We start from the raw sequence: 69,514 nt of genomic DNA on the forward strand, positions 1-69,514 counted from the left end.
GTAGCAGACTGTATTGCCACCCCTATTTGCTATATCTTTAACCAAAGCCTAAAAAGGTTGTCCACGGGCATAGAAGGAAGCTAAAGTAATTCCACTGCCTAAAAATAGTAAAACAGCCTTTTTTGGCTCTAATAGCCACCTAATCAGTTTCGCTGCCTGCTCTTAGTAAACTGATGGAGCGAATATAATGCTATTTTTCAGAGAACAAGTTAACTACTGACTTTCAGCATGCATAGAGAAGGGCACTCAACTTGTACTGCACTGACTCAGATGACAGAGGATTGCTTAAAATAAATGGATAATATGATAGTTGGAGCTGTATTATTTTCAGTGCAGTCTTTGAGTTTCTTCAATAACTATTTAGGATTAATAACATCACTTGCTTTGGCTTTACATCACCTGAAATCACATGGTTGGAGAGTTATTTATCCAATAGAACCCAGGGAGTGTTCTTCAATAGAAGCTTCTCTAGCATCACAGTGTCCCTTAGGGCAGCTGCATTGAGCCATTACTCTTCCCTATTTTTAAAATAATTTGCAACTGGTCTTACACATGTATGTCTGTTATGAAAATATGTTAGATGTTCTGCGTTTTTTTTTTACACAAAAATCAACTGTACTAGTTGTTCAGACTCTGGTCTTGTCCCATCTTGATTAGTGCCTGGTAATATGGTCAAGTGCAGCAAAGAAAGACCTAGCACAGCTGGCTCAAAACAGAGCAATACGCCAAATCCAGATTGTCTGCATAATCAAATAACATTCAGCTCAGACACCCATACATACCCACAAGACATGCCACCAGGGGTCTCTTCACAATACCCAAATCCAAAACGAATTCACGACAATGCACAGGTTTACACAGAGCCAGGATTCCATTCTCCAATTACTCAAGCTAACAGCAAAATTACCTTTAAAAAAATGAATAAACATGTCGTGGATCGGCGTTGACAAACACATGCACACACAACTTATTTGTTTTACTTGTATTGTTTGAATTATTATACTTTTATTGTTTATATATCGTTGTGTTTAAAATGTGTGCGACTGTCTATCAGTGTACCAGTGTTTTGTTACTTCTCATGTTTTGTGTTTTTTTTGGACCCCATGGAATAGTTTCTGCCTCAACAAAAGATAATGGGGAAACAAATACTGTTGCTATGGTGTTACGACAGTTTAGCTGTGATGGACCCGCTACCAAAGATATTTATAACTAACCCAAGATAGTTAGTCGTTTATAGGTGTGAGCAAATGAAATTGTGCGCAGAACAAGGTGGGCAAAGCCACGAGCTAGCGAGATCCTATTTGGTACGTTTGTTTCATGTATTTGCATATTTTCGTTAGTGTACATTCTGTGAAGTGCGCATGGACCGAGACAGACTCAATTCGACCGTGCACTCCTAAACAATGTTTTTTTAAATTTACGCTAAGCGTCAAGTCTATAACACATAGTGCACTATGTTCGTAACATTTCAGTTTTGGGAACAGCTAAAAGGGTTGAGTTCAGATGTTTAATCGATGAGAACATTTGCAGAATGTCAGCACATTGTCACCTAGTTCCATCCTCTCCCTCTACCAGCGACTGGATTGATTTGGTGTTGACATACGTTTTAAACGGATGCTTCAGATGTTCAGCCCCTGTGACATGTTTGGGTTACCCCTTGTCTGTGCTGCTACTGCTGCAGGGTCTGGCTGCTCCAGCAGTGTGTACGTTTGTGGACCTAAAACAATGCTATTGCAACTGTTATGAAACTGCCTCTGTGTTCAGCATCGTATTGCCTTCATTGAAATACCCTCTAAACAGTAACAGTATTGCTGGAGGTCATTGTATGCGATTCGACGTTGGCATCATTATCTAGGCCTGTAGCAAAGAAAAGTAAAAGTGAAAGCATGAGATGTGGAGTTTCCCACTGTAATACAGATCAACTGCAGATCAATTGCGGGTATTATGTAACCATTCCCTCACATACAGATACTAAATGAAGAAATGATTTCAGAGAGCAGAATGTTTATTGTCATTAACACAGAACAGAAAACGGCTAATGTATTGTACTGCCTTAGAGACAATGTACACAGAAAACAAAACATTATTTGGGATCCCTATTTACATAGTTATAACACAAATGTGGGAGAACAATTCAACAAAAATAAATACAAAATGCATTTGGGGCATTAAGAATACTTAAGTTGCAGTATAGTGCAAATAGAAAGCTGAACATAGAAATGTGCTCTTTGCATGAAACCTTTTATATTACAGGACTGTTCTTGTAATTTGTTTTTTCTTTGAGTACCTCAAAATCACTTAGGGGAGATAATTAAACTAAAGTTTGATGCTATGATCTCAGAGTATTTGCAAAGCATATGTGATACAGTAGAAATAGTAGGTAATAATGTTGAAAATGTGAGATGGTGGCAGAGTGGGACTTCAGTGTAAATTGAGAAGTGTCATGGGATTGGAGCCTCTGTTTTAGTTTTTCAGCTCCTCCCCTTCTTTGCGCTGGAAGCCAGTGTTCTGCTTGTTCACCAGGTCAGCATAGGTTCCACCTTTCTCCAGCAGCTCAACATGGCTCCCCTCCTCTAGCACCTTTCCCTCCTCAAGAACGACAATGTGATTGGCCTTCTCCACAGTGCTCAGCTTATGAGCAATCAGCAGCACTGAGCAGGGGTTTGAGTCCTTGAGCAGAGCTTGGTGGACCTAAGGACATGGAAAGAAACATGATGAGTATGTTTGAATTAAAGCCACTGAACTGTCAGAGATTAGCTGAGATTACAATACATTGTAAATAAATTATTCATGTTAGGGAAGGAAACAGCCTCCATTGGGTTTTATTATGAGTAGATGATCAACAGAAACTGGTTACCCCCCCCCAAAAATAGACCTGTCAGTGAAAGATAACAAGATTCAGAGTTATCTTACCAAATGCTCGCTCTCTGTGTCCAAGTTACTGGTGGCATCGTCCAGCACTAGAACCCGAGGCTTTCTGATCAAAGCTCTGGCGATGGCTATGCGTTGCTTCTGCCCTCCTGAAACCTGGCCTCCCTTCTCCCCGGCATCTGGAATAAAGAACAACAATTAAGTATGAACAGTAGAGCTGAATAACACACATACACTACAATCGTGTCATCAGTAGTTTAAGGGAGGAAAAGTACTAACAGTTCAAAGTCAAAGCTATGCAGAGAAAAGTGTAACTTTCTATCAGTAAGGACTAAACAAAGCCCCAAAGAAACAATATTACCAATCCTAGCAGGATGAAGTCAATATGAGTTCATCTTTTGGGACATACCTGTATCATAGCCATTGGGCAGGTCAGAGATGAACTTGTGGGCGTTGGCCAGCTCAGCAGCCCGGTACATCTCCTCATTAGTGGCATCATCTCTGCCATATTTGATGTTCTCCTTGACAGAACGAGCAAACAACACCGGCTCCTGACTCACCACACTGATCTGAGAGAAATTATTCATTTAGATAATGCATTTAGTTGGTTAATAACTTCTTTGCAAACATTGTGATCATGTACTTTTCTTTAAAGGCTGGTAGCTAATTATGTTATGCACTAATATGGCTTAGGAGAAGAGTAACATTGCTTCCATTGCTGTTCATAATGACCTTGTCGTGTAGGTACTGGTTCTTGTAGCTGTGCAGTGGCTGTCCATCCAATAGGATCTCTCCTTCCTGGGGCAGGTAGAACCTCTCCAGCAGGCTCACACAGGTGGTTTTCCCTGCTCCAGAAGCCCCCACCAAGGCAGTGATCTGCCCAGGCCTCAGCTCCAGAGACAGGCCCTGAGAGATTAAGATAAATTGTAATTGAATGTATATGTAATTTTAATTCATATCCAGTATATGTGTATACAGTATACTGTAAATATACTGTATATATACCTTGAGCACCGGTGTATCTTCCCTGGTAGGGTAGGTAAATGTGACATTCTTGAACTCAACATGTCCCTCAAGATTCTGTGGGGCAAGGGTGCCTTCTGGAGGAACTTGGGGCTGTCGGTCCACATACTCAAATATCTTCTCAGAGCCACCGATTGCCCTCATCACACTTGGGTAATACGACATCACGGCCTGTCAGACAGGACGTGTAAAAGCGACACCAGTAAGTGACAGTCAAAATGTTGCTACTCAAAACTCTAGTTATGATTAAAATGTTGTGATACTAATAAATCATTTTGACCCCTATTTTACTGTAGAACAACTTGGCAGTGCCTTGTTAGGGTGTGTACATTTAGGTCTGTTTGGATTTGGCAGTAGGCATTAAACATAAGATGGCTGAGGGTAGATTGGATGGAGATTGTTAATCTATGGCCTTACCTCCACAGCAGAGGAGAATTGGAGCTCGTAGAGCACAAAGGCCACCAGATCCCCACTGCTGACGGTCCCCCCTGTCACCAGACTACCGCCATAGTACAGGATACTGACCTTCAGGAACAGGCTTGACATCTGAGAGGGAGACAGATGGGGTTACTATTGATTATGACTAGGGCTCAGAGTTTTCCAGATCATGTAACCAGGAAAAACTCTGGGACCTACAGTCGTTATAGTCTATAACAATTGTCCAGAGCTTTCCCTTGTCAGTTCACATGGCCAGGAAAAACTCAGGGCCCTTATTACAGATTCATGTACCCTCATGAATCAATGTGCAATCCAAGCTCTTTGGAACTGAATTTGGATAAATTGCTCTCACCCTGTGAGCGTTTACAATTGAAGCTGAGACTCACACTATTGGTCCAGGTTGAGGCTGCGTAGGCTGCTGCTTCCTCTTTATTCAGAGAGTAGGTCTTCTCCAGCCTCTTCCTGTAGCGCTCCGTCTCGCCCTCCTCGTTGGCAAAGCTGCGTACTGTCTTCATAGAGGAGAAGGTCTCCGTGGCAACGTCATTGGCCTGGGCTAGTGACTTTTGAACCTTCGCACCGAGCTCCTGGGACAAAAACAAAATTCACAGTTACCTTCTGATTGGTCAGGTAACGTTCTGTCTGCTCTGTAGTGCTATTTTTGGTGAATGTAACTTGTAGAATCAAGATGTATGCAAACACGAAACTGCAACTCTCAGACAAGGTTACTCATGGGAGTGTTTAGAAGTTCACAAAACTACCCCCACTATAGCCTGGTCCCAGATCTGTTTATGCTGTCTAGCCAACTCTTATTGTCATTGTCACCCCATACATTTTGCCAAGAAGACGCAAACAGATCTGGGACCAGGCTACTTCCACTACAATACGTTAGAAAAAAGTCTGATTTCCTGTACCTGGTACCACTTGCCGGATATCTTTGGTATGACCCAGATGATAGGAAGCCCCATCGCGGTGAAGAGGGACAGCTTCCAGGAGAGATTGAGCATGAAGATGAAGAGGAAAGTGACCCGCATGAAGTACCACATCAGCAGACTCAACTTCTCACTCAGAGACTCACTCATGTCGTTGGTGTCTGTGGTGATGCGTGACACAAGGTCACCTGGAACAAAGGTCATAGGTTAAGTTAGCCCATTGGAGGGGACGGTGTGCAAATATATATATCATATATATAGCGTAAAGCATAAATATATAGCATTAAGGTATCCTCTTCACTTTGAAGAAAAGAAAGATCAGCACAATACTCTTGACCTGATCACTCATGTTAATTAAGATACTCTCTTTTTCATTTAAAAATAACTGGGGTATATCCTTTGGACAGACAGTATGTGTTTATCAGTTAGCTTAATCAATTAGTAACCCAACAACTGTATAAAAAAATATTTAAGAAAGGTGAAGTACAGGTAACTGCCAAAATTGTCACAGCCTGATCTGTTTCACCTGTCTTTGTGATTGTCTCCACCCCCCCCCCCCAGGTGTCGCCCATCTTCCACATTATACCCCTGGTATAATGCCTGTCCCTGACCCTGTCTACCGTCCTGTACCTTTACCCCACCTCTGGATTACCAACATCTGGGTGAGCCTGCCTGCCGTGCTGTACCTTTACCCCACCTCTGGATTACCAACATCTGGGTGAGCCTGCCTGCCGTGCTGTACCTTTACCCCACCTCTGGATTACCAACATCTGGGTGAGCCTGCCTGCCGTGCTGTACCTTTACCCCACCTCTGGATTACCAACATCTGGGTGAGCCTGCCTGCCGTGCTGTACCTTTCCCCCACTACTCTGGTTATCGACCCCATGCCTGCCTTGACCTGTCGTTTGCCTGCCCTGTTGCTGTAATAAACACTGTTCCTCCGACACAGTCTGCATCTTACCTTCAAACCTGATAAAAATAAAGAAATCCCTTGAGTAAATGAGGGATACATAGTATATTGAAAGCAGGTGCTTCCCCACAGGTGTGGTTCCTGAGTTAATTAAGCAATGAACATCCTTAGGGTCATGTATAAATATGTCCAGCTGCCCATTATTTTGGCTACCATGGCTAGAAGAGATCTCAGTGACTTTGAAAGAGGGGTCTCAAAGAGCATAGGAGGTTTAAAGGGTATGTGTGTGTCTCAGTCACCAGATCTCAACCCAATTAGACACGCATAAGACAGTGTTTTCCACCACCATCAACAAAACAAGAAATTAGGGATGCATCGGAATTGGCCGATTTTAGACAAAAATGCCAACATCTAGTTTAACGCCGAGGTCAAAGCTGAAGTGCAGGTGACGTAAGGATGCCACGAAAAATACAGAGCTACATGTTCAACACAGCGTTCCTAACTTAGGCCACAATGACTGTGGTGTGAATCTATTTCGAAGTTTCAAAGGAAGATAACAAAAAGGCCATATGCAACGTTTGTGCTGCTATTATTTCCAGAGGAGGGGAGAAAGTGAAATCTTTTAATACCAAAAACCTAATTACTCATTTGAAAGTGCATCACCCCAGACGTTCAGTGACTACTTGGAACAAAAGCAGAAAAAAAAGTTCAAGTCGAGCAGTCATTTGAAAGAGTAAGAGAATTTCAGCGAGACAACTCAAAGGCGGAATCCATTAATGCCAAGATAATGGAATTCATTGCCCTTGATAATCAACCGTTCTCTGTTGTGGATGATGTTGGCTTTCACCGACTGGTCGAGCATCTCGAGCCCCGGTACACACTACCAAATAGACGCTATTTTTCAGATGTTGCCCTACCGGAATTACACAGTATTGCTGAATTGCACATCCACAAGCTACTTGCTATGGGCGTCGCTGCTATTAGCTTCACGACTGGCATTTGGACCAGCGACATCATCTCCATGAGCATGCTGAGTCTGACAGCACAGTGGGTCGATGAGGATTTCCTATTGAGGAAAGCCGTACTGCATGCTCAAGAATGTGCTGCTTCTCATACCGCTGCTGCCATTTCAATGGCATTTGAGAAAATGTTTGAAACTTGGAAAATCCCCAAGAACAAAGTACACGCTGTGCTACGTGATAGCTCCATTCGAACAACTGACTGGAGAAATAAGCTCTTCAACTGCGTCTGCAGCAGACGTGATACCATCTGTCATGGCATTGAAACACCTGCTCAACAAAACTTCCGACACAGACAGTGGAGTTAAAACGTGCAAAAATACTCTACTAGACGCTGTGAACAAGCGATTTGGTGGCATTCTCTCTGAGCCTCTTTACTGTGTCGCCAACATGCACGATGCTAGGTACAAGGACCGCTACTTCGATGCAGACAAGAAACAGGGTTTACATGAAATGTTACCGACACAGCTGGATAAGATGGAAAAGGACACAGTGACAGTGAGCACCGAGGAAGAGGACCCACGACAGAAGAGGTTACGGACAGACAGGGCTGAAACGTCACTGCTTGACATGTGTAACGGTTTTCTAGTGGTGATGAAGGAGAGTCGGACCAAACTGCAGCGTGTCGATTGCGATCCATATTTATTAAACAAAACGTAAACACGACTAAACACTAAACACGACTAAACACTAAACACGACAAAACAATAAACGTAATGAAAACCGAAAACAGCCTATCTAGTGTAAACTAACAGAGAGTACAAGTAAGACACTAAGGACAATCACCCACGACAAACTCAAAGAATATGGCTGCCTAAATATGGTTCCCAATCAGAGACAACGATAAGCACCTGCCTCTGATTGAGAACCACTCCAGACAGCCATAGACCTTGCTAGACAACCCACTAAGCTACAATCCCAATACCACCACCAAAACCCCAAGACAAACACACCACAATTACAAAAACCCCATGCCACACCCTGGCCTGACCAAATACATAAAGATAAACACAAAATACTTTGACCAGGGCGTGACAGAACCCCCTAAGGTGCGGACTCCCGAACGCACCTCAAAACAATAGGGAGGGTCCGGGTGGGCGTCTGTCCATGGTGGCGGCTCCGGCGCGGGGACGTGGACCCCACTCCTTTAATGTCTTAGTCCCCTCTCCCTTCGTCCCTGGATAGTCCACCCTCGCCGCCGACCATGGCCTAGTAGTCCCCACCCAGAATCCCACTGGACTGAGGAGCAGATCGGGACTGAAGGACAGCTCGGGACCGAGGCAGCTCGGGACTGAGGGGAAGCTCGGGAGTGAGAGAAAGCTCAGGAGTGAGAGGAAGCTCAGGAGTGAGAGGAAGCTCAGGAGTGAGAGGAAGCTCAGGAGTGAGAGGAAGCTCAGGAGTGAGAGGAAGCTCAGGAGTGAGAGGAAGCTCAGGAGTGAGAGGAAGCTCAGGCAGGTAGATAGATCTACCAGCTCCTGGCTGGCTGGTGGTTTCAGCAGATCCTGGCTGACTGGCAGATCCTGGCTGACTGGCAGATCCTGGCTGACTGGCAGATCTGGAAGAGTCTTGTTGACTGGCAGATCTGGAAGAGTCTGGTTGACTGGCAGATCTGGAAGAGTCTGGTTGACTGGCAGATCTGGAAGAGTCTGGTTGACTGGCAGATCTGGAAGAGTCTGGTTGACTGGCAGATCTGGAAGAGTCTGGCTGACTGGTAGATCTGGCGGCGCTGGGCAGACTGGCGGCGCTGGGCAGACTGGCGGCGCTGGGCAGACTGGCGGCGCTGGGCAGACTGGCGTTGCTGGGCAGACTGGCGGCGCTGGGCAGACTGGCGGCGCTGGGCATACTGGCGGTGCTGGGCAGACTGGCGTTGCTGGGCAGACTGACGACGCTGGGCAGACTGCGACGCTGGGCAGACCCGACGCTGGGCAGACTGGCGATGCTGGGCAGACTGGCGATGCTGGGCAGACTGACGGCGCTGGGCAGACTGGCGACGCTGGGCAGACTGGCGATGCTGGGCAGACTGGCGATGCTGGGCAAAACGGGACGGCGCTGGGCAGACTGGCGACGCTGGGCAGACTGGGGGCACTGGCGGCGCTGGGCAGACTGGCGGCACTAGCTGCTCCATATAGGCTGACAGCTCTGGCGGCTTCTTACAGACTGACCGCTCTGGCGGCTCCGGGCTGACTGGCAGCTCCTTGCAGACTGGCAGCTCCTTACAGACTGGCAGCTCCGTGCAGACTGACAGCTCCGTGCAGACTGACAGCTCCTTGCAGACTGGCAGCTCCATGCAGACTGGCAGCTCCATGCAGACTGGCAGCTCCATGCAGACTGGCTGCTCTATGCAGACTGACAGCTCTGGCTGCTTCATGCAGACTGACTGCTCTATGCAGACTGACAGCTCTGGCTGCTTCATGCAGACTGACATCTCTGGCTGCTCCATGTAGACTGGCTGCTTCATGCAGACTGGCAGCTCGGGCTGCTTCATGTAGACTGACAGCTCTGGCTGCTCCATGCGGACTGACAGCTCTGGCTGCTCCATGTAGACTGACTGCTTCATGCAGACTGGCAGCTCGGGCTGCTTCATGTAGACTGACAGCTCTGGCTGCTCCATGCAGACTGACAGCTCTGACTGTTCCATGCAGACTGACAGCTCTGGCTGCTTCATGCAGACTGGCAGCTCTGGCTGCTCCATGTAGACTGGCTGCTTCATACAGACTGGCAGCTCGGGCTGCTTCATGTAGACTGACAGCTCTGGCTGCTCCTTGCAGACTGGCAGCTCCATGCAGACTGGCCGCTCTGGCTGCTCCATGCAGACTGACAGCTCTGGCTGCTTCATGCAGACTGGCAGCTCTGGCTGCTCCATGCAGACTGACAGCTCTGGCTGCTCCATGCAGACTGGCTGCTTCATGCAGACTGGCAGCTCTGGCTGCTCCATGCAGACTGACAGCTCTGGCTGCTCCATGTAGACTGGCTGCTTCATGCAGACTGGCAGCTCGGGCTGCTTCATGTAGACTGACAGCTCTGGCTGCTCCATGCGGACTGACAGCTCTGGCTGCTCCATGTAGACTGACTGCTTCATGCAGACTGGCAGCTCGGGCTGCTTCATGTAGACTGACAGCTCTGGCTGCTCCATGCAGACTGACAGCTCTGACTGTTCCATGCAGACTGACAGCTCTGGCTGCTTCATGCAGACTGACAGCTCTGGCTGCTCCATGTAGACTGACAGCTCTGGCTGCGCTGAACAGGCGGGAGACTCCGGCAGCGTAGGAGAGGAGAAAGGCTCTGGCTGCGCTGAACAGGCGGGAGACTCCGGCAGCGTAGGAGAGGAGAAAGGCTCTGGCTGCGCTAAACAGGCGGGAGACTCTGGCAGCGCTGGAGATGAGGAAGGCTCTAACAGCGCTAGAGAGGCGAGGCGCACTGTAGGCCTGATGCGTGGTGCTGGTACTGGTGGTACTGGACCGAGGACACGCACAGGAAGCCTGGAGCGGGGAGCTGCTACCGGAGGACTGGAGTGTGGAGGTGGCACAGGATGGGCTAGACCGTGAAGGCGTACTGGAGATCTTGAGAGCAGTGTTGGCACAGGATGTGCAAGGCTAGGGATGTGCACAGGAGGCCTGGTGCGTGAGGCTGGCACCAACTTCACCAGCCGACTAACACGCACCTCAGGACGAGTATGGAGCGCTAACCCAGGTGCCATCAAATCCCCAACACGTTCCGTCGGGCGAATTCCATGCAAAAAGCACCAACACAGCAACTCCCTCATTTCTCTCTCCTCCAATTTCCCCATTAACTCCTTCACAGTCTCTGGTTCTGGTCTCCTCCTTGGCTCCTCACGATAAACAGGGAGAGTTGGCTCAGGTCTGACTCCTGACTCTGCCACACTCTCCTGAGCCCCCCAAGAAATTTTGGGGCTGATTCTCAGGCTTCCATCCGCTACGCCGTGCTGCCTCCTCATATCTGCGCCTCTCAGCTTTCGCCGCCTCCAGTTCTTCCTTGGGGCGGCGATATTCTCCAGGCTGAGCCCAGGGTCCTTTACCGTCCAGTTCTTCCTCCCATGTCCATTTCTCCAGGTGGTGCAGCCTCTCCCACTGCAGCTGCTGCTGCTCCTGCTGCTGCTGCCTCTGTTGCCTCTCCTGTGGTTCCTGCCTGTTAACACGCTGCTTGGTCCGTTGGTGGTGGGTGATTCTGTAACGGTTTTCTAGTGGTGATGAAGGAGAGTCGGACCAAACTGCAGCGTGTCGATTGCGATCCATATTTATTAAACAAAACGTAAACACGACTAAACACTAAACACGACAAAACAATAAACGTAATGAAAACCGAAAACAGCCTATCTAGTGCAAACTAACAGAGAGTACAAGTAAGACACTAAGGACAATCACCCACGACAAACTCAAAGAATATGGCTGCCTAAATATGGTTCCCAATCAGAGACAACGATAAGCACCTGCCTCTGATTGAGAACCACTCCAGACAGCCATAGACCTTGCTAGACAACCCACTAAGCTACAATCCCAATACCACCACCAAAACCCCAAGACAAACACACCACAATTACAAAAACCCCATGCCACACCCTGGCCTGACCAAATACATAAAGATAAACACAAAATACTTTGACCAGGGCGTGACAACATGTATGATGAAATCCTGGTTGAGAATGAAACGACTGAACAAATGAACAACGAAACAGCACAGCAAGTAAGTGAAAGAAACAGGTTTTGATGATGTTTTAGTGGTAATGAGGACATACGTAAATGCCAACAAAATAACTTTTTGGTGTGTGTGCGTGTGTGAGAGAGAGAGACGCATTGTATTTTCATTTTCTGTTACTACATCGGCCAACATTTTCCTGACAGAACCTACTATTCCCAGGAATGAAGATGCACCTGGATACTGGAGAAGTAACAAGCACCGTTTCCCCATCCTAGCTAAAGCTGCGCGCAAGTATCTTGGTGCTCCCTGTACTAGTGTGGACAGTAAGCACCTTTTCAGTGCAGCTTCACACATTGTAGACCAAAAAAGAAACGACTCTCTTGTGACAAAGCCGAGCATGTCCTCTTTGTGAAGAAAAACCTCCTCCAAATGTTAAAATTGTAAATGGGCAGTCATATTGTAACCCAGCCATCTCGAGGCACTGGAAAAATGTTTACTAAGCCCAATGCCTTTCTGTTGTTCACTCATGGCTGGTATAGGTCAAGATTTTAATTTAATTTAAAACAAAGCAGTTGTGTGTTTTGGTTTTTATTTCCTAAATGAAAGATGAGATGTGTTGTATATTTCTTCTCATTTTACTAGTCAAGTCAGTTGAGCACATTTTAAGTTTAAGTTGTGCCATTTATAGTGGTTTATGACAGCCTAGAGACAGTCATTTTTTCAAACAGTTAAATCAAAAAAATTATTAACTGCATTTTAGTTGAAACCAATATTTCTTTTAAAGCATTTAAGTTTCTCCATACAGTCAAGATTGGATAGTAAGAAGAGCCACCAACAACTTAACCATCTTTGTAATGTGGGGCAGCTAAAATATTTGTGTCATGAATATCTGTTGTGCGATAAAATACATCCATGGATAAATAATTTTTCTAATTTACAAGTTATTAAACAATCTGTTCCTAACTGAACAAATGAACATATGACACTTGGTTTCAACTATTTAACTGTACTAGAATGCTTAAAAGGCTGCTAAAATGTTAAATATAGGTTATCGGTATGGGGTTTGTTTTCGGTAAGGAAAATATCGGACATCGGTATCGGCCAAAAATGTCATATCGGTGCATCCCTACAACAAATTATGGAATTTCTCATGGAAGAATGGTGCCAATCCCACCAATAAAGTTCCAGACACTTGTAGAATCTATGCCAGGGCACACTGAAGCTATTCTGGCGGCTAGTTGTGGCCCAACGCCCTATTAAGACACTTTATGTTGGTGTTTAATTTATTTAGGCAGTTACCTGTAGATTGCAATGAGATGTGACTCACCTGTCTGTGCTGTGTCAAAGAAAGCAATCTCCTGCTTCAGCACCGACTGGAAGACTAGGCCCTGGATGGAGGTGTGTATGCGACTCATGGTGATGTTGTAGATGAGGTCACACACAAACTCACACACAGCACTGAATGATAGAGATGGGAGAAGGAGGGCAAATAAACACGTTACTACAGTATCATTACAATAAATTCCCTGTGGAAGTGATTAGGACCCTTGAAACCTCCAAATTAAACAGTACTATCAAACACTGAGCATCAATTGGAAGGACTCAAGAGTATCGTATCACCAATGATTGATATATGCTGTACCACACCTCATGACTGTAATCAGAGACATGACCGTGATGGCGTGAGTGAAGGCTTCAGGCTCGTCTTCATTCATAATCCAGTCTGTCATTCGGCCGGTGTAGTGGGGAATAGCCATCTCACCAAGGGAGGAGATGACAACAAGACTCAGCACGGCTCCAAAGCGTATGAAATAAGGCTTCATGTATCCCAACAGTTTCTCTAGAGAGGCCCCAGTCTTCTTCTGTGGTTCCTTGGTGGGCTTGGTAAGAAGAGAAGGGACGTAGCGTGTCCAGTACAAACATGCTACGACTGTTACGCAGTAGCCCTGAAGTAGCTGAAAAACAAGTGATTTTAGTCTGTTTGGTTTGTCAATTTTTAAAACAAAAAGGGTATATATATTAACATAATTACAGCAACATAGACTTGTCACCCACCCCCTGCCAGGAGTGCCATCCCCATAGTTGCCCCAGGATGGACTGGCCACATGCCCAGAGAAGGCTGATGTAGAGTGGGCAATGGAAGCAGAGGACCCCCATGCTCTGGAGCCCCTCAAAGCTGCTCATCCATGGGGGACTTCCAGGGAATGTGAAGGTGAGAAAGAGGTGGAGGCCGGCACGGAGCAGGCTTCCACCCCACAAGGTGATGAGGGGATGGGGGAGGAGGAGAGGGGAGAGTTGGGCCAAGCGGACTGTCTGCACCACACACACATCCATGCACAGGAAGAGCAGCGGAGAGAAGTTCATTTTCGGCATCCTGAACAGGCTCTAGAACAGGAGGTTGGGAGAGACAGATAATGAGGTAGAGGAACATCATATCCAGGGGTTAAATTGAGGAGGACTAAGTGGGATAGCATATGGAACATGAAATGTGCACATAGACCTATTATAGCATATTATGGAAAAAGTGGCAATTTGGGAATTAGTTCGCACAAAATCCAAATTAAATCCCTGGGACATAGATTATCTGAAAATATTGGAGGGAGTGTGACCATTTAATGAAAAACAGCTGACCGACTAATAAGCGACAACATTGGGTGCTAGTGTGTAATCAGCTGTTATCTTATGCTTCCATTTTTACTTTCACTTTCAATTAGGTGAATTTCAAAGTCTTTTTGGCTTCATGAAGGATATGGCGAATTGTAACAACGCATTACAATACATGCTGTAATATATAACACAATATAACACGTTTAAATAGCTTTTTAAAAATATAGACTACTCACGTTTGCATGTAAGTAATTGCAATTTGCAATTTCTTCTGAATGTCAAGGAAACGATAGCCTATATCTATTAAGAATAGATCTAGCCTATGTTCTATGTTACACACGCATATCATATAAAGGGCAATCTTCGTATTAATTAAGTTATACAGCAGCCCCCAGCGACTAGACTTGAGGACCCCACGTTCGAGTTGATAAAACCGAAAGTACACAACTGGAAAGTCCCTTTTGAACGACCCGCCCCTTCTTGACATTGGCAAATGCCGATTTTATATTAATTATACTATGCTATACTTTATGTGAAACGAGTAGGTGATTACTGTGTAAGGGCTTGATATATATGAACATGTTGTACAAGTAAATTACTTACTGGCTGATTCACCTTTGAACTCGAAAGGAATCTAATGCAGAATAGCGACATCGTGTGGAATGCTTGATGACCTACACGATGATAATCATAATCATCATCACTACCATCATTGAAACATTATTTCCATGACCATCTTTTGCATATTCCCCTTGACAATGCACAGCAGCCTAATGTTTCTATATATAAACTCATCATATAAATAAAAACTATTTTAGTTTTTTTGCCCAGATAATGAGTAAGTAGTATGCCTCAGCCTGAAATAGACTCCCCCCCAAAACTTGAAAAGGCACACAATCTTTGTTGTACCACCTGCTGTGAGGCTGTTTCTTGGCATAATTGATGAGTCCTGAGGTTAAGGATGAAAGTAGAACCCCCTAGTTTCCTGTTCCTGGATCCATCCTTTCATTTGAGACCAGTGACATATGGGCCTGCAGCTGTATCTGTCTATTTTAACACCCACCACATTCCTGGAGGTTATTATCCCTTCTTTGAGATTTTGAAATAGTTTTTTTCGTCGTTTGCAGTAGTTAAGATTATATATATTTTTTTAAATGCAGAGAACATGCTCCTGCATGGGAAGTTAAAAAGAAGTGATATATGCAGGCCTACTCCAGGGCCTGTATTCATAATGTGTTTCAGAGAAGGAGTACTGATTTAGGATCAGTTTAGCCTTTTTTAACGTAATTAATACAGGGGGCATGAACAGGGGGCACCTAGATTGCTTCATGAATACAGGGCCTGGTTCATTTGAAAGATTACATCCTGAGGCATTATAATCAGTAGAAAAACAGACTGCAGACTCACACAAAGACCACACACACACACACACACACACACACCGCTCCTATTGTTTTCCACACAGTGTCAGGAAGTTGTCCACATATCCGCAGTGCTTCTGAAAAATAATTAGAGAGAGAGGTGGGTGGTAGCGGCACTGGAAGTTGGGGTGTACCACTTTAGATATAAACTGTTCACATGGTCTCATTGCGAACGTGGTCAGGAGCGCAGTGAGACAGTAAGTTCTCCAGAAGAGACCCAGAGAGATACCCCACAACACTGTAGCGGAGTACAGTCCTGCCGGACCTGCCATAGCTGGGCCAAGGCATTGGACCTAGTAACCGCACTGGTACAGCTGGGAGGATAGTGAGAGAGAGTAGGCTACTGCCGTCTCCATCCTCTCTGGGACCTGCCTGCCTCAATGATGCTGGTGCTGTGGACGGCTGTTCTGTTGGGTTTGAGCAGGTGCTGTCAAGGTGAGTCCATCTTCCAGCTATTATCTTGTTGATATGATGTTCGATACCTGTGAGAGTGAGGTAAAGTCTCTACTAGGTAATCGACTAAAGAGAGGAAGTCCTACATGGTACTTCCTAGCAACCCTGAGGAAGGCACAGTGATGCCGAAACGTTGATAAATACCCATTCAATTGATGGGAGTTTATACATGGAGTGTGCGACTTTCTTTATTTTGAAACCCAGGAACAAAACATACTTCTTTTTTTTTACATTGATGTTCTCACTTCTATGTTTTATAGATTTCTGAGGATATATCATTAGGAGAAAATATTATGACGTACTTGACATATACTGCTCTCACATCCTTTCATCATCACTTTATAAGATGCTGCGTGAATGTGTCACTGATTTAAAGATATGACTGACCAAAAAGTGCTTTGCTTGCATAAGAGTCAAAGATTGTACTGTATTTCCTTAAATGTTCACTGCTATACAGTACACCATGTCTAATCCCAACTCTCCTGTGCTATAATTGTATTGTCCCTCACACACCTGCCAAGCCTCTCCATTGTCCCATTCCATTCCATTCCTCATCGCCAGGGTGGCGACCTCCGACCTTCATCCAGTTCCAGCCCACTCCATTTCCTGTTGCTATTCGCCTATCCTGGAAACTTCCTGTTTGTGTCAGGCCTCCTATTTCCCGTTTCATGGTTCATGCCAAGGACACACCTTTCATAGCCTGCCTGGCTGGCACGGTACCAAGCATTGTTAACAATGAATGCACCTAGGCCTATACAATACACAGCTTGAAAATATAGGTCAAAGCACAGGTTCTTGCTTGATACAGTAATACAGTATTGAAATTAATAGATGCTTTTATCCAAAGTGATTCAGTTTAAGTTAGTATATTAGTATTAAGTGGGAATCCAACCTTTGTGTTTGTGTTTGTGTGTGTGTGTGTGTGTGTGTGTGTGTGTGTGTGTGTGTGTGTGTGTGTGTGTGTGTGTGTGTGTGTGTGTGTGTGTGTGTGTGTGTGTGTGTGTGTGATTCCTCCCCAAGTAGCAGCAGCGTCTCCTGGTGGTGACCTCTGGGCCCAGTGTCCGTCCAGACAGTGTGAGGCCAAGTTTAGAGATGGGTCATGTGATAAAGAGTGCACCGAGCCCGAGTGTCTGAGAGACGGGTTCGACTGTCTGAGGGATAAAGGACGCTGCAAGTAAGACACTGTAGCAGCAGGGAGATCTGAGCTGCATTTCATTCCAGGAAGATGTTCCATCCCCTCTTCCATTTGTTCACTCTCCTTCATGGATCTGACAGGACTGGATATGTGAAAGCATGGCGACTTACTCTTACCCAGTAGTCTCATATTCATGGTGAGGGGAGTGAATAAGAGCAGATGGGAGAGAAAGTTTTCCTGGAATGGAACACACCCTGCTCTTTCACTTTCCTTTTTGTATACACCCAGATGTTTCAGCTGGGGTTCACGCTTTCTCTGCATCCTTCTAACTATCCCCTCTCTCAGTTCAGGTCACATCCACTACTGTCGAGACCACTATTCCAACTCTTACTGTGACCAGGGCTGTGAAAGTGCCGCCTGTGGCTGGGACGGGAGTGACTGTCACAGGCACCACAGCCCTCTGTGGGCTAAGGGTACCCTGCTCCTGCACACCCACGTCCCCCTGCAACACGGCACATTTTCCAACAGTTCCCTTCTCTGGGCCCTCAGCACCCTCCTGCAGACGCCCCTCAAACTGCGCGGCACGGTGCCCCTTGACCCCAGCAAGGACCTCTTCACCTTTAATCCCCAGCAGCTCGAAAACCTGCTGGCTCAAGCTTCTTCGGATGACTCAAATGGGTAACTATGAAGAGATTGTGATTTTGCTTCCCCTATTTTTTAAATGGGGGAAAGAGTGTGTGTGTGTGTCCTTTAACCTAGTCTCTTTTGTTAACATCTCATCAATGTTCTCACTCCCCATCTCTCTGAAACAGTTCTCTCCTATTCCTGCAAGTGGATAACAGGCCGTGCTCCCGTCTTCCTTCTACCTGTTTCCCGTATGCCATCGAAGCAGCTAACTTCCTGCGGGCTGCTACGTCATCGACTCGTGTGTCAGTCCCCTCTCACCCAGAATTAAAGGCCATTATTAGTGTAAGAGGGGTTGGGGAGGAAATAGGAGGGAGAGAGGAGGACCCAGTTGAGGAAAAGGAGGACACTAATGATGGTATGTATCCTGTTACATAGTTTGTGTGTGTGTGTGTGTGTGTGTGTGTGTGTGTGTGTGTGTGTGTGTGTGTGTGTGTGTGTGTGTGTGTGTGTGTGTGTGTGTGTGTGTGTGTGTGCGTGTGCGCGCGTGTGTGTGTGTGTGTGTGTGTGTGTGTGTGTGCGCGCGCGTCCGTGTGTGTGTGTGAGTACCACCTAATATCTCTGCCCCCCATCTCCACACAGGAGCAACACCTCCATGGATATGGGCTGTGATTGGCGTGGCAACGGGCCTGGTACTGGCTTTGGTCTTGATGGTTGTCTTGGTGATCAGAAGGGTGAGACGACGACGAGAGGAGAGGGAGGGAGGAGGAGAGAGGGTTATGCACAGATCCACTGTCACTGAGAATGACAGCGGAGCCAATGTGGCCAAGGCATGGGCACAGCACACACCCCATCGAGAGCAGAGGGGCAGGACAGGGAGAGAGAAAGGCAGGAATGGGATAAAGAAGAAGAAAGCGAAGGAGGCTGAGAAGAAAAGACGCAGAGAGCCACTGGGGGAGGATGCCCTTCGACTGCGGTGAGTGAAGATGAATGATTATGGGAGAAGTTAGAGGATGTTCAGTCTAGTAAATCAACAGCGGTGTGATCAGATAACAGTTTGCTTCATTGTAATGGGTTGTATGGCTTTCAGTTGTTTCCATTACGGTCATTTTAACCTAACTGAACTTTTACTCTGTCTGTTAGATAAAACTGTTGTGTTGGACTATCTCTAATTTACACAATACTAGTGATACTGTAGTCATATCACTAAGTATGCACAAAGTACTGCTATTCAGAGCATAAACGTATGATTTCAGGCCCCTGAAAAAGGACCTGGATATTGGAAGTGACACTGACTTTACCCAGAGTTCTATGGAGGACATCAACAGGTCCATCTGTGACCACCGAATGCAAGAGCAGAAGCACTACCGCAGCCCCCCGAGACACCCACAATCACCCATACAACGTAACATCACCTCCTGATCATGGTTAACATACTGTATTAATAGGCTTGTAAAATGACTCATTGTTCCTTTACATTAATTTGTCACAGAATAATTTACGGTTTGCACAACGTAACTACGCAAGTAACTAAATTGACTTTCAGCTCCACTTTTAGCCCCCCCAAGAGGATGGGAGAGAAATGCTGTCCCGTCGACACATCACAGAACACCCAATCAAGTGAGTTCCATACATATTCTACATAAATGTCAAGATGTTTATTTCCATTGTAGATTACGCTGGTTGTTATTTACAGTATTCCATTTTGACTGAACCAAACATTATTATGACAGTCTGCTTCGGTTCAATGGTGTGGTCCAGATGGGTCAGTGGTCCTGATTCGTGCGGTCCGGAGTGGGCTTGACCGTGTGGTTCTGGAGCTGCTACGAGCTGGGGTGCCGGTCAACAACACAGACCACACTGGTATCACTTTACTCTCCCAATTTCCGAATTACATTATTAACCAAAATTTAGGCTAGACGGTAAAAAAAAACAAGTTAACTGAACTTCCCTGTAGAGTGTCATGGGAGGATTATTGTGCAAATGTATTTTAAAAATCAATATTGCATGGAACAAATATCCATAAATGTTATGTAGCTTCCATGGGTGTAATAACGACCTTATAAACACACTGCCTCACATACATATTACTATATTGTATTACTTTGAGGGTTTGAGTAACCAGTGTAACTGATCTCATCTCTCTCTGGTCCTCCCCATGTGCCCCTTCTCTTCTCTTCTGTTCCGGTAAAACCTCCATGGCTTCCCACTCTTCCCTTCCATTCCTCTCTACAGCACCCCTGCTGCCCCCCTCTCAAACTGATACAGAAGTTAATGTGCCCTAGTGCCCAGGCAGTGTGGATGTACCATATTAACCTTCATTGCTCTTCTCTCTCTCTTTCTCTCTCTCTCTCTCACACACACACTATCTCTCGCTCTCTCCCTCTCAGGCTGATTCCCTAGTCCCTCACCATCATTTTCATTCTCATTTCCTCCCTTTCAAAATCTCCCTCTTCCCCATCTTTCACCATTTGGGCTTGACTCTGTTGTATAATGTTTGTTCACTGGCTGACTTACTCCCTCTCTTTCTGTACTGAACTCCCACCTTCCTTCCCTTACCTTCCTCCACTTGAAATGCACTCTCTCTCCCAGGGAGATCAGCCCTCCACTGGGCATGCTCAGTTAACCACCTCTCCTTGACAAGAACCCTCACTCGCTACGGTGCTGCGGTGGACCTACAGGACAACAAGGTACCAAGGCCAGCAGAAGCCTCTGCTTTAATGATTCTTCACATACTTGTATGAAGATTTAGGAAGAGGAACTTCGAAGAAACTATGTTCAGTTAAATCTGCGTAGAGTGTTTAAACTTTAGGCTACTCCAATATTATTGCTTTGACACTCCCATTCTGATATATACCACTCCCATTATCTGATAGGGTGAGACTGCTCTGTTCCTCTCCGCCCTCCACGGTTGCTACGACACCGCCCGGTTCCTGCTCCTGAACGGGGCAAATCAGGATCTGTCTGATCGCAGAGGACGCCGGGCACTGGATGTTGCCCGAGAGGGCATGCATCATCAAGTCCTGGAGCTCCTATTGGCTCACAGGGTTCAGAGAGGGCCTATTCCTATGGAGCAAGCCAATGATATGCTGTGGGATGAGCGTGCCTTTCTGTATAGCCAATGGGTGAATTCCCCTGGGCTCCCTGGGAGAAGTGCCTCCTTCTCTGGTGTCATAGGGCATCGGGATATGTCTTCGCCTCCACCAAGGTAAAGTCTTGTGGCATTTGGCACATCTACTCACAATAACATTTAGCAATTTACTCATCTTGATAAGGCAAATTCATCACTGCCTACTCGTATGATCTCCCTCTTCTTTTGACAGTGATTTATCAATGGGCAGAGTGCAGTGCCCTTCCCCTCAGAACTGGCGGCCACAGCTCAACCAATCAGCAACCGCATTGGTTACCCCAAGAATCATGGGGCGTCCACCAAGACCAATCAGCACTCTACAGGAGGTTACCTCAGAGGACGAAGATCGTGAAAGGCCCCAGGAAGTCCCGAGAGCAGCGACACCGCACTTCCTGTTACCCCAGCCTGCTCCTCGACAGCGGTCCTTCTCCTGTACCCAGAATGCACTGCAGCGTCGCTCCAGTTCACAGCAGCCCGAACCGACTTATGTTGCCTTATCAGAGAAAATAGCCACTGAGCCCATAGAAAGAGTGATCGTAGTCCCTCCTACAGATGCTCCCACCCAATCAGATCGCAGATCAATAGTCGATAGTAGCGACAACCCCAGGAGGGCAGCGCCAGAGATTGAGGCAGCAAGTTTTAAAAAGGCAGAACAGAAAACCCGAAGTGAGAAGCTAAATAACCACATGCCTGACTCGAACCAGACAGCTTTGTAAGGGGGCTCTGCTGTGAGATATTATGCTGAAATGACCCCAAATACAGTGCCTTGCGAAAGTATTCGGCCCCCTTGAACTTTGCGACCTTTTGCCACATTTCAGGCTTCAAACATAAAGATATAAAACTGTATTTTTTTGTGAAGAATCAACAACAAGTGGGACACAATCATGAAGTGGAACAACATTTATTGGATATTTCAAACTTTTTTAACAAATCAAAAACTGAAAAATTGGGCGTGCAAAATTATTCAGCCCCTTTACTTTCAGTGCAGCAAACTCTCTCCAGAAGTTCAGTGAGGATCTCTGAATGATCCAATGTTGACCTAAATGACTAATGATGATAAATACAATCCACCTGTGTGTAATCAAGTCTCCGTATAAATGCACCTGCACTGTGATAGTCTCAGAGGTCCGTTAAAAGCGCAGAGAGCATCATGAAGAACAAGGAACACACCAGGCAGGTCCGAGATACTGTTGTGAAGAAGTTTAAAGCCGGATTTGGATACAAAAAGATTTCCCAAGCTTTAAACATCCCAAGGAGCACTGTGCAAGCGATAATATTGAAATGGAAGGAGTATCAGACCACTGCAAATCTACCAAGACCTGGCCGTCCCTCTAAACTTTCAGCTCATACAAGGAGAAGACTGATCAGAGATGCAGCCAAGAGGCCCATGATCACTCTGGATGAACTGCAGAGATCTACAGCTGAGGTGGGAGACTCTGTCCATAGGACAACAATCAGTCGTATATTGCACAAATCTGGCCTTTATGGAAGAGTGGCAAGAAGAAAGCCATTTCTTAAAGATATCCATAAAAAGTGTCATTTAAAGTTTGCCACAAGCCACCTGGGAGACACACCAAACATGTGGAAGAAGGTGCTCTGGTCAGATGAAACCAAAATTGAACTTTTTGGCAACAATGCAAAACGTTATGTTTGGCGTAAAAGCAACACAGCTCATCACCCTGAACACCCTATCCCCACTGTCAAACATGGTGGTGGCAGCATCATGGTTTGGGCCTGCTTTTCTTCAGCAGGGACAGGGAAGATGGTTAAAATTGATGGGAAGATGGATGGAGCCAAATACAGGACCATTCTGGAAGAAAACCTGATGGAGTCTGCAAAAGACCTGAGACTGGGATGGAGATTTGTCTTCCAACAAGACAATGATCCAAAACATAAAGCAAAATCTACAATGGAATAGTTCAAAAATAAACATATCCAGGTGTTAGAATGGCCAAGTCAAAGTCCAGACCTGAATCCAATCGAGAATCTGTGGAAAGAACTGAAAACTGCTGTTCACAAATGCTCTCCATCCAACCTCACTGAGCTCGAGCTGTTTTGCAAAAAAAAATTCAGTCTCTCGATGTGCAAAACTGATAGAGACATACCCCAAGCGACTTACAGCTGTAATCGCAGCAAAAGGTGGCGCTACAAAGTATTAACTTAAGGGGGCTGAATAATTTTGCACGCCCAATTTTTCAGTTTTTGATTTGTTAAAAAAGTTTGAAATATCCAATAAATGTCGTTCCACTTCATGATTGTGTCCCACTTGTTGTTGATTCTTCACAAAAAAATACAGTTTTATATCTTTATGTTTGAAGCCTGAAATGTGGCAAAAGGTCGCAAAGTTCAAGGGGGCAGAATACTTTCGCAAGGCACTGTACCATCATGTCAATCATGTGCTGTTTACATTTTCTGTAAAAGGCCCCTTGCTCCTAAATAACAGTAGATTGACAGAAGGGATATGAACTCAGTCAATAAATGAGTAACTTCAATTACTCTAAATATCTAAATCAATAAACGATTAATTTGCAATTTTTTCTTTTTCTGCCATATTAGGAGGTGACCTGTCTCTCTTATGCTAATTAATATCAACCAATCAAGACAAACCAACTGACTGTGAATACAGAGTCTTTATTGTAAAAGAGGTAGAGAGAATACAGGTGTTTTTCACTCACTGTACAGAATGACAGCACTGTTGATATACTCATTCAAACTGTTAACATAACCAGCACACATACTTCATTCATGATATAGACACACACAGACAAACAAGCCCAGTAGAAAAGAGAAAACAAACACACAAAATCTTTGGATTTTCTCTATTGCCCCCACATCCTCTAAATGCAACTATATCTGACCTTTAAACTAAAATCCTAAAATATTTGTAACAGCATTAACAATATAGCCTAATAAAACAATGGTAATGCAATTTCCCAAGCCTCCCTGCCCACATACCACAGTAACATATAAAGTAGTGGAAAACAAAACCCATGATCCCAATACAAAACATCACACACACACACACACACACACACACACACACACACACACACACACACACACACACACACACACACACACACACACACACACACACACACACACACACACACACACACACACACACACAGCTCATACAAACATAATGAACATGGACATAATATCATTGGACAGTAAGAAACAGAAAAGACATACAAAAACTGCAGCCAAGTAAGAGTGATATCATTCTTTCAGTCTTTTTCCATTTTCTTTCCATCTATGTCATCGACACAAAGTGGACGGGGCCATCAGTCAGACTCCCCTGAGTGGTCGTTTCCTGGGGAAGTGGCAGAGGGGGGCGTGTTTTGCCCTTGCCAGTTCCCATTAGTCTGCCAAAGAGAAAAAGACATAGTGGTGACTTGTAGTGGCATTAACCTACATTAACCCCTCTCCACTCCAATACAACTCCTCCACAAGGTTGTTGTTGTGAATGAGAATGTGCTCTCAATTAGTTACGAGCTAAAATGAAGATGATATGTAACATGATGTGAATGACAGTGAAGTTCCATACTTGTGCTCCCATGTAGACAGGCTGCTCTCCATTCATTGGTGGAACACCCAGGAAAAGGTCTGGTCCAGTGAGTGAGAAGCCCCCCGATCCTGTGGAGGAACAAAAGGGGAGACGTCTTTAATAAGGGCTATTAGGCCTACAACATCAACCTGGTCCCAGATCTGATCCTGTGGAGGAACAAAAGGGGAGACGTCTTTAATAAAGGCTATTAGGCCTACAACATCAACCTGGTCCCAGATCTGATCCTGTGGAGGAACAAAAGGGGAGACGTCTTTAATAAGGGCTATTAGGCCTACAACATCAGCCTCGTCCCAGATCTGATCCTTTGGAGGAACAACAGGGGAGACGTCTTTAATAAGGGCTATTAGGCCTACAACATCAGCCTGGTCCCAGATCTGATCCTTTGGAGGAACAACAGGGGAGACGTCTTTAATAAGGGCTATTAGGCCTACAACATCAGCCTCGTCCCAGATCTGATTGCGCTGTAAAACCGACTTCTATTGTTGGGCAAGGAGTTGGCAAGACAGAAGAAAAGGCCCAATTCCAACTTAGAAAATGACACCTTTCTCAAGCAGGCCTTTCCTATGCACTTCTCAGTAGTTGTAATTCAGACGTATCTTATTCAGTTGCGTAACAGGCTTTGCAGACATGGTTCGATTGCGTGTGCTGATTAAATGTAATTCAACCGCTGAAAACCCTCCCACTTGCTGGGCAACAGTTGTTTTATTCAATAGGGGTTTCAGCACATTTATTTTAAGCCATCCCTTTAAATATGGTGTACCCTTTAAGTTTGAATTTTGTTGACAGACTCAACAGAATATATATATATTCCTCTTGCTGCTCCGTAACACAAAAACACTAACAACCCATCCATTTCTACTACCAAATGAACCATAAACTCAAAACAGTTTGTATCACTAGGCCTGGCTTCCTTTCCTCAGCTCTTACCTGTTGAGTTGGGCGTGTGTGGAGAGTCCTCGCTCTGTGTCGCCACGATGGCCGTCTTCATGGCATAGATGTTGGCCTCCTCTTGGAACTTCCCAATGTTCTTCTTGTAGCGGATTCTCTTGTTTCCAAACCAGTTGCACACCTGTTAAGTTAACAAGCCAGTAAGAGGCTGGTCAATGGAGTCAACTGTATATGGGCGTATCAACGGTTGAGCTAATAGTAAATATATGACGCATATACTTATGACACAAGGTTACCTGAGAGACAGTGATGCTACACTGTTTGGCTAGTTCTTCTTTGGCCTCTTCACTGGGGTAAGGGTTGGCGAGATGGGAGTAGAAATACTCATTCAGGACTTCCGTCGCTTGCTTGCTGAAGTTTCGTCTCTTACGCCTGACAACACAAAGGTGAGTGTGTTGAGAGTAGTCATGCAACCCAGGCAGAAGTATACGTTTCACAACTACAGTAACAACTGATATTGACACACAATAGTCATTCACAACCTGCACTGTAATAACATGATTATGCTCTGTAAATAATAATGGGAATTGATGGGAATGGATGTAAAATATATCACTAGCCACTTTAAACAATGCTACTTAATATAATGTTTACATACCCTACATTATTAATCTCATATGTATACGTATATACTGTACTCTATATCATCTACTGCATCTTTATGTAATACATGTATCACTAGCCACTTTAAACTATGCCACTTTGTTTACATACTCATCTCATATGTATATACTGTACTCAATACCATCTACTGCATCTTGCCTATGCCACTCTGTACCATCACTCATTCATATATCTTTATGTACCGTAATCATATTCTTATCGGCAGACTCAGTAGCCTCGGTTTTTCGGATGACTGCCTTGCCTGGTTTACCAATTACTTTGCAGACAGAGTTCAGTGTGTCAAATCGGAGGGCATGCTGTCCGGTCCTCTGGCAGTCTCTATGGGGGTGCCACAGGGTTCAATTCTCGGGCCGACTCTTTTCTCTGTATATATCAATGATGTTGCTCTTGCTGCGGGCGATTCCCTGATCCACCTCTACGCAGACGACACCATTCTATATACTTTCGGCCCGTCATTGGACACTGTGCTATCTAACCTCCAAACAAGCTTCAATGCCATACAACACTCCTTCCGTGGCCTCCAACTGCTCTTAAACGCTAGTAAAACCAAATGCATGCTTTTCAACCGATCGCTGCCTGCACCCGCACGCCTGACCAGCATCACCACCCTGGATGGTTCCGACCTTGAATATGTGGACATCTATAAGTACCTAGGTGTCTGGCTAGACTGCAAACTCTCCTTCCAGACTCATATCAAACATCTCCAATCGAAAATCAAATCAAGAGTCGGCTTTCTATTCCGCAACAAAGCCTCCTTCACTCACGCTGCCAAACTTAACCTAGTAAAACTGACTATCCTACCGATCCTCGACTTTGGCGATGTCATCTACAAAATAGCCTCCAACACTCTACTCAGCAAACTGGATGCAGTCTATCACAGTGCCATCCGTTTTGTCACTAAAGCACCTTATACCACCCACCACTGCGACTTGTATGCTCTAGTCGGCTGGCCCTCGCTACATATTCGTCGCCAGACCCACTGGCTCCAGGTCATCTACAAGTCCATGCTAGGTAAAGCTCCGCCTTATCTCAGTTCACTGGTCACGATGGCAACACCCATCCGTAGCACGCGCTCCAGCAGGTGTATCTCACTGATCATCCCTAAAGCCAACACCTCATTTGGCCGCCTTTCGTTCCAGTACTCTGCTGCCTGTGACTGGAACGAATTGCAAAAATCGCTGAAGTTGGAGACTTTTATCTCCCTCACCAACTTCAAACATCAGCTATCTGAGCAGTTAAACCTGTTAAGCTTCCCCCTACTTTTCGGAAATTCTGTTAAAAATCGCGCAACATTTTGGCGTCCTGCTACTCAGGCCAGGAATATAGTATATGCATATGATTAGTATGTGTGGATAGAAAACACTCAGACGTTTCCAAAACTGTTTAAATCACGGCTGTGACTATAACAGAACGTCTGTTTCATCGAAAAGCGCAGGAAAATCTGATCACTGGAGATGGAAAAAAAAAAAAATATCCATGCGCCACTTCCATGAATTGTTGAAGGTGAACCGTATTAAATGAGGCCGAGCTTGCAGTACCTACAGCTTCCACAGGATGTATAGAGTCTCCTCATTTGATTCTGATTTGATTCTTGGTAGATCCGACCAAAGGGAACCGATTCCCTCCGACCACCAACCCGAGGCATTGTCTTTCTTTTTTTCCGGACATTTTTCCACACGGCCAGCTATCGAATTTACATCGCCTCCTGATGATTTTTATAGCTTATTAACGTGTAGTTATACCTAAAGTTGCATTAGAAAGGTATTTGAAGTGTTTTGTGAAAGTTTATCGTGAATTTTTAACTTTTAAAAAATGACGTTACGTTATGAAACGCTATTTTTTCCGTTTATCACACAGTCTTCATAGATCGATATCTAGGCTATATATGGACCGATTTAATCCAAAAAAAGACCCAGTATTGATTATGGGACATCAAGGTGTGCAAAGAAAGAAGATGGTCAAAGGTAATTAATGTTTTATATTTTATTGTGCGGTTTGTGTAGCGCCGACTATGCTAATTCTTTTGTTTACATCCCCTACGGGTCTTTTGGGGTGTTGCATGCTATCAGATAATAGCTTCTCATGCTTTCGCCGAAAAGCATTTTAAAAATCTGACTCGGTGGCTAGATTCACAATGACTGTAGCTTTATTTCAATACCAAGCATGTGTATTTTAATGAACGTTTGCGTTTTAACTAATACTATTAGCGTGTAGCGTAGCGCATGTGCATTTCCAGAGCTCTAGGTGGGACGTCTGCGTCTCAAGTAAGCTCAAGAGGCTAACCGATCGCTGCAGCTGTACATAGTCTATTGGTAAATAGCCCACCCATTTCCACCTACCTCATCCCCATACTGTTTTTATTTATTTACTTTTCTGCTCTTTTGCACACCAATATCTCTACCTGTACATGACCATCTGATCATTTATCACTCCAGTGTTAATCTGCAAAATTGTAATCATTCGCCTACCTCCTCATGCCTTTTGCACACATTGTATATAGACTCCCTTTTTTTTCTACTGTGTTATTGACTTGTTAATTGTTTACTCCATGTGTAACTCTGTGTTGTCTGTTCACACTGCAATGCTTTATCTTGGCCAGGTCGCAGTTGCAAATGAGAACTTGTTCTCAACTAGCCTACCTGGTTAAATAAAGGTGAAATCAAATAAATAAATAAATAAAAAAGTAATTGCTGGACTATTAAGCGCACCTGAATATAAACCGCACCCACTGAATTATTTAAAAATATGTATTTTGTACATAAATAAGCCGCACATGTCTATAAGCCGCAGGTGCCTACCGGTACATTGAAACAAATGAACTTTACACAGCCTTTAAACGAAACACGGCTTGTAACAAAAATTAAAACAGCTGCCTACCAAGAAAGTCATTGGTCACTATCTTCCTCCTCCTGTGCACTGAAACCACTGAAGTCATCTCCTTCGGTGTCGGAGTTGAATAGCCTCAGAATTGCTTCATCCGATGTTGGATCATTTTCATTGTCGCTCTCGTCACTTTCATCCGGAGGCAAATACCCCGCTGAGCTCATGCTGCCCTCTTCAACACGCAGCAGTCCAGCCTTTCCAAACCCGTTGATGATAGTGGATTTTTTGACAATGCTCCCCGCTGTCAGGACCCACTGGCAGACTTGACCATAAGATGCTCTTCGCCTGCGGCCTGTTTTAGTGAAGGATTTCTCCCCACTTGTCATCCAAGCCTCCCACTGAACAAGGAGCGCCACCTTAAATGCACGATTTACACTGATGTCGAGTGGCTGCAAATACTTTGGGCCATCTGCTTTTCTTCCCTCTGAAAGCTTTTGTTGTCTTTCTGCACTGAGTCAGTTCCTCACGCTGCTGTTTCCAACGTCTTATCATCGACTCATTAAGGCCAAGCTCCCATGCAGCAGCTCTATTTCCTTTTCCAACAGCCAGATCGATCGCCTTCAACTTGAAAGCTGCATCATATGCATTTCTCCGTGTCTTTGCCATGATGAGGGTGACAAAATTACTACCGTAATCAGAATGATGGGAAGTTTGAGCGCGCTTGATTTACGTCACATTATGTGACGGTGCTCAGTTTTTTGGCGGCATGAATCTTGTGAAAGCGGGAAAAACCCATAAATTAGCCACGTCATTGTATAAACCGCGAGGTTCAAAGTGTGGGAATAAAGTAGCGGCTTATAGTCCGGAAATTACGGTACATATTCTTTATCCCTTTACACTTGTGTGTATAAGGTAGTAGTTTTGGAATTGTTAGTTAGATTACTCGTTGGTTATTACTGCATTGTCGGAACTAGAAGCACAAGCATTTCGCTACACTCGCATTAACATCTGCTAACCATGTGTATGTGACAAATAAATTTGATTTGAAATATGACTGGTATGACCATGAACCACTGTTCATTTATGGAATGTTTTATTCTTCATTAAAAATACTACCTGTATATGAATTGTCATTCACTGTCATGGCAAGTTTTGACAGGTGTTATGTCACCCCAATAACAGTGTTACACGCTGACCTGGCGTCGAGGAAGCGGGACCTCAGGATCATGACGGCCTCGCAGGTGCTCTGCTTGAGTTGTGTCTGGATGGAGCTGAACTTGCGGTGGATGATGGCCACCATGCGCTCAATCTCCCTCGGTGACACCGGCCGCGTACGTGACTGCTCCCTCAGCAGGTTCATCACGTGGGTAGTGAACTCACTACAGGCCTACAGGAGACATGGAGAGAGAGAGCGAGAGGGGGGATTGGGGACAGATATGACAGTCAGTTGAGCTCAAAGGATGGAAGTCAACAGCGGGCCGACACTGTTGACGTCGGTCATTTATGTTCATGTTCAATTATCTCACCTAAATTATAACATCACCTCATTTTAGTTTACTTCGCTAAAGGGTGTAATTTTCAGTGTGTGCAAAGTGTCAAGTCCCTCCACCTCAAATCAAGTACAGCCACTGACCCCAGCACACATGTACAGTGTATGTCAGAGTCGATATGAGTTTGAATCCGGCCCACTGCTCTTTGACTCACCCTCCCTCTATCTTCCCCGTCTTTCCAACACTTTCCTATCTCTTCAATAAAGCAAAAAAACAATACAAAAGGATTGGGACTGCCCCACTGCTTGAAAAAAAACGACAACTAGAAAAGTACCTGGTCATATTTCTCCATCTCAGTGTGATAGATGTTGCGAATCTGGCTCAACTTGCTTTTGTAGTCTGAGTGTTCCAGTGAGCTGTCTGGAGACATGCCTCCAGAGCTGGTGGCTGCGGACACCGCCGCTGCCGCCCCGCCACCTTTCTCCGGCCCAGCCACACCCTCCGCCAGCAGCATGTTGTCCAATCGCACCAGCTGTGGGTCCTGTGATTCTTCCTCCTGAGCATTTCGCATTGATAGGCCTGCAACAAGAGAGGTCTGTCAATCTGATTCATGGTAAACTAAGTTACAATGTCTCCTATTACACTGAACAAAAATATAAATGCAGCATGCAACAATTTCAAATATGTTACTGAGTTACAGTTCATATAAGGTCAATTGAAATACATTCATTAGGCCCTAACCTATGGATTTCACATGAATGGGAATACAGATATGCATCTGTTGGTCACAGATACATAAAAAAATAAAAATAAAAGTAGGGGCTTTTTATGAAAACCAGCCAGTATCTGGTGTGGCCACCATTTGCCTCATGCAGCGCGACACATCTCCTTCACATTGAGTTGATCAGGCTGTTTATTGTGGCCTCTGGAATGTTGTCCCACTCCTCTTCAATGGCTGTGCGAAGTTGCTGGATATTGGCGGTAACTGGAAAACACTGTCGTACACGTCAATCCAGAGCATCCCAAACATGCTCAATGGGTGACATTGTGCAGGTCATGGAAGAACTGGGAAAGGTTCAGCTTCCAGGAACTGTGTACAGATCCTTGTGACATGGGGCCTTACATTATCATGCGAAACATGAGATGATGGCGGCAGATGAATGGCACGACAATGGGCCTAAGGATCTCGTCATGGTATCTCTGTGCATTCAAATTTCCATATATAATTGTGTTCGTTGTTCGTAGCTTATGCCTGCCCATACCATAATCTCACCGCCACCATAGGGTGCTCTGTTCACAACGCACAACAGCAAACCACTCGCCCACATGACACCATACACACTGTCTGCCATCTGCCCGGTACAGTGAAAACTGGGATTCATCCGCGAAGAGCACACTTCTCCTGCGTGCCATATCCAATGAAGGTGACCATTTGCCCACTGAAGTGGATTACGCCGCCAAACTGAATCAGGTAAAGAAATTATTCTGTTGTACATTCCCACAGTTTCATCACCAGTCCGGATGGCTGTTCTCAGACGATCCCGCAGGTGAAGAAGCCGGATGTGGAGGTCATGGGCTGGCGTGGTTACATATTGTCTGCTTTGTGAGGCTGGTTGGATGTACTGCCAAATTCTCTAAAACAACGTTAGAGGTGGCTTATGGTAGAGAAATTAACAGTACTTTCTCTGGCAACAGCTCTGGTGGACATTCCTGCAGTCTGCATACCAATTGCACACTACCTAAAGTTATCTGTGACATAACTGCACATTTTAGAGTGGCCTTTTACTGTCCTCCGCACATGGTGCACCTGTGTAATGATCATGCAGTTTAATCAGCTTCCTGAAATGCCACACCTGTCTGGTGGATTGATTATCTTGACAAAGGAAAAATGCTCACTAACAGGGATGTAAACAAATTTGTGCACAAAATTTCGAATGGAAAATTTCTGGAATATTTTATTTCAGCTCATGAAACATGGGACACTTTACATGTTGCGTTTACATTTTTGTTCAGTGTATATTAAAATATTATCCCTCTGAGGTACAGACTTGGAGAAGCACTTTGTGGATGAAACAAATGAAGGAAGGGTCATCTTGCGGTAATATTTGATAAGTCAATCATACACAATACATCTTTGTTGAAAATGTAAAATAGCTAAAGAATTTTCTAACTGCCATCTAACTGCATGGATTATGCGCAACTCATTATTATTGTGATGGAGCCAACATCTTCTTCTGTTTCATCACAGATGGCCAGAAACTTTTAAACGAATTAGCAACAAGTTTAAAATCAAACAAAGGGTTTCAATTAGTGAAAATGAACTTACCTGTTTTCTCTTTGATCTCACATAAGACGCTGAACAAAGCTGGTTTCATTCGATGGCAATTCAATGCGTGTTTTCTGACGATTGGAAAAAAATATTATTGTTATTATTAGCTAGCTAACTAACGTTAGCTACTGTAGCTGTATATCTAGTCAGTTATTTAGCAACGAGCCATTAGCACGAACAAAATATTTGTTAGTTAGCTAGCTATTTGTTTGTTAGCTAGCTCCCTGCTTTCACACGCTTTATTTATCTAGCTAACGTTAACTAGATGTCATTCACAACAACAAACATCGGCTCTGTTGTTCGTGACCTTTTGACTGGAGTTCACTGTAGCCTGCTATGCTAACGTTGGCTACGTAATGATATGGCTAGCTAGCAGCAGCTACAATATGTAGATAATATGTTAACATTTTATTCGTAGAACAAATGTAGCATGAAATGGATAATGCCAAGATTATGGCCACAATCCGTTTATAATATCTTGCAATTCATATACATTTAAATCTAACTGGCTAACGCGTTTAGTAGTAACACGCTAGCTAACAATAAAGCAATAGAGCATAGCTAGATAACTGGCCAGTTTTAGCTTAGCAAGAATTCACCCTCTTCATCGAGTTAGCCACAAAAAAATTCACAACAACAGGCGTGTAAATAGCCCAGAGGAATAAGTAATAACTATTTAATAAACAACATATCATGACATAAAGCCAATTAGCTAGCTAGCAACGTTGGCTACCTAGCTAGCTTATTAAAAAACTTCAAAGTAGAAAAAAATTGAAAACTTCTGAAAACTTTAGCTAACTCTTGGCCATTGAGCAAATTTGCAGAAATGTGTGACTAAATCTGAATACGTTATAAACAATTGTGACTAACTTTGCTTGTGCTTCGTCCAAACTTTGGTCGGTGATGGTCATGATTTGCTGCAATATGTCGCCAATGTCTCTGCGGCTTTCATGTCCATTTTCTGCGCCTTCGTGGCCCGTGTCTCCGTCGGAGCGGTGGTGGGAAGATGGATGAACCGAGTTTAGAGGGTGCATACCGGGGTGAGAGCTCAGGCCAAGGCCCCGGCCGTTAGAGGGCCCGTTGCCAGTGAGAGGCTGCTGCTGCAACATCCTGAGCCGCACACAGTGGCGCGGACGAGTAATCACAGTCACACACCCTTCAAAACTCAAACACTAGAGCAGGCCTGCACTAGAGTCCCCTAGCGATTGACAAAGAAAGTCTCGAACAAGAATGTTAATCAAATTCGAATTGTACTCCAGATAGAGCCCATAGGCTACTGTACTAGGGATATTCATAGCTATGACTTTAAACGAAGTAATTATTCTGAACAATCAGGTAAATGGATATAACTATGAGGCAACGGCGTGTGTAGGCCTATGTGTATGTGTAAAAGAGAAACAGAAACAGAAAAAGAGAGAAGAGGGGGATCTTTCATTCTGCAAGTAGCCTAATACATTGAGCATTTGCATCCATGATGAGGGAGGGATCATCTTCTGATTTCATATCAGTTAATGTAATAATGCATCAGCTTCATAATAAGGTCACAGGTCTTTACCAATCAAATCATCAACTATTTTTTCCATCACATTTTATTTGTCATGCTTCGTAAACAACAGATGTAGACTAACAGTGAAATCCTAACTCTCGGGCCCTTTGTCACATGCTTTGTAAACAACAGGTGTAGACTAACAGTGAAATTCTTACTTTTGGGCCCATCCCAACAATGTAGAGACAAAAATAGAAAAAGAATAACACAAAGAATAAATACACCATGAGTAATGATAACTTGGCTATATACATGGGTTACCAGTACAGAGTTTATTTTTTAATATAATTTAATTTCACATTTGTTTAACCAGGTAGGCCAGTTGAGAACAAGTTCGCATTTACAACTGCGACCTGGCCAAGATAAAGCAAAGCAGTGCGACACAAACAACAGCACAGAATTACACATGGAATAAACAAACGTACAGTCAATAACACAATAGAGAAAAAAAGAGTCTACATACAGTGTGTGCAAATGGCGTGAGGAGGTAAGGCAATAAATAGGCCATAGTAGCGAAGTAATTACAACTTAGCAAATGAACACTGGCGTGATAGATGAGCAGATGATAATGTGCAAGTAGAAAATACTGGTGTGCAAAAGAGAAAAAAGTAAATAAAAACAATATGGGGATGAGATAGGTAGATTGGATGGGCTATTTACAGATGGGCTGTGTACAGCTGCAGCGATCAGTTAGCTGCTCAGAAAGCTGATGTTTAAAGTTAGTGAGGGAGATATAAGTCTCCAACTTCAGCGATTTTTGTCATTCGTTCCAGTCATTGTCAGCAGAGAACTGGAAGGAAAGGCGGCCGAACGAGGAATTGGCTTTGGGGGTGACCAGTGAAATATACCTGCTGGAACGCGTGCTACGGGTGGGTGTTGTTTTCGTGACCAGTGAGCTGAGATAAGGCGGAGCTTTACCTAGCAAAGACTTATAGATGACCTGGAGCCTGTGGGTCTGGCAACGAATATGTATCGAGGGCCAGCCAACGAGAGCGTACAGGTCGCAGTGGTGGTGGTACTGTGATAGACTGCATCCAGTTTGCTTAGTAGAGTGTTGGATTCTATTTTGTAAATGATATCGCCGGATCGGTAGGATAGTCAGTTTATGAATCTAGATTTCATTTTGGATTGGAGATGTTTAATACGAGTCTGGAAAGAAAGTTTACAGTCTAGCCAGACACCTAGGTATTTGTAGTTGTCCACATATTTTAAGTCAGAACCGTCCAGAGTAGTGATGCTAGTCGGACGGGCGGGTGCGGGCAGCGATCGTTTGAAAAGCATGCATTTAGTTTTACTAGTGTTTAAGAGCAGTTGGAGGCCACGGAAGGAGTGTTGTATGGCATTGAAGCTCGTTTGGAGGTTCGTTAAAACAGTGTCCAAAGAAGGGCCAGATGTATACAGAATGGTGTCGTCTGCGTAGAAGTGGATCAGGGAATCACCCGCAGCAAGAGCGACATCGTTGATATATACAGAGAAAAGAGTCAGCCCGAGAATTGAACCCTGTTGAGTTGACATGCAGGGGTTACTAGGAGGTAACTGAGGTAGATTTACATATACATTTGAAGTCGGAAGTTTAAATACTCTTAGGTTGGAGTCATTAAAAATCATTTTTCAACCACTCCACAAATTTCTTGTTAACAAACTGTAGTTTTGGCAAGTCGGTTAGGACATCTACTTTGTGCATGACACAAGGAATTTTTACGATCTAGAAGAAAAAGAAACGCACACCTATTTAGGCGAGGTGCTGGCTAGCGGAGTAGAAAACTTGAAAATAAGAATAAAAGAGAACACTCTAGGAGCTCAGATGCAAAAATTTAATTACCAACGTTTCGAAATTAAATTTTTGCATCTGAGCTCCTTAGAGTGTGCGGCTCTCTTTTATTCTTATTTACAAGGAATTTTTCCAACACTTGTTTACAGACACATTATTTCACTTATAATTCACTGTATCACAATTCCAGTGGGTCAGAAGTTTACATACACTAAGATGACTGTGCATTTAAACAGCTTGGAAAATTCCAGAAAATGTCATGGCTTTAGAAGCTACTGATAGGCTAATTGACATAATTTGAGTCAATTGGAGGTGTACCTGTGGATGTATTTCAAGGCCTACCTTCAAACCTACCTCTTTGCTTGACATCATGGGAAAATCAAAAGATATCAGCCAAAAAATTGTAGACCTCCACAAGTCTGGTTCATCCTTGGGAGCAATTTCCAAATGCTTGAAGGTACCACGTTCATCTGAACAAACAATAGTACGCAAGTATAAACACCATGGGACCACGCAGCCATCATACCCCTCAGGAAGGAGACGTGTTCTGTCTCATAGAGGTGAACGTACTTTGGTGCGAAAAGTGCAAATCAATCCCAGAACAACAGCAAAGGTTTGCAACTGCACATGGGGACAAAAATCATACTTTTTGGAGAAATGTCCTCTGGTCTGATGAAACAAAAATAGAACTGTTTGGCCATAATGACCATACATCCGGCTACCCGGATAAAGCACTAAATAAACTTCAGTTGGTGCTAAATACGGCTGCTAGAATCCTGACTAGAACCAAAAAAATTTGATCATATTACTCCAGTGCTAGCCTCTCTACACTGGCTTCCTGTCAAAGCAAGGACTGATATCAAGGTTTTACTGCTAACCTACAAAGCATTACATGGGCTTGCTCCTACCTATCTCTCTGATTTTGTCCTGCCGTACATACCTACACGTACGCTACGGTCACAAGACGCAGGCCTCCTAATTGTCCCTAGAATTTCTAAGCAAACAGCTGGAGGCAGGGCTTTCTCCTATAGAGCTCCATTTTTATGGAACGGTCTGCCTACCCATGTCAGAGACGCAAACTTCAGTGGGTCATATGATTGAGTGTAGTCTGGCCCAGGAGTGGGAGGGTGAACGGAAAGGCTCTGGAGCAACGAACCGCCCTTGCTGTCTCTGCCTGGCCGGTTCCCCTCTTTCCACTGGGATTCTCTGCCTCTAACCCTATTACAGGGGCTGAGTCACTGGCTTACTGGGGCTCTCTCATGCCGTCCCTGGAAGGGGTGCGTCACCTGAGTGGGTTGATTCACTGATGTGGTCATCCTGTCTGGGCTGGCCCCCCTTGGGTTGTGCCATGGCAGAGATCTTTGTGGGCTATACTCAGCCTTGTCTCAGGATGGTAAGTTGGTGGTTGAAGATATCCCTCTAGTGGTGTGGGGGCTGTGCTTTGGCAAAGTGGGTGGGATTATATCCTTCCTGTTTGGCCCTGTCCGGGGTGTCCTCGGATGGGGCCACAGTGTCTCCTGACCCCTCCTGTCTCAGCCTCCAGTATTTATGCTGCAGTAGTTTATGTGTCGGGGGCTAGGGTCAGTTTGTTATATCTGGAGTACTTCTCCTGTCCTATTCGGTGTCCTGTGTGAATCTAAGTGTGCGTTCTCTAATTCTCTCCTTCTCTCTTTCTTTCTCTCTCTCGGAGGACCTGAGCCCTAGGACCATGCCCCAGGACTACCTGACATGATGACTCCTTGCTGTCCCCAGTCCACCTGGCCGTGCTGCTGCTCCAGTTTCAACTGTTCTGCCTTATTATTATTCGACCATGCTGGTCATTTATGAACATTTGAACATCTTGGCCATGTTCTGTTAAAATCTCCACCCGGCACAGCCAGAAGAGGACTGGCCACCCCACATATGCTCTCTCTAATTCTGTCTTTCTTTCTCTCTCTCGGAGGACCTGAGCCCTAGGACCATGCCCCAGGACTACCTGACATGATGACTCCTTGCTGTCCCCAGTCCATCTGACCGTGCTGCTGCTCCAGTTTCAACTGTTCTGCCTTATTATTATACGACCATGCTGGTCATTTATGAACATTTGAACATCTTGGCCATGTTCTGTTATAATCTCCACCCGGCACAGCCAGAAGAGGACTGGCCACCCCACATAGCCTGGTTCCTCTCTAGGTTTCTTCCTAGGTTTTGGCCTTTCTAGGGAGTTTTTCCTAGCCACCGTGCTTCTACACCTGCATTGCTTGCTGTTTGGGGTTTTAGGCTGGGTTTCTGTACAGCACTTTGAGATATCAGCTGATGTACGAAGGGCTATATAAATACATTTGATTTGATTTGATTTGATTTATGTTTGGAGGAAAAAGGGGAAGGCTTGCAAGCCGAAGAACACATCCCAACTGTGAAGCACAGGGGTGGCAGCATCATGTGGTGGAGTGCTTTGCTGCAGGAGGACCTGGTGCACTTCACAAAATAGATGTCATGAGGTAGGAAAATTATGTGGATATATTGAAGCAACATCTCAAGACATCAGTCAGGAAGTTAAAGCTTGGTCGCAAATGGGTCTTCCAAGTGGACAATGACCCCAAGTATTCTTCCAAAGTTGTTGAAAAATGGCTTAAGGACAACAAAGTCAAGGTATTGGAGTGGCCATCACAAAGCCCTGACCTCAATCCCATAGAACATTTGTGGGCAGAACTGAAAAAGCGTGTGCGAGCAAGGAGGCCTACAAACCTGACTCAGTTACACTAGCTCTGTCAGGAGGAATGGGCCAAAATTCACCCAACTTATTGTGTGAAGCTTGTGGAAGGCTACCTGAAACGTTTGACCCAAGTTAAACAATTTAAAGGCAATGCTACCAAATACTAATTGAGTGTATGTAAACTTCTGACCCACTGGGAATGTGATGAAATAAATAAAGCTGAAATAACTCATTCTCTCTACTATTATTCTGACATTTCAAATTCTTAAAATAAACTGGTGATCCTAACTGACCTAAAACAGGGAATTTTTACTAGGATTAAATGTCAGGAATTGTGAAAAACTGAGTTTAAATATATTTGGCTATGGTATATGTACACTTCCGACTTCAACTGTTGGTTGGGGTAAAGTGACTAGGCAAGAGGATAGATAATAAGCAGTAGCAGCTGTGTATGTGATGAGTCAAAAGAGTTTGAGAGTCAGCGTGGCAGATGTGTTGTTGCCTACTCTCACCACACAGGACAATACAGACTATACATGCACTTCATGATATTAATAGATTTGACAAATTTGACAAATTAATTCACAGTGATCAAGTTTCATACACAACAGCAGAACACTTTTTGAACTACAGAATAGTTCAGACAAGTCATATATGAATATACCCAAATGAGCAATTACCCTCCCCGCTGTTCTCTCACTTCACCAAAAAGAATCAACATCTCACATCTCACACTCTCTCTTCCTTTCTTTCTCTCTCTCTCTCTCTCTCTCTCTCTCTCTCTCTCTCTCTCTCGCTCTCTCTCTCTTTCTCTCTCTCACACTTTGTCTACTTCTCCTTTAGCTGCAAGTCAACAGGAAGTATGTCAAACCACAGCCCCTGTCAGAATAACAGTGGGCCTGTTTCAACATGTTGCTGTTTCTGACTGTATGCTGTTCGGCTGAAAATGCAACATGAGCAGAGCAAAACTTCATTGCCATTTCCCCCTTTCTGATGTTCATCTCAAATTATGAGATTTGGCTTTGTTTAAAAACAAGGCTATTTGATATCATCACACCACTGGCTATAACATCGCACCACTTCACTTTTTACAGTAATATCTCATAATGCCATGACGTAAAGAGATAGGGGACAAATAAATAGGGGTGGGTTGGGGTAAGAGGAACAGGAAGAGACTAGAGGGCTGACAGGCAGGCAGAGAGAGAGTAAGAAAGAGCTCGTCACGGTGATATGTGAAGCATAACTGATAGCAATTAGTTCTAACGAAGAAAACTGTCGTGAATCAGTGATGCCATCCCTAATCAGTGTGGACACAAGAAGATGATGTTTATCAGAAACTGAACTCCAGCCAAACACAGGTACGATAGACTTATTGAGAGTGTGGGTGGGTAAGGTAATGATTAGCAGGCGGGCAAAGGTACAATCCAAGATAGGAATTTAGTGCCTTAAAGAAGTGAGCAGGAAACCAGTCTTGGTTTTTCATAAACACCAGTCTTGAGATTCTACTATATTATGCTTACAGATACAGTGGCCGTTCAGTCTGTGTCAAACGAGAGGTCTTCTACATGTGTTGTTGCGAGTTAACATTTTAAGAAACTCTATTAGATTACCTAAAACATTTTCTTACAGCCAGTTAAACAATCCTAATAATGTACAACAGAACTTCAGTTGATATATTTGTCTTATCCCATTTCTGTCAGGTTTACACTGAGACAGACGTAAATGGATGTTGTCATGGAATACCCAGGGGTCAAAGTTGAAACAGTTGAAGAGGAGCATTTGGAGGATCTAATCATTATTAAGGAGGGGGATGTTGAGAGAGTTGTTGAGGGAGGGACAGAGCCAATAACAGGCAAGAGCAACGATGAAGACTCCAGTGCGGAAGAGGATGCCACTGCCAGACATGGACAGATTGGAAAAGCCAACACTGAAAGTGGAGATGGAGACAAAAGAAAAAAGGATAACCAAATAAATCAATCAAAAGGAGAGACGGGTACAGAGGATGGGGTTGAGCACATTAAAGGGATGGATGAATTGGTAATGGATAGACAGAAAATGGAATGCAAGAAAGAGGGGATGGTGATGGTGGATATAACAGAAAAATACAAAACAGCAGAACAAGATTTGGAGACGGACAAACCATCACAAGGATTACAAGTTGGCACAAATATACATCTTCCCTCTGACCAGTTGCCCAAAGATACGCTGAGCCCAGAGCATGCCCAAAAACAGGTTTATAACATTTGTTTTCACTAAAAAATACAGACATTTCCCTTGTGCCCACAATTACAATAATTCCGTTAGTGACCGAATACCAGTCTAAACATTTTTGATGTAGCATTAGTTTTTGATGTAGAAGGGTTTTCTTTCACATATAGAAAAAGAACAAACACCATCCCAGTGGTGGAAGAATGAGGGGTTCATTTTGTGGTTCAAGAATTTGTAGGTGTGGAAATGCCAGCGTGTTTGAAATGAGTAGTGATACCACCCATTTTGAAATCCTTGATAATGGCTACTCTTTCTGCCACCTGCCACCTGTCTTTCCCAGGCTCAACGGTTAACCCCTTACTTCCCAGACGCTCTGTATGACCTGGTTTTTACTCTGCAAGAAGGAAGACGACTCAATGACCAGCGGTGCTCGTTCAGAGGGAGGAGAAGGTGCCATTCTGAACCCAACACCTACATTCCAGCCCACAGAGCCCACAGAGGTGATAGAATGTGAAAAAAACTCCCTGTAATCATAACTAACTAAGTGACTGTGGTAAACATAAAAGCTGTTGCAATTAGCTTCCCTTGTTTCCCCATAAACACTCTGACTCATGAAGGGGAAAAGCTGTAAATAACTATACGGTACCAACATCCATTGAAGCACTTCTATCATATAACTGTGGCAGGGACAGATATTAGGATGACTTCTGTACATTAGTGAAATATTGAAATAATATTGCTTGAATGATTAACTAGGACACCAACTGAACTAGGCCACTAAATGTAGCATGTCTACACTCTCTTTTCTCCTCTTTCATTCCCAACAGTGCATTTCTCCTCAATGACCTCGCTGCAGAAAGATGAGTTCTTTGACTTGCTGGCTACCTCCCAAGGCCGTCGGCTCGACGACCAGCGGGCGGAACTACATGACACCCCACCCCCTAAGCCGAAAGCCAATAAGAAGAGGAGCAGCGTAAAAGATACAAAGGCCAAAAAGTCTGCTCCAATTGCAGTGCAGAACGAGGACTTGTACAATATGATTCTCATGTCGCAGGTAAGTAACTGGCCATCATGATAATTAAGAATGTGTTCTTAAATTACTTGTCTAATTAAAAAAAGGTTAAATAAAAAATAATAATAACTGTAATCACCCAAGCTGCCCGTAGTCAATTTGACCAAAACATTATTTTGTTCTTGTCATAAGCAAAATATAATGTAGGCATCATGTCATATGGTGTTACGTTGATATCATGTTACAGTGCTACATTGTCATTACAGATGAAGGATCTTCATTTGACCACTCTGTTGTTGCTGAGAATGATCCTGCACCCCAAAAAATGCAGATGAGCTTCGTGATTTACATAAATGAACAAAAACCAGCACTAACACAGTTATATTAACAGTATTGTCATTTTCAGGTAGCTTAATTTTGGCCAGTTTATAGCCTAACCACCAATCATGCAACATTATGGACTAAACATTCAAATGCTGTTGCTGCAGGATTATTTTACTGGCCAAATGAATATCCTACACCTGTGTGTCATATGCTGTAACATGGGCTTTAGGTATTATGTTGTATGGTGTAACAACATATCATGTCATATGGTGTTATGTAGGTTATAATGTCTCGTCTCCGTACTTCAGGTCCAGTGTAAAATAGGCATCAAGCCATGTGGTGTTTCTGTCTGTCTCTGTACTACAGGCCCAGGGTAGGCTGGAGGAGCAGCGCAGTGCGGCCCCGGGCCCTATGGATGATGAAGACTTCTTTTCCTTACTGCTGAGTGTCCAGGGAGGACGCATGGAGGACCAGAGGACTGAGCTGCCTGGGATTCTGGGAACCTGAGAGATACACATGCTGGATAGATGGGCTCAAATGGCTCAAAGCATGTGGTGTAGCCCTATAGTGCAATGGCTTTTGCTTCTTATTCACCTGGCCAGACCAGGCATGACCATTTTGTTCTGTAATGGTCTGAGCTGACAGTACCATCTGTATCGATGACTGCATCAGTAATTTCATTTTAAAAAATTGTATGAGAATAACAGAGGTGTCAATTCAGTTGCATAATGCTATAGAGACTGATTCCAATGTTTGTTGTATGATATTAAGCTTACAGAGTGGGCAGATTTGTATGTTGACTGCACAATCATTTGGATGATATTCAAAACCCCAAAAGCTTTTGGGTGCTTTAAATGTGTTTATTGCAATTTGAGAAAATGTGTTTTGCCCAGCGCAGCAGTGAATGAGTATGAATGAGAGTGTTTGTGTTTCCATGTTATATTTGAATACAGCTCCTCACGAGAATAAACTATGTGTTTAAAGACTTGCATCAAGAGTGTTTCTAGTTGTTCCCTGAGAACGCTTACGATAAAGTCCCTCAGCCTTTGTCCATTGGACCACTCAATATTCATTATTCATTTGTCAAACAAAAGATATCTGCCTTTACATTACAGTGTTGCAATGCACTAGTGCTGTTTACAGAATCTTTTCTAGACAACTGGGCTGTTAGGCTAGCCTATATGTGCCGTGGATTAATTTTCCACAGCACAGTGGAAATGTATCAACTCCATCCCTAAACTGTTCAACCATTGTTGACAGCAGCAAGGAAAACACACTTGTTCATTAAATATGTATCCAACAAATATGTATCATACGTCCGCGGCTTGCTTTATGGTCATATATGCTCTTCCATTTAAATAAATAGATGGTCCCCAACCGAGGTAAAGACAGTTTCAAGTTGGATATTCAACAGATATTCGCACTTTCAAACCTCAATAGCTTTCAAACCACTTGAGCCACAGACTCCAAATAAGTGTCATGGTGTAGGAAAAATTGTGCACAACATGGCGCAAGACTTATTTTCACGATTTGGGCATTAATTCGCTTTCCAAAGCTAATAAACATGTGGAAATGTGAGCAGCATTTTGTATTCCTCGTTGAAATAGTTAGGGAGTGTGAACAAAGTACAAACCTTTTTTACATTCAAATTTCAATAGCTCCTTAGTCATGTGACCTACTGACTCCAAACAAGGTTCAGAATGTCCACTGAGTGGGCCTACACATTGCACACCATTTAGTTTGTCCATTTTCATCTCACATGGTTTTACATGAGTTTTTCAAAATGTAAAATTTCAATAGCTCCTTGATCATGTGACCTAGTGACTTCAAACAAGGTTCAGAATGTCTAGTCAGTGGGCCTACACATTGCACACCCTTTAATCTCACATGATTTTACATTAATTTTTCTACATTTAAAATGTCAATAGCTCCTTGGTCATGTGACCTACTGACTTCAAACATGGTGCAGAATGTACACTGACTACCCTTCTATATTGCACACTCTTGTGAACTCTGAAATCATAGGCATGAACTGAACATATGGCTGTCCCACACAACTACATAAAAATAAAGAATTTACATTTACTTTGAATTAAATGTCATTACATACCAGACATTTTAGTATATCCTCAGTCATTTCTTTTCGCAGTTGCTCCATGTGAAAGTTCCATATCAATTTGGGAGGGGATGATACCCTTTTCGTGGTATCCAATTGTTAGTAGTCTCATCTACTATCTTGTCTCATCGCTACAACTCCCGTACGGGCTCGGGAGAAATGAAGGCAGAAACTGCGCCCGGCCCGCCACAGGAGTCGCTACTGCACGATGAGACAAGGATATCCCTACCGGCCAAACCCTCCCTAACCCAGACGACGCTAGGCCAATGGTGCGTCGCCCCACTGACCACCCGGTCGCGAACCCAGAGTCTCTGGTGGCACAGCTAGCACTGCGATGCAGTGCCCTAGACCACTCCGCCACCCAGGAGGCCCATAAAATAGAGTTTTGACCTAATTGTCACATAACAGCTAAACATTCATTTTTGAAAATATAATATAATATAAAATATTGAAATCAAACCTGCATTACAAAGACCCCACAGCTGAAGGTGTCCTGCTGCATGGTGGGAGTTAATACCCCTCCTTTCCACTTTATGTCCACCCAGTTGTCTTATCCATGGCAGGATCTTCTCATTTTGAAGTATTCTCTTTTTTGTGTAAACAAGGGAATTCTGATTAGTTATAGGCAAATGAATACACAAGCCAAATGTGTATGCTGTTTTCCGTATCACTATAATCTAGTAGTAATTTAGTAGTAAAGGTTATTTCATTTATGCCCCATTCTACACACAGCCTAAATTATAGGCACTGAACCATTTACAGGACAATAATAAAAGTAGCATATAGGATCCAACCCTATCACAGTTTGAATGAATGTAGAGCGTTTATAGACTTTAAGAAACAAATATTAAGTAACAGTTTCATCAGTACGTGCTTAAAAGAAAGTCATATCACAAAGATCACAGATGACAGTGCCCACCAAATCTTTGACAATAGAGAATGAATTGTAAGCACCAAAGTGTGTTTGTCACGCCCTGGTCAAAGTATTTTGTGTTTATCTTTATGTATTTGGTCAGGCCAGGGTGTGGCATGGGGTTTTTGTAATTGTGGTGTGTTTGTCTTGGGGTTTTGGTGGTGGTATTGGGATTGTAGCTTAGTGGGTTATCTAGCAAAGTCTATGGCTGTCTGGAATGGTTCTCAATCAGAGGCAGGTGCTTATCGTTGTCTCTGATTGGGAACCATATTTAGGCAGCCATATTCTTTGAGTTTGTCGTGGGTGATTGTCCTTAGTGTCCTATGTGTACTCTCGGTTAGTTTGCACTAGATAGGCTGTTTCGGTTTCGATTACGTTTATTGTTTTGTGTAGTGTTCGTTTCTTTATTTGATTAAACATGAATCTCAATCGACACGCTGCAGTTTGGTCCGACTCTCCTTCATCACCACTAGAAAACCGTTACAGTGTTTGTAAAAATAATATCTGAAAATGTCAGCTGTTGAACATAATACTTCTATTTGCAATAGCAATTTATGATATATGCAGTTGAGGAATATTCAATGTACCAACACTACATAAGACATTCCCACATACAGTATTTAAACATTTTTTATTTCAAGTTTATTCAACCAGGTAAGCCAGTTGAGAACAAGTTCTCATTTACAACTGCGTGTCACGCGGGACTAGGTGTGTGAGGTAAGAATAAGGCGCAGAGAGCAGAGAGTTCCAAGGGAGAAGTGCACTTTAATACAGACCAACCTAAAACACAGGGTACCCAGTCCGGAGCGCGAACACACCCAACAACACAACACGTAACACAAGAATAATCCCACACAAAACAAGGGCAGGTTTACTAGCCTTAAATAAGGAAGCCCATCAGGAAAACATAATAGGACACAGGTGCAACTAATAAGACAAAACAAACAGAAAAAGGAAAAGGGATCGGTGGCGGCTAGTAGGCCGGTGACGCCGAGCACCGCCCGAACAGGCAGGGGAGCCAACTTTTGCGGAAGTCGTGACACTGCGACCTGGCCAAGATAAAGCAAAGCAGTGTGACACAAACAACAACACAGAGTTACACATGGAATAAACAATCCTACAGTCAATAGCACAATAGAAAAGTCTATATACAGTGTGTGCAAATGAAGTAAGATTAGGGAGGTGAGGCAATAAATAGGCCGTAGTGGCGAAATAATTACAATTTCGCAAATAAACACTGGAGTGATAGATGTGCAGAAGATGAATATGCAAGTAGAGATACTGGGGTGCAAAGGGGCAAAAAATAAATAACAGTATGGGGATGAGATAGTTGGATGGACTATTTCCAGATGGGCTATGTACAGTTGCAATGATCTGTAAGCTGCTCTGATGCCTAAAGATAGTGAGGGAGATATGGGTCTCCAGATTAGATTTTTGCAATTCATTCCAGTCATTTTGCAGTAGAGAACTGGAAGGAAAGGCGGCCAAAGGAGGAATTGGCTTTGGGGGTGACCAGTGAAATATACCTGCTGGAGCGCATGCTGCGGGTGGGTGCTGCTATGGTGACCAGTGAGCTGAGATAAGGCGGGGCTTTACCTAGCAAGGACTTATAGATAACATGGAGCCAGTGGATTTGGCAACGAATATGAAGTGAGGGCCAGCCAACGAGAGCATACAGGTCGCAGTGGTGGGTGGTATATGGGGCTTTGGTGATGAAACGGATGGCACTGTGATAGACTGCATCCAATTTGCTGAGTAGAGAGTTGGAGGCTATTTTGTAAATGACATCGCCAATGTCAAGGATCTGAGAAATGGGGGAGGCTTGGGCAAGTTGCTGTGGGGGGTGCAGAGCTGTTGACCAGTGTAGGGGTAGCCAGGTGGAAAGCAAGACCAGCCGTAGAAAAATGCTTATTGAATTTCTCGATAATTGTAGATTTATCGGTGGTGACAGTGTTTCCTAGTCTCAGTGCATTGGGCAGCTGGGAGGAGGTGCTCTTATTCTCCATGGATTTTACAGTGTCCCAGAACTTTATTGAGTTTGTGCTACAGGATGCAAATTTCTGTTTGAAAAAGCTAGCCTTTGCTTTCCTAACTGCCTGTGTATATTGGTTCCTAACTTCCCTGAAAAGTTACATATCACGGGAGCTATTCAATGCTAATGCAGTATGCCACAGGATGTTTTTGTGATGGTCAAGGGCAGTCGGGTCTGGAGTGAACCAAGGGCTATATCTGTTCCTGGTTAATTTTTTTTTGAATGGGGCATGCTTATTTAAGATGGTGAGGAAAGGACTTTTAAAGAATAACCAGGCATCCTCTACTGACGGAAGGAGGTCAATATCTTTCCAGGACGATTAGAAAGGCCTGCTCGCTGAAGTGTTTTAGGGAGTGTTTGACTGTGATGAGGGGTGGCCGTTTGACCGCAGACCCATTAAAGTTGCAGGCAATGAGGCAGTGATCGCTGAGATCCTGGTTGAAGACAGCAGAGGTGTATTTAGAGGACAGGTTGGTCAGGATGATATCTATGAGGGTGCCCGAGTTTACGGATTTGGGGTTGTACCTGGTAGGTTCCATGATAATTTGGGTGAGATTGAGGGCATCTAGCTTAGATTGTAGGACGGCCGGGGTGTTAAGCATATCCCTGTTCAGGTCACCTAACAGTACAAACTCTGAAGATAAATGGGGGGCAATTACTTCACATATGGTGTCCAGGGCACAGCTGGGGGCTCAGGGGGCTCTGTAACAAGCGGCAACAGTGAGAGACTTATTTCTGGAAAGGTGGATTTGGGGACGCAATATAGAAATGTACGGTACTGATCCCTGAAATGATTTGACCCATATCACTACCCTCATACCTCTTCGCAAAAATGTACCTACATCAATTTTGGAAAAAGGATTTTACTCACAAAAGACGTAGGAAAATGGACAAACTAAAGGGTGTGCAATATAGAAGGGTAGTCAGTGGACATTCTGAACCTTGTTTGAAGTCAGTAGGTCACATGACCAAGGAGCGATTGAAATTTTAAATGTAGAAAAATTAATGTAGAAACATGTGAGATGAAAATGGACAAACTAAAGGGTGTGCAATGTGTAGGCCCACTCAGTGGACATTCTGAACCTTGTTTGAAGTCACTAGGTCACATGACCAAGTAGCTATTGAAATTCTAAATTTTGAAAAGTTTATGTAAAATCATGTGAGATGAAAATGGACAAACTAAAGGGTGTGCAATATAGATGGGTAGTCATTGGACATTCTGAATTGTTGTTTGAATTGTTGTTTGAAGTCACTAGGTCATATGACCAATGAGCTATTGAAATTCAAAAATGTAAATAAATAATTTAAAATAGTGCAAGTTGTAAATCAACAAACAAATGTGTGTGCAATGTGTGTCTATGCCATCGGGTTAGCTACAACCAGTTTTGAAGGTTTTTGGAGTAATGGTTAAAGAGCTATTGAAATGTGAACATTTTGATTTGTCACTATGTTGACGGTCCCTAACTGCTGTTGGTTAATGTAAGGAAAACTACAGGCGAATATCCAACCCGAAGCTGTCTTCACCTCGGTTGTTCCCCATGTGTAAAAGGCAGAAGAGTGCCTCTGGTCCAGGGCGTTAGTGCGAGATCTAGGCGTTGAATGCGCCCTTTAACAGAGCTAGCAGAAGGGTAGCTAAAGCAAACTATTGTCATTAACTCGTGACCGTAAACCGGCCCCGTGACATCGTACTTCAAAACAAGGATGTATCTCGACTTTAGAAATGGAATAGTTCGCCACAATCAAAGATCACGTGGATACGGAAAAGCTGTAGAATCAGCATAATTGTCAAGTTCTCAAAGGTAGGATAAGTGTTGATGTAGAAATTAGAATTTTCAATGGGGCACATTTGGCATAGGCTATAACGTTAGCAGGTGTATTCAACTCTTTCTTATTCTACGAGGTCCGGAGCCTGTTGGGTTGCTGTTCTACCTGATCATTATTTGCGCAGACCTGGGTCTGAATCAGTCCCTCCTCCTGATTAGAGGGGAACAAAAAAACGCAGTGGAACTGGCTTCGAGGTCCAGAGTTGAGTTTGACGGGGCTATACGTTTCGTTTGCATGGGTTATGCTTCATTCTAATTATTTCTAAAGCAGTTGACAAATCAATTAGATATCAACTCAATGAAAAATCGGATACTTTTTGTTAGTTTACTTCTGATACATTGTAACAACATTGTAACATAATTGTAACACCAACTTTCGGCTACTGATGCAATTTGTAATGCATCGCTGCGTTCTCTTCTTGTCCTAAAGCCACCCTTTTCCATTTTAGTCAACAAATGTTGAAGTTGCCATTTTGGCAATAGTTTTTCACAGTTCCTAAAACTATTTTGACCTCATTGCTTTCGCTTCAGATGTTGTCACTTGTTGTCCTGCTGATCCTGTTTCAACCAGGAGAGGGAGGCACCTCACCTATCTCCTGTTACAATGATCAAGGGGAAGCTGTTGACTGGTGAGAAAACAGTTCTGGGCAGACTGAAGATTGAACTGATATGACCTTCTTCCCTTAGGTCTGTTAGCTACTTAGTCACAGACAGTGTGCATAGCAAGGTGTGCAAGAACAACACAAAGTACTGAGAATCAAACTCTATCTCTCCTTCTCTCTCTATCTCTCTGTTGCTTTCTCTCAGGTTCTATCTCTACAAACTCCCCCATGTTGATCGTGAAATTCCCAACGATGGACAGAGTTATCTACTGATGGACAAAGGGAGCGAGGGATGGACGGATGGAAAAGTGTTGGTGAATGACAGCACTGGAGCCCTGGGGAGGACAGTGGGCCGGCTGTATGAGCAGGGGAAGGTCTGGTTACATCTATTATTAATATCAGACCACATTTGAATGAGCTGTGAAACTTAAAGGGAAAATCCACTCAAAAACGACAGGCCCAAAATGTTTTTTTCATGTTGATATGGCCGGTGACACTTTGTTTCTTGGAAGTCCAATATCTTGAAACTTGACCGCTGACATGCAAACCATTTTGGGACTGTATCAACAGTGGACTAATGAAAAAAAATACCAAAAGATAGTTTTTGAGTGTTTTCAAATGAAAGTTTATTTGTCACGTGAAATGCTTACTTACAGGCTCTAACCAATAGTGCAAAAAAGGTGTTAGGTGAACAATAGGTAAGTAATGAAATAAAACAACAGTAAAAGACAGGCTATATATAGTAGCGAGGCTACGTACAAACAGTCAGTTAGGCAGGCTGATTGAGATAGTATGTACATGTAGATATTGTTAAAGTGACTATGCATATATGATGAACAGAGAGTAGCAGTAGCGTACAAGAGTGGTTGGTGGGTGGTGGGACACAATGCAGATAGCCCGGTTAGCCACTGTGCGGGAGCACTGGTTGGTCGGCCCAATTGAGGTAGTATGTACATGAATGTATAGTTAAAGTGACTATGCATATATGATAAACAGAGTAGCAGCAGCGTAAAAAGAGGGGTTGGGGGGGTCACACAATGCAAATAGTCCGGGTAGACGTTTGACTACCTGTTCAGGGGTCTTATGGCTTGGGGGTAAAAACTTTAGAAGCCTTTTTGTCCTAGACTTTGCACTCCGGTACCACTTGCCATGCGGTAGTAGAGAGAACAGTCTATGGCTGGGGTCTTTGACAATTTTTCGGGCCTTCTTCTGACACTGCCTGGTGTAGAGGTCCTGGATGGCAGGCAGCTTAGCCCCAGTGATGTACTGGGCTGTACGCACTACCCTCTGTAGTGCCTTGCGGTCAGAGGCCGAGCAATTGCCGTACCAGGCAGTGATGCAACCGGTCAGGATGCTCTCGATGTTGCAGCTGTAGAACCTTTTGAGGATCTCAGGACCCATGCCAAATCTTTTTAGTTTCTTGTGGGAGAATAGGCTTTGTCGTGCCCTCTTCACGACTGTCTTGGTGTATTTGGACCATTCTAGTTTGTTGTTGATGTGGACACCGAGGAACTTGAAGCTCTCAACCTGCTCCACTACAGCCCCGTCGATGAGAATGGGGGCGTGCTCGGTCCTCCTTTTCCTGTAGTCCACAATCATCTCCTTAGCCTTGGCTACGTTGAGGGATAGGTTGTTATTCTGGCACCACACGGCCAGGTCTCTGACCTCCTCCTTATAGGCTGTCTCGTCATTGTCTGTGATCAGGCCTACCACTGTTGTGTTGTCTGCAAACTTAATGATGTTGTTGGAGTTGTGCCTGGCCATGCAGTCGTGGGTGAACGGGGAGTACAGGAGGGGACTGAGCACGAACACCTGTGGAGCTCCAGTGTTGAGGATCAGCGTGGCAGATGTGTTGCTACCTAACCTCACCACCTGGGGGCGGCCCGTCAGGAAGTCCAGGATCCAGTTGCAGAGGGAGGTGTTTAGTCCCAGGATCCTTAGCTTAGTGATGAGCTTTGAGGGCACTATGGTGTTGAACGCTGAGCTGTAGTCAATGAATAGCATTCTCACACAAGTGTTCCTTTTGTCCAGGTGGGAAAGGGCAGTGTGGAGTGCAATAGAGATTGCATCATCTGTGGATCTGTTTAGGCGGTATACAAATTGGAGTGGTTCTAGGGTTTCTGGGATAATGGTGTTGATGTGAGCCATGACCAACCTTTCAAAGCACTTCATGGCTACGGACGTGAGTGCTATGGGTCTGTAGTCATTTAGGCAGGTTGCCTTTGTGTTCTTGGGAAAAGGGACTATGGTGGTCTGCTTGAAACATGTTGGTATTACAGACTCAGGGACATGTTGAAAATGTCAGTGAAGACACCTGCCAGTTGGTCAGCACATGCCCGGAGCACACGTCCTGGTAATCCGTCTGGCCCCCGCAGCCTTGTATATGTTGACCTGTTTAAAGGTCTTACTCACGTCGGCTACGGAGAGCGTGTTCACACAGTCGTCCGGAACAGTTGATGCTCTCATGCATGCCTCAGTGTTGCTTGCTCTCGAAGCGAGCATAGAAGTGATTTAGCTCGGAACATGTTCCAGTCTGTGCTAGCAAAACAGTCCTGTAGCTTAGCATCTGCTTCATCTGACCAACCACTTTTTTATAGACCGAGTCACTGGTGCTTCCTGCTTTAATTTTTGCTTGTAAGCAGGAATCAGGAGGATAGAGTTGTGGTCGGATTTACCAAATAGAGGGCGAGGGACAGTTTGTATGCGTCTCTGTGTGTGGAGTACAGGTGATCTAGAATTTTTTTCCCTCTGGTTGCACATTTAACATGTTGATAGAAATTTGGTAGAACTGATTTAAGTTTCCCTGCATTAAAGTCTCCGGCCACTAGGAGCGCCACCTCTGGGTGAGGGGTTTCCTGTTTGCTTATTTCCTTATACAGCTGAATGAGTGCGGTCTTAGTGCCAGCATCTGTCTGTGGTGGTAAATACACAGCCTTAACAGTTTCATTTGAAGTAACACATAGCAGTATTTATTTAGCAGCTATTTTTGGTAGCTGGCCGCTCAGAATGTTTTTTGTCACAGTGGAATGAGACAGAATGACACAGAAAATAGAAATGTGGAACTATAACTTTTTGTGGGTTGTTTGTTTCACTGTCTAATTTTCACTAAGGAGCAATTGGAGTTTTCTTTTCACCCAGACAGCCATGATAAATAAATACAGCACATGACGTTATCAAAGAACTAACACTATTGACACTATAACCCTTGTTTCTGAGTTTAGAGTTTACAATATGCATGGAAGTGTATATCTTATGATGATGAGTGTGTCTACTTTCCCTTGCAGAATGAAGACATTGCATACATCCTGTACAATGACCAGAGACCACCCGAGGAGGGAGAAAGAGGATTTGGTTTCCTTAGTAGCTGAGGTGGCCACACTAAAGGTCAGGACAATATAAACCTCAGCTGTATACTGTATACAGGCATCACATTATAATGTTAATCTCAGCACCCAGGCATCTGGCCAGCTACTCCATTTGTAGTATGTTAATGTTTTTGTCAGACAAGAAAGTACTGTTGTGAAATGACTCAGTTTTCAATGAGTGACTGGTATCTCCCTCTCTCCATCTCAGGTGTTGTCTTATTGGACAAGACACAGGGCTACTGGTTGGTCCACAGCACCCCTCATTTCCCCCCTGTAAAGGAAATAGGGCAATATTTCTACCCAGGTAGTGGTGTACAGAATGGACAGAACTTCATCTGTGTGACCTACCCACTGGAACGCTTTCAGGCCATTGGTAAGACTGTAATCCTGTAAAAGTAATTTGGAATACTATAGGTTTACCATAGAATTCTGAAAAAGGATCTTGGATTATCCACCCTGTTATAATGCATGAAACTGTGAATTGTTTCTATTTCATGCGACTGTTTCATGCTGAGGCAGACTCTCTGTGCGTACAACCCGATCCGACTGGGATATGTTCCCCATAGCGTCGGATAATAACATTGATGAATACGCTGATTCGGTGAGCGAGTTTATTAGCAAGTGCATCGGTGATGTTGTACCCACAGCAACTATTAAAACCTTCTCCAACCAGAGACAGTGGATTGGTGGCAGCATTCGTGCAAAACTGAAAGTGCGAACCACTGCTTTAAATCAGGGCAAGGCGACCGGAAACATGACCGAATACAAACAGTGTAGCTATTTCCTCCGCATGGCAATCAAACAAGTTAAGCGTCAGTATAGAGACAAAGTAGAGTTGCAATTCAACGGCTCAGACACGAGAGGTATGTGGCAGGGTCTACAGTCAATCATGGACTACAAAAAAAAAACCTCCCCGTCACGGACCAGGATGTCCTGCTCCCAGACAAACTAAAAAACTTCTTTGCTCGCTTTGAGGACAATACAGTGCCAACGACACTGTCCGCTACCAAAACCTGCGGGCTCTCCTTCACTGCAGCCAAAGTGAGTAAAGCATTTAAACGTGTTAACCCTCGCAAGGCTGCCGGCATCCATAGCCGCATCCTCAGAGCATGCACAAACCAGCTGGCTGGTGTGTTTACGGACATATTCAATCGATGCTTATCCCAGGCCGCTGTTCCCACATGCTTCAAGTGGGCCACCATCGTTCCAGTTCCCAAGAAAGCTAAGGTAACTGAGCTAAATGACTATCGCCCCATAGCACTCACCTCCGTCATCATGAAGTGCTTTGAGAGACTAGTCAAGGATCATATCACCTCCACCCTACCTGACACCCTAGACCCTGGACTACCTATGTAAGAATTTGCATTTACCGCCCCAATCGAGAGGTCCATCTGGGTCCTGGGACGGGCCGCCCCCAATCAGCATACCCCCGCACACTGACACTGCCCTAACCCATCTGGACAAGAGGAATACCTATGTAAGAATGCTGTTCAGCGACTACAGCTCAGCATTTAACACCATAGTAACCTCCAAACTCGTCATCAAGCTCTGCATTTCACAGTAAAATCTACACTGTTGGTTAAGGGCTTGTAAGTAAGCATTTCACAGTAAAATCTACACTGTTGGTTAAGGGCTTGTAAGTAAGCATTTCACAGTAAAGTCTACATTTGTATTCGGCGCATGTGGCAAATAAAGTTTGATTTGATACTCTGTTCACAACGTTGACATCAACCACCCTCACGCCCACACAACGTCATACATGTGGTCTGCAGTTGTGAAGCCGGTTGAACATACTGCCAAATTCTCTAAAATGACGTTGGATGCCGCTTATGGTAGAGAAATTAACATTCAATTATCTGGTAACAGCTCTGGTGGATATTCCTGCAGTCAGCATGCCAATTGCACGCTCCCTCAAAACTTGAGACATTTGTGGCATTGTAATGTGTGAAAAAACTGCACATCTTAAGAGTGGCATTTTATTGTCCCCAGTACAAGGTGCACCTGTGTAATGATCATGCTGTTTAATCAGCTTCTTGATATGCCACACCTGTCAAGTGGATGGATTATCTTTGCAAAGGAGAAATGCTCACTAACAGTGCACAACATTATAGAGAAAAAACATTTTGTGTGTATGGAACATTTCTGGGATCTTTTATTTCAGCTCATGAAACATGGGACCAACACTTCACGTGTTGTGTATATATTTTTGTTCAGCTTAAGATGTCATTAAATTGTGATGGGAGTTCTCAGTGGAGGCCAACTTCCATCGAACTCAAAGCATTGTCTTGTCTTAAAACATTTTTAATCTCATTTTAGCCACAGTCAAGTGGTCTAATACGTACAGGCATTTGTCTCCTACTCTGTTTGAAAATTTTGAAAAGTCATCATACTAATAAGTCATGTAATAAGTCATAGATTAAGATAGTACTTGTCTTGGAGCTTGGTGCCTATTGAATCAGACAGACAGACAGACAGACAGACAGACAGACAGACAGACAGACAGACAGACAGACAGACAGACAGACAGACAGACAGACAGACAGACAGACAGACAGACAGACAGACAGACAGACAGACAGACAGACAGACAGACAGATTGATCAGTCAATTCATAATGATTTGCTTTACTTTTTACACAATTCATTGATTGAAATGTTTGAAGTGTTCAATTGACATGTATTATGTTTTACATTGCAGGAGAGCAGTTGCAGATCAACCAGCCCAATGTGTATGACTGTGGTGTCCCTGCTTCCTTGGCCTCTCTGGTGCCCGCACTGGCTGACGTCTGTAACAACAGCCAAGGGCAGATGGCCTATAGCAACTTACCGCACACCCAACCCGCATCCAATCGCAGCGTCTCCCTCACCTCATTGGGTGGAACCAAGTTCATCAGCTTTGCCAAGGGGAGATCATTCAATAATGGTAAGGAACAATTTAGAAACTATTCGTTTATAATTTTTTTTAACTGTTGACGTGTTGTTTCATGGTTAGAATGACCATTCATGTCATTGCCGTTTTGTAGTTGTGAATGACCCAACATTTAACCACAATATCCCCATTTCCCCTCCTGACTCCCATTAGATCTGTACCACTCCTGGGTGGCTCCCACCCTCCAGTCAGACCTCCTAGTCCAGTTCTGGATCCGCTCCACTGGCATCCTGCCCTCTGACTGCTCCCTGGGCTGGAAGGTCCTGGACATCCAGCTTATCTCCCCAGGCGGGAGGATCACCTTCAAGGCCTCCAACGACCACTCCAAGTGGGCCGTGAGTACCACCGGGGGTGGGGTGGATAGAGCTGCTGGCTGGGTGTGTGTGGGCGACATCAACCGGAACGAGGCTGAGGAGAAGAGAGGGGGTGGGACAGTGTGCCTGCAGGATGCCACGGTGTGGAAGGCCTATCGGACAGCGGCGCTGGAGTGTGAGATGTGCGGGGGAGGGACTAGCGGGTGTGATGTGGACGTAGAGGATGCAAGGCACTACCAGGGAGATATGAAGCAGTAAGCATCAGTGTAAAGTTACTAGTATGCACACAGTTCACTGAGCAGGTAGGTGTATTAGTATTATTGAGCTCCATGAACAAGGTACCCCATAGAATGTTGATTAATAAGGTACCAGCATTTAATTTACTTTTTTTATGGCAGTTTTGGAGTGTTTCATAAATTGCCATGAATTGAAACATATTTGAAAGGGAAGTGGCACTCCTGTAATAATTCAACATTGAGCCCTTTGCTACATTCTGTGTAGTTCTATAAGTTGCTAATGACTGTAGGAAATGTTGATTGTGATCTCAGGTACATTTTATATGCGTCTGTTTTCAACCTTTTTTTTATGTAGAAATTCTTTTTTTTAATGATCGTTAAAGTATGTATAATGTTTTTTCTTTATTTCTCTTTTACTTTATAGTCAAATGTTTGGTGACGTTTTCAGCTCTTAGCTTGAAACAGGCAAAGATACTGTCTTCTGTCCCAATAAAGAAAGTACTGTTGCGGGGTGCACAAATATTTTGCGTAAGGTTCTTCATTAAACCTCCTCACCCACCAACAAGCCAGATACTAAACCACAGTCTGAATCTTTTATATGTACATCTTTGTACATTTATTTGGTAAGAAATGACACAGCAGAATTACAGCACACATCTGGGGAGTTGCATAGAAATTCCTCATATTACTGTCACGTCAAAATGCATAGAAAAAGGAAATGCATCGCACAAAAACAACAGGGCATATGTAGTGCATAAACATGCCAGCTTATACAGCACTGTGAATGTACATCATATGTACTATTACATTCCAATGCATACATCAGAGGCTTCATGTCAAATAGCACCCTATTAAGCCCACTACTTTTGACCAGGTCCCATAGGGCTCTGGTGAAAAGTAATACACTATATAGGGAATAGGGTGACATTTTGGGACACTTTAAGTGGTTCAAGCACCAATGAGAGAAAGGCACTAAACAATCAGTAGCTTAGCCTGGCGCTAACACTTCATCAAATTCCGTTACCCAGAATCCTCTCTCCTCTCCCTGGAACTACCGTATCTATGCTTCAGCCTTAGTAGAGACTTCAACAGCACTGGCCAGAGTTCACAAGAGTTCACCAGTTAGGGCCTCCGACAACGTGTCCCCCATGCGCCCTTATGCGTGCAGGTTTTCCTTCCTACTGGTCTCATCCTCATGGGATAGAAGCAGAGCCTTCTGCAAAACCCGCTACATTCAGTTCCTGGACTAAAGACATTGCATAATGAAACCATAATAGCTGTCAGATCTCTATCAAACTTCAGAGAAAATATAAATTAAACATCATTCGGGGATTGGTGAGAATCCCTCACTAACCTCGCATGGGTCTTTGAGGACTGACTTTGGGAGTCCTGGATGAAATACTCTTCAGACAGACTTCCATTCCAGCTACCAACTAAACCCATTCAGAGACCATTGATAAAGATGAGCTTATGCTGTATTAGAAAAGTATAGCATTAAGGTGCGATGGTAGACATCTTTTCAATACGCACAACATAGTCTGGACTTTCATTAGTGTCTTCACATGAATTGTTTAGGATAGAGTTTGTGGTTTGATGCTGTTATGCCTAATGGTTAGTACTCATAATATGACTATATTCTGTATGGGAGTGGCAAGGCTGTATATGTAAATGTGTTGTATTTTACACAAGATACTACCAGAACTATCATTCAATATGTATGCAGAAAGCCCAAGCGAAATGATCATGTATATCTTTGACACGACTTGACCCATTTGAAATGGTTGCAGTTTGAGGCAATTTCATACATTTCATGTCACTTCACAATGAATAACATGTCATTCTGACACTTGTTGATAGCTCCTTGGGAATGTAAACACAATCATGACATCGTCCATACATAAAAAAACAGATGCATACATACAAAGTACATAGTTAAAACATTTTGATGAGCCCCCGTGCTTTGCTATAATGAGAGGTTTCAGTGACTCTGTCTGTCAGTGCTCTCTCCATCATTCATATTCCTGCTTGTATCCACTCTCTATGGAGAAATGTAAAACTTTGTTGTGGTCATGGTCAATTCAAATAGGGTCATATCACCCAAACTTTGATTTAATGAAGTTCTCTACTACCAACTCATTTCTAGGATGGCACCTGAGGCACATTCCTCAAATACTCAAGATGATTTGGATTCCTCAGTTGCTCTTGATTACAAGGCTTTTCCATTTGGTTAAATAGGAAATGAGATGCCAATGGTCAGAGAGACTTAAAAAACAGCATCATTCACCATCTGTTTTGCATTGGTCTTGTTCTAGGTGTATATTTCCAGTAGTATGCATTGCCAACGAGAGAGACATGCACCCTTCTACACTAATGGATTTTCCTGGTGTACACAAACAGGCAGATAAGAATACGTTCATCAAACAAGTTCAGACAGGTTTCAGGATACATTTTGCTTGAACAAGCTCGGTCAGAATGTATTTCCACTTCGAAAAAAGATTAGGAAAGACAAGGCCACATCTCACTGAGATATCTGCCTGCATTCTTATCGTGTCCTGTCCTTGAGAAGCACTAGCCAAATTATGTCTCAGATATAGCCTATTTGGGAAAGAGCTGTCTCCGCCCCTTGGCTTTGATTCGAGGAAAGGTGGCACTAGTTTCTGTGCTGATTGGTTGAGAGCGAAAAGGGGTGTTTCCTCCTTGTCTGCGCAGCAGGAAGTCCACACTAGAGGAAGTCATGGCATAGAAGACGTTTCCTGTGGCAGGGATGACCAACTCTACAGGGCAGAACAAGAAAAGTCATCACTACAATCAATATGAACAGAGAACTGTTAAAGGGATTTCGTATGGGTCGGGTTGAGAAATGTCTTTACCTTTTCCCTCGGGCAAAAGTTGGATCAGCTCATATCTGGATGCTTGTTTGGGGTCCTGACTGTGTTTTTCTAAGGCAGAACTGATCACAGTGGGTGTCTTGTCATTGCTTGTCACCTGAGGAAACAGAGAAGAAGGACAATGATACCAGACAGCTTGACTCCTAGTTATAATATCCTGTGTACAACCTGAGGAAATGTTTTGGATTACTATCATTAACGGATATTTGTGGATTAAAGTAAATAGTCATGAGTGCAGGGTGCAGTGCAGTGTATCATTTTAAACCAAAAAAAGGCAAATATCTCTAATCAAATCTCAACTCAATATGTCATTATCTCAGCTCAGTACCAGTATGCTTCTGTACATATTCCCATCTTGTAAATCCATTCGTATCCTGACGATCCGCATATCAGGCTCAGACCCTTTGTTGTTATTGGTGGGATTGTTGCCACAGGAGACTGATCGACGATGTGATTTAATGGGAGTGGATGGTGTCAATGCAGACGGGATGGGGTCATTGGTGGGAGGGGAGGAGTCAACATCCAGACAGGAAACTGAGGGGGATTTCATATGCTGAAATAATAATAGTGATGAAAATCATTTTAAAAAACATTATACTTACTGATATGACAAGATAAAAAGTGGCTGTTGCATGAAGGCCAAAGCAAATAAAAAGACACAGAAGAGAATTAAAAGATCAAAGCTTTTCCTCTTTTAAAAGTGCTCTTCTGTATGTTTTTACGACATTTGTTTTAAACCAATCATATTTGATTACTTAGCAATACTTAGCAATAACGACGAGTATTTGCACATGAATAGTAATTGCATGTTCTGCAATTCTAGCTGGCAATGCAAATATATTTTTGGGAAAGTATGCAAAATAACTGGAAATATTAGGTCTTATTTTGTAATTACCTTGGTGAATTTGGAAAGAAAGTGACAGACGGGGGAGGGGAAGTCAAAAAGACCGTCACTGTCAGCAACAAGGCTGGTCCTGGAGGAATTCAGGCTGTAAGGAGGTGGGAGAATCATATCATGTATGTTCATCATGCACTGTAATATGCTTGACAACAACCTACAAAACATCTTACTCAGCCCCTGAGAAATACATAGTAAATGTACAAGCTTGGCTTTCAGCTCTTTCCAATGTTGCATGTTAATTTACCAGCTCTTGCACTGTGTGAGGATATTTTTAATGGAAAAAAGTACGGAGGACTTACCCCCAGACCCCCCCCCCCCAAGTAAATTTTCCACAACTGATTACTTATGGCCACATTACTACACATTTGACAGTCAAATAGTCAAGATAATCACTATATATACAGTATATAGTATGTGGACACCCCTTCAAATTAGTGGATTCAGCTATTTCAGCCACACCCATTGCTGACAGGTGTATAAAATCAAGTCAGTTCACCAAATTTCTGTCCCGCTAGAGCTGCCCCGGTCAACTGTAAGTGCTGTTTTTGTGAAGTGGAAACATCTAGGAGCAACAACGGCTCAGCCACGAAGTTGTAGGCCACACAAGCTTACAGAACCGGACTGCCAAGTGATGAAAACACTTTCTGTCCTCGGTTGCAACACTCTCTGCCGAGTTCCAAACTGCCTCTGGAAGCAACGTCAGCACAATAACTGTTCATTGGGAGCTTCCTGAAATGGGTTTCTTAATCTTAATGTTTTAGCACACAATGACATTCTAGACAATTCTGTGCTTCCAACTTTGTGGCAACAGGGAAGGCCCTTTTTTGGGAAGGCCCTTTCCTGTTTCAGCATGACAATGCCCCCGTGTACAAAGCGAGGTCCATACAGAAATGGTTTGTCGAGATCAGTATGGAAGAACTTGACTGGCCTGCACAGAGCCCTGATCTCAACCCCATTGAACACCTTTGGGATGAATTGGAGCGCCAACTGCAAGCCAGGCCTAATCGCCCAACATCAGTGCCCGACTTGTGGCTGAATGGAAGCAAGTCCCCGCAGCAATGTTCCTACATCTAGTGGAAAGCCTTCCCAGAAGAGTGGAGGATGTGATAGCAGCAAAGGGTGGGGGGACCAATTCCATATTAATGCCCATGATTTTGGAAGGAGATGTTTGACGAGCAGGTGTCCACATACTTTTGGGTCATGTAGTGTAGTATAGTTCACAGAAAATGCTGACTGGTCATTCTTTTACAATAGTACTGAGCCATATAACCAATGTATTTCACTATACATAGTGAAAGGTATCTGCAGTGAATACTACCGGCATGTTGTGTGTAGAGTGTAATAATAGACCTCATTACTTTGGGCATCGTGTGATGATGACTGTAGGGTTCTGGGTACGACCAGAGCTCGGTTCGCATGGCACCTCAATTTCATTGGACAGTCTGTAACTGCAGACATCATGTAATGTGATTAGCGATTCATCATAATCGTAGAGTTGCGTTTGAAATAACATGTATGTACAAACGTGAATGTTTTGATTATAAAAATGAATAAAAACCAAAAGAGATTCACGGCTTACCTTTCTTCTTCATTTAACGAGGGTACACTTTGGTACCACTGTAGGAATGCCTCGTCGGTGAGGAAAACACAGTTTTTACAGGAGGACTGCAGTAGTCGGATCTGAGCTAAAACCTCAAACTCCTGCAAAGAGAAAAACAAATCATTATCATCAAATGACTCTCCAGTACTAATGGCACATTATCAGTTGAAACGCTAGCAGTTAAACATGAATATGTGCATGTATGCACTGCTTCAGAATTCAATACACTGCCACACGTTTAATGAGTGGCACAACAGAAAAGCAATTTATGAAGACCATCTGCTATGTTGAGCCAGAGGCTAATGAATTAGTCTGGATCCTGGAATAACTCAACATGTGGACAACGGGTGATGAGGAATTTAAACAGCAGCCGTGCAAAGGCCCTGACCGCATCACTCACTCGTCTCCTCTTGTCAAAGTTGATGTAGCCGTTCTGAAATGGAGGAACAGGATATTATGTCACTGTCAATGCAACTTCACCACCAGAGCTTATGACCAACTTCCTGTTGCTGGACACATGATGGGGGATAAATTACAGTACATGAAGGGACTCACCTCTAGTCTGTCTTTGACGGCCGTGTCCAGCATGGTGAGGTCTGTGAGGAAGATCCCCAGGTAGGGTACTGTGCCCTGGGCACTGGACTGTGTGAGAGAGGGGAGGGGTGGAGAATTATGAAAAACAGAGGCATAGGGCTTCAGGCTTCCCAGACACAGATGAAGCCTACTCAATGCATGCTCAACGGAGAACCTTGGGTTAAGATGGAGAACCTTGGGTTAAGATGGAGAACCTTGGGTTAAGATGGAGAACCTTGGGTTAAGACCGGCGAATGTACTGTATATCAAGTTGTCCTTACTTAACCATCAACAATTCCTCTATTGAAGAAATACCAGCATTGCATTACGTTACATCAGCAAAGGGTTATCTGATGCCCTTTGTACAGTTTAATCCATGCTTCTTCCTTCAAGGACAAAAATGATTATGAGCTTTGTGAGTGACTTCAAACTCACTAAAAAGAGCACTCACCCCTATCTGTCTCCTGTTGGTCATCTTTCCGTCCAGGTTGGCGAACTTCGAAGTGCCCTCCTGAAAAACACAGACAAACATCTAAGCGTAACAATGCTTAGGTGCATGACAATCTGGAACACAATCTAGAATTTAGAACTGTCCCGTTCTGACCTTAGTTCTTTTGTTATGTCTTTGTTTTAGTATGGTCAGGGCGTGAGTTGGGTGGGTTGTCTATGTTCCTTTTTCCATGTTTTGGGATTTCTGTGTTTGGCCTGGTATGGTTCTCAATCAGAGGCAGCTGTCAATCGTTGTCCCTGATTGAGAACCATACTTAGGTAGCCTGGTTTCACTTTTGAGTTGTGGGTGATTGTTTCCTGTGTCAGTGTTTGTTCCACACTGGACTGTTTCGTCTGTTTCGGTTATTCACGTTGTTATTTTGTAGTTTAGTGATCATGTAAATAAAGTATCGTTATGGACACTTACCACGCTGCACATTGGTCCGACATCTCTTACTCCTCGTCAGAAGAAGAGGACAATCGTTACAAGAACCATGGCTATGTGCTCTAAAACCCTGTGTAGTAACTGTGTAGGCCCTCAATTCCAGACAAACTGAGAGGGTAAGGAAGCAGCTTGCTTAGTAAGTTATCAAAGCACAGCAGAAGGCAGTGTGAGTTTTTTCCAACATCAAAGCCTGGAGTGAAGCTTTCAAATGAAAGCTCCGGCATATGTTTCGATGAATTCCTGCGTGGATGCCTTGGTGAAATTGCAGCTAATATAAGGTATTGATGCATGCACAACGCATAACAGTGAATGAAAATGCTGCTAATCCTACCGATTTCCAGCCCGCCCCCGTAAGAAATTCACAATGCATCCTAAATACAATACATGTTGAGAAACGGGTGAATTTAGATTTGACAGGACGTTGACATTGAGAGGCTGTACACTCCCAGATTAAGCCTTCCTCTAGGTTATAAGGCATGATTCATGACTCAAAGTGATTTTTAGCCCTGGAGTAGTGCTTAATCTGGATCTGTGTAGCGCAACCGCTCTTGAATATATATTCATTTGAGTTGAGTTAAACACGTTTGGTGTGATCTCCGATGAAACTTCACATGAGACCTGTCCTCATCTCATACCGCTTGTATTATGGGATGGCTGTCAGTGCACTGTGTGTGTCTGTGTCTCTCTGTGTGTGTGTACATGTGTATGTACATACAGTATAGTACGTATGTGTTGTGTGTGTGTGTGTGTGTGTGTGTGTGTGTGTGCACGCGTACGTGTGTGCAGTAACTCTCAATCAGTGTGACTCACCTCTTTCAGCAGTTCCCTGCTCTGGGAGTAGTTGTCCTTCTCAGAGAAAATGTTGGACAGCTCCTCGTATCTCCTCACTGCTTCCCTGTCAGACAGAGTCACATGACAACAACAATGAGCCATGCACCCAAAGAGGGTATTAGGGGCCTGGACCGACATTTCTCCGCTGTCTACTGGGCCTCACTATAATCCACATCCAAGAGAATCAGCTAGCCATGATTAGTTTAGCTATGATTGGGGAAATGATAACAAGATGAGATAATCAACGCGCGGTAGTGTTTTGGAACGTTAAACGTGTTTGACTATGGGAAAGGATGGTGTTATTTCAATGACAACGTGATTAAATTCCTGAGTTTTTGAAATGGCTTTGTTGTAAAAAGGGAAAAAAAGAACAAAAAAGACAGTTATGACAATGATAGTGTTACGAGAATGACAATGTTATGGGAATGACAATACTTTGAAATCATCTGCAACAGAAGTACGTTTTGCTGTGGTCAAGTGGTCTAGGCCGCTGCCTCCAGTGCATATGTACTGCTGTAGCATGGGTTCAAATCAGGCCGCCCATTTCAGCACACTCTCCTTTACCTAGAACCAAAAGGGTTTTTCAGCTTTCAGCATAGCAGAACCCTTAGAAGAACCCCTTTTGGTTCCAGGTAGAACCCTTTTGGAACCCTTTTTTTCTAAGAGTGTATCGCTCTCTATCCAATAAACATACAAATACAAACAAATAAGATAATAATAAGTATGTTTTTCTGTTTTACCAATCAGAATGCTTTCCTCCACCAACCTGTCAGTTTCTAGCCACGTCCTCCTTAGTCTGTGTACTGGGTTACTCTGCAGGGCAGACACGATGGCGTAGAGAGACGAAAAGTTTTTCCTGGCTCTGCATTCCTGTTGAAACACACACAGTGCAGCATTGTCTGAGAATACCTGCCGCCTGGATCAATGGGGTTGTTTGACACTCGCTGTCTGACATGGTCAACTATGTACATTCCTAAAGTGACTTCTCCCATAAAAACCTGTTGATGAGGTGACGTGAGTGTTTTGGCAACAAACCGTGATATCTAGCCTGAGAGTGTGTGTGAGATTGTGTGTGTTCCAAACAAGTTCCTTCACACACACACAGGAGCTAGCTAGGCTTTTAGTTGTGAAGGAGAAAGAGGTCTGGCAGTGACTCAGCTTGCTCATGTGTCCATAACAACCTGAGGACGGTGTGTGTGTGTGTGTGTGTGTGTGTGTGTGTGTGTGTGTGTGTGTGTGTGTGTGTGTGAGAGAGAGAGAGCGTGTAAGCAAGTAAGCAAGAAAGTGTGTGTGATTGTGTGTGCGGAGTCAGCAGGAACAGCCCTGCTGCAAGCTGCTAATGTTCTCCTAAGTTACAGGATGGCAGTACTACATCTACTGTGAGCACCTTTATAGAGAGAGGACAGTATAATGCAGAAAGTCAAGTACAGTGTTGTCTTGTTAATGTTTTGAGAAAGACTTAGTATTCTGCTCCCCACTCTCTACTTCAACTCAAAATCCCAAACCTATTGCTGTTGTGCCCTTGAGCGAGGTATTTAACCTCAAAATTCCTCCAGAGGAATGCTGCTTCCAAATGGGTGTGTGTGGACAATAAAGTTATTCTATTGTAATGATGACCGGCTGACCTCTGCCACACTGATCCATTTCTCCAGGAGGCAGGCTCTCTGCTGGCTGCGGAGCTGCGTGGGCCACAAGCACGAAGCCATCACGGCATTGGCCAGCCGGTTGAACTGGCGTACAGTGGCCCGGACGGACCAACATACACCCTCGCGGCCCTTCTTGTCCCTCTGAGACCACAGGGAGCCCAGGCAGTGGTACGGGACCAGACGCACAAACAGCTCCTGTTAGGAGAGAGTGGGGGAAGAGGTAAGGAGTGAGTGACTGAGGGACCGGGATTGAGGGAATTAGAGGTAGAGAGTGAGTAAAGATTGAGAGAGAGAGAGAGAGAGAGAGAGAAAGATGCACAGAGAGAGAGACACCAAGAGATACAGATACAGAGACAGACAAAGAGATACACAGAGGGAGAGAGACAGTCAGACAAAGAGAGAGAGAGAGATACACAGAGGGAGAGAGAGAGAGAGAGAGAGAGAGAGAGAGAAAGATGCACAGAGGGACACTGAGAGACACCAAGAGATACAGAGACAGAGACAGACAAAGAGATACACAGAGGGAGAGAGACAGTCAGACAGGGGAGAGAGAGAGAGAGAGAGAGGGAGAGAGAGAGACAGTCAGACAGGGAGAGAGAGAGGGAGAGAGAGAGAGACAGTCAGACAGGAGAGAGAGAGAGAGAGAGAGAGAGAGAGAGAGAGAGAGAGAGAGAGAGAGAGAGCAAAGCATAACCAGGGAGATTGCAAGTGGCAAACATGTCCAGTATGAGTAAGAAAGGGTCAGAGAGACGTAACAATAGAAAAAGAGGAACACAATTAAGACTGTAGTAAAGTGCATGTTCCCATGATCTATATAAGGTTAGGCGGAGTAATGATACTGTAGGGGTCAGAGGTTAAACCCACCGTCTCTATCTTGGTGAGCTGCTCAGCAATCAGCCCAGCAGGGAAGCCCAGGATATTGGTGGGATCAAACTTAGTGGGGTCAGCAGGAGGGCTGGCGATGGTCCTATCTAAACGACAGAGAGGATGCAACACTAATCCCAATGAATGTAGGTCTATATTAACTGATACAAAAGAAAGGCTTATTCAGTCTGGTTGGCAGTGGAAAGACACATCAGGGTGGTCGTTACAGAAGCAGGTTCCACCAGATTTGGATGGTTGACAGCAGAGACAGTGGGAATAGAACACTGAAGATCATCACAGAAAACTCTTGGAAACAATTTGGAGGAGAGTTCTGCCCATATATATCTATGGTTATGCCACCCACAAAATCCTCATATAACCTCAGGTTGGCAGTGCCATGACTGTCATAATCCCAGAGTGTATAGTGACCTGAACTAGAGTCAGGCAGTAGGGCCTGTTCACTGAGCTCCTCTGCCAGTCTGAGGAGGCGACCCCTGATCTCTGTCCCAGAGGGGTCGGAGGGCAGCAGGGGGGCCAGGCGCAGCAGAAGACCAGGCTCTCCCAGAGAGCGGAAGTCCTCAGGATACTCTGACAGCCACATACTGAACACCATACACACCGCTCTGGGAGAGGGAGAGAAGAATGGGAGAAATACAAATGCAAGAAGTCTGCACGCCCACACACACACACACACACACACACACACACACGAGGGATCATACAGTATATATATATATATATAGTATCAGACTCACCTGTTGAAGGGTTGCCTAGTCTGACTCCTTGTACTTTCTCCTGGTGGATGTTGCAATCTGGAGAAAGAGGGAAGAAAAGAGAAAGAAATAGATAGACAAAAGTTCCTTTGAGAGAAAAAAAAAGCTGAATAAGAGATGGTTTCTTCTTCACAACGTCTCCTTTCCTTCCCTTGGTCTTTCTACAGCACTTCAAAAACGTTTCGTAACACTACATACAACCGGTGTGCAATGCATTGTTTCCTCTGACTTCCCCACCTGTCGATGAGGATGTCCAGCACTCTCTTGGTGGAGGTAAAGGAGCGATAGGTGGAGAGGAAGATGGTGATGAAGGAGGAGTCTCCCATGGCAAAGGAGTGGAGGAGGTGCTGAACCAGCTTCTCTTCTGTTCCCGCCTTTACACACTGCGAACGAGAGCCGGACTGGAGGGAGAGAGAGAGAGAGATTCATAACAACACTACCATGACAATACAGACTTCCAAAGATAACGTGTAAGGATGTAAGGTGTAATTATACTGTAGTTTCTGTGCATTGTATAATGTTATGTATTCTCACTGTTGCACTGGTGGGGGCGCCATGCTGTTGCTTCACCACTACATTGTATATCACTCCGTCCTCTTTCTCCTCCAACACAGTAGACTGAGGAAGAGAGAAAGAGTATGATTAAGAGTATGATTAAGAGTAGGATTCAGAAAGAAAGTGCATAATTCATACTCTGGCACAAATTTCCCACTGTCACCAAAATCGAGTTATTCATGTTTATCTCAAGTTGCATTGACCTACCAAATCCAGAGGACAGTACCAAGTTGTCTTCATAGGGGAAGTCTCCCCCTGTGGAATACAATAACATCCGATAAAAATAAGTACTGTCACATGACCAGCACCAGAACCTCAGGTTTTAACATAAAGCCCCGACGTGCCCATGAAGCATATTATGTTATTAGACATGTACAATAATAAACATCAATATTCAGGAGTTTCAAAGGAGCGAAGCAGTTTTAACAGGAAATATCTGAATGGGTTGAAAAGAGAAAAGAAACAAACATGGGTGAAATATCACCAAAAATCTGATAAGGTTGTAAGTGGAGTACGTCTTAATAACGCGAAACAATCCAAAGTCAGTTGTAAATGCAGCGAAACCTATGGATCACAACATCTTTCATATGTTTTTGAAAACAAACAGCGCATCACTTCAACAGAAAGGATAACATTACATGAAATAAACCATCCGAATACTAGCAAAACAACTGTGATACTGTACTGAAATGACCTGCTCACAGTTTCACTGAGCCATTCCATGAAACAGGCCTACCGTGAGTACAATAGCAATGTACCTGGGGGGGTTAATGCCTTAGTGGATATATCCGTTTACACTTCCCCTGACATTTACACCCATGAAAATGTGATTTTCCATGCTGAAGAAAATGCATGAGAAAACACAATGACGTCATCGTTAGTCTGACATCAACAATCCATACCAGTGACCCAAACAGGAGACCGACATGTAAAACCACAACAACCTCAACACGTTTAGAAGCTATGTAGGGCATTGCATTGCCTCCTTTTTCATTAACTTCCCCCTTCAGTTGAGATCCAACCACAATAAGCAATATCCAGGTCAACATATACGTGCAAATGC

General features: G+C 44.0%; 6 protein-coding genes across 9 annotated transcripts in view; 3 read left to right on the forward strand and 3 right to left on the reverse strand.

The window, feature by feature from the left end:
- Nucleotides 1–1,987: 1,987 nt before the first annotated feature.
- Nucleotides 1,988–14,986, reverse strand: LOC112222999 (transporter 1, ATP-binding cassette, sub-family B (MDR/TAP)). Its single transcript, XM_024385896.2, has 12 exons — nt 14,690–14,986; nt 13,902–14,231; nt 13,494–13,801; nt 13,174–13,304; nt 5,244–5,449; nt 4,719–4,916; nt 4,312–4,440; nt 3,877–4,065; nt 3,604–3,777; nt 3,281–3,440; nt 2,914–3,050; nt 1,988–2,691 (listed from the first exon to the last, which is right to left on the reverse strand). Exons 2-12 carry the CDS (start codon nt 14,217–14,219, stop codon nt 2,464–2,466), a joined length of 2,178 nt encoding a protein of 725 aa, XP_024241664.1. The 5' UTR covers nt 14,220–14,231; nt 14,690–14,986; the 3' UTR covers nt 1,988–2,463.
- Nucleotides 14,987–15,977: 991 nt separating this feature from the next.
- Nucleotides 15,978–22,067, forward strand: LOC112222998 (neurogenic locus notch homolog protein 1). Of its 3 annotated transcripts, none has more exons than XM_024385895.2 (11): nt 15,978–16,309; nt 17,348–17,501; nt 17,808–18,140; nt 18,275–18,504; nt 18,729–19,062; nt 19,343–19,491; nt 19,645–19,706; nt 19,820–19,949; nt 20,679–20,776; nt 20,963–21,294; nt 21,410–22,067. In XM_024385895.2, the coding sequence occupies exons 1-11, from the start codon at nt 16,255–16,257 to the stop codon at nt 21,930–21,932; spliced, it is 2,400 nt and encodes a 799-aa protein (XP_024241663.2). In that variant the 5' UTR covers nt 15,978–16,254; the 3' UTR covers nt 21,933–22,067. The 3 variants fall into 3 exon arrangements, with proteins under 3 accessions (XP_024241663.2, XP_042160519.1, XP_042160520.1); XM_042304585.1 differs by having other exon boundaries at nt 15,979–16,309; nt 19,633–19,706; XM_042304586.1 differs by having other exon boundaries at nt 15,979–16,309; nt 17,351–17,501; nt 19,633–19,706.
- Nucleotides 22,068–23,831: 1,764 nt separating this feature from the next.
- LOC112222559 (pre-B-cell leukemia transcription factor 1-like) lies at nt 23,832–34,290 on the reverse strand. The gene is made up of 8 exons (XM_042304587.1): nt 33,872–34,290; nt 32,999–33,072; nt 31,007–31,251; nt 30,379–30,569; nt 25,972–26,107; nt 25,715–25,856; nt 24,767–24,855; nt 23,832–24,584 (listed from the first exon to the last, which is right to left on the reverse strand). The coding sequence occupies exons 1-8, from the start codon at nt 34,108–34,110 to the stop codon at nt 24,504–24,506; spliced, it is 1,197 nt and encodes a 398-aa protein (XP_042160521.1). The 5' UTR covers nt 34,111–34,290; the 3' UTR covers nt 23,832–24,503.
- Nucleotides 34,291–40,179: 5,889 nt separating this feature from the next.
- On the forward strand, nt 40,180–43,548 carry LOC112222997. The gene is made up of 5 exons (XM_024385894.2): nt 40,180–40,371; nt 40,714–41,245; nt 41,562–41,721; nt 42,049–42,275; nt 42,924–43,548. Exons 2-5 carry the CDS (start codon nt 40,736–40,738, stop codon nt 43,062–43,064), a joined length of 1,038 nt encoding a protein of 345 aa, XP_024241662.1. The 5' UTR covers nt 40,180–40,371; nt 40,714–40,735; the 3' UTR covers nt 43,065–43,548.
- Nucleotides 43,549–49,099: 5,551 nt separating this feature from the next.
- LOC112222995 (deoxyribonuclease-2-alpha) lies at nt 49,100–57,388 on the forward strand. Its single transcript, XM_024385892.2, is given in 7 exon segments — nt 49,100–49,417; nt 49,973–50,070; nt 50,249–50,417; nt 53,328–53,427; nt 53,617–53,781; nt 56,106–56,330; nt 56,490–57,388. Coding segments are annotated over 6 exon segments (1,176 nt in total). The 5' UTR covers nt 49,100–49,417; the 3' UTR covers nt 56,909–57,388.
- Nucleotides 57,389–57,472: 84 nt separating this feature from the next.
- LOC112222994 (ral guanine nucleotide dissociation stimulator-like 2) overlaps nt 57,473–69,514 on the reverse strand; it is a 26,131-nt gene continuing 14,089 nt past the window's right edge. For both annotated transcript variants that reach the window (XM_024385890.2, XM_024385891.2), the window contains 18 exons: nt 68,659–68,706; nt 68,431–68,514; nt 68,134–68,297; nt 67,879–67,935; nt 67,553–67,746; nt 67,124–67,230; nt 66,239–66,454; nt 65,380–65,483; nt 64,593–64,677; nt 63,300–63,359; nt 62,831–62,917; nt 62,676–62,708; nt 62,255–62,376; nt 62,034–62,123; nt 60,670–60,763; nt 60,103–60,327; nt 59,757–59,871; nt 57,473–59,660 (listed from right to left, as the gene is read on the reverse strand). In XM_024385890.2, coding sequence (XP_024241658.1) covers nt 59,482–59,660; nt 59,757–59,871; nt 60,103–60,327; nt 60,670–60,763; nt 62,034–62,123; nt 62,255–62,376; nt 62,676–62,708; nt 62,831–62,917; nt 63,300–63,359; nt 64,593–64,677; nt 65,380–65,483; nt 66,239–66,454; nt 67,124–67,230; nt 67,553–67,746; nt 67,879–67,935; nt 68,134–68,297; nt 68,431–68,514; nt 68,659–68,706 — 2,064 coding nt within the window. In that variant the 3' untranslated portion in view covers nt 57,473–59,481. The remainder of the gene's footprint in view (nt 59,661–59,756; nt 59,872–60,102; nt 60,328–60,669; nt 60,764–62,033; nt 62,124–62,254; nt 62,377–62,675; nt 62,709–62,830; nt 62,918–63,299; nt 63,360–64,592; nt 64,678–65,379; nt 65,484–66,238; nt 66,455–67,123; nt 67,231–67,552; nt 67,747–67,878; nt 67,936–68,133; nt 68,298–68,430; nt 68,515–68,658; nt 68,707–69,514) is intronic.

The sequence above is a fragment of the Oncorhynchus tshawytscha genome, linkage group LG23, assembly GCF_018296145.1.
Source record: "Oncorhynchus tshawytscha isolate Ot180627B linkage group LG23, Otsh_v2.0, whole genome shotgun sequence".
NCBI lineage: Eukaryota > Metazoa > Chordata > Actinopteri > Salmoniformes > Salmonidae > Oncorhynchus > Oncorhynchus tshawytscha.

What these genes read in the sequence shown, in the direction of transcription:
- LOC112222998 (XM_042304585.1), top strand. Translation starts at nt 16,255, where the DNA reads ATGATGCTGGTGCTGTGGACGGCTGTTCTGTTGGGTTTGAGCAGGTGC. An exon ending in AAAGGAGGACACTAATGATG is followed by an intron (nt 18,505 to 18,728) that starts GTATGTATCCTG and finishes ATCTCCACACAG; the next exon opens with GAGCAACACCTCCATGGATA. An exon ending in ATCACAGAACACCCAATCAA is followed by an intron (nt 19,707 to 19,819) that starts GTGAGTTCCATA and finishes TTATTATGACAG; the next exon opens with TCTGCTTCGGTTCAATGGTG.
- LOC112222559 (XM_042304587.1), bottom strand. Translation starts at nt 34,110, where the DNA reads ATGTTGCAGCAGCAGCCTCTCACTGGCAACGGGCCCTCTAACGGCCGG. An exon ending in AGATGGAGAAATATGACCAG is followed by an intron (nt 30,570 to 31,006) that starts GTACTTTTCTAG and finishes TGTCTCCTGTAG; the next exon opens with GCCTGTAGTGAGTTCACTAC. An exon ending in CTGTCTACATGGGAGCACAA is followed by an intron (nt 24,585 to 24,766) that starts GTATGGAACTTC and finishes TCTCTTTGGCAG; the next exon opens with ACTAATGGGAACTGGCAAGG.
- LOC112222997 (XM_024385894.2), top strand. Translation starts at nt 40,736, where the DNA reads ATGGATGTTGTCATGGAATACCCAGGGGTCAAAGTTGAAACAGTTGAA. An exon ending in CAGAGCATGCCCAAAAACAG is followed by an intron (nt 41,246 to 41,561) that starts GTTTATAACATT and finishes TGTCTTTCCCAG; the next exon opens with GCTCAACGGTTAACCCCTTA. An exon ending in ATATGATTCTCATGTCGCAG is followed by an intron (nt 42,276 to 42,923) that starts GTAAGTAACTGG and finishes TCTGTACTACAG; the next exon opens with GCCCAGGGTAGGCTGGAGGA.
- LOC112222999 (XM_024385896.2), bottom strand. Translation starts at nt 14,219, where the DNA reads ATGCCGAAAATGAACTTCTCTCCGCTGCTCTTCCTGTGCATGGATGTG. An exon ending in CTTTGACACAGCACAGACAG is followed by an intron (nt 5,450 to 13,173) that starts GTGAGTCACATC and finishes CCTTTGTTCCAG; the next exon opens with GTGACCTTGTGTCACGCATC. An exon ending in CCTCAACCTGGACCAATAGT is followed by an intron (nt 4,441 to 4,718) that starts GTGAGTCTCAGC and finishes TCTCCCTCTCAG; the next exon opens with ATGTCAAGCCTGTTCCTGAA.